Source organism: Cibotium barometz, chromosome 32 (assembly GCF_041138505.1).
Source record: "Cibotium barometz isolate CiBa-2024 chromosome 32, ASM4113850v1, whole genome shotgun sequence".
Taxonomy (NCBI): Eukaryota; Viridiplantae; Streptophyta; class Polypodiopsida; order Cyatheales; family Cibotiaceae; genus Cibotium; species Cibotium barometz.
In genome coordinates, this window is record NC_141077.1 from 19828977 (window position 1) to 19901065 (window position 72089).

Consider the following 72089-nt stretch of genomic DNA (forward strand, 5'->3'; position numbering starts at 1 on the left):
TTAGCACACCTGGACCCTGTACCAAGTTTCTCTCTTACTTGATAGCCCGCTGCGACTAGTGCCTCAAGTCCCTAAACTCATAGTCCTTGACGCTCTCTCTCTCTGTCTATGTGTCCAAGGCTACTACAAGTGCCCGCGACCTTGACTAAAGTGCTCACACATACATCTATCTACCACGTGGCCTACATCATCGGTGGCTCAGAGGTGGTTTTACTTTGTTGGGGCAGGTTACATTGGGTTGTGGGGTCTCTCTCTCTCTCTCTCTCTCAGAGATTTTCACATGGCTCCTCACTCTTTGGAGCCTCACATCTTCTCTTGTCTTCAGTCTTCTTCTCGTGGGGCAGCTTCTCTTCACGTGTCCATGTCTTCCTCTTCTTTCAGTCTTCTTGTGGCAGCTTCTCTTCTCGTGTCCATGTCTTCCTTCAATGCTTCCTTTCACACCTTCTTGAACAGCCCCATGTGCCATGATAACCGAGAAGAATGAATCTCTTCTAACACCCTCTTCTTGTAGCTCAATGTAGACACAAGGTAGACTTTGCCTTTGTAATAAATTAGTCCATTACAAAGCTCAAAATGTAGTAAATCATCCTTGCTATAATTTTTTCCACATTGGCGCCATTTCCTCATCCAGTGGGGGTACTCCTCTTGGAAATCCAATATCCAATCTTTATGTACCTCTAAAATTTTCATGCATGTACATGACAATGCATCTGCCACAATGTTCTCTTTACCTTTCATGTAAGTGATTTTGAAATCACAGTTTTGTAATGTGGCCACCCATCTTCTTTGCTTGGAAGATAGTGTAGGTTGAGACAAAAAATATTGGAGTACTCTATGATCACTCTTCACATACAACTAATGATGACACTTCTTTTTTACATGAAGTATTGCTAACATCTCTTGATCATAGACATGCATAACCATCTTTCTCATTAAGCTTTCAGCTCTCAAATGCAATTACTCTATGATCTCGAAACAAAGTAGCCCCAATGCCTCTTCCACATGCATCAGTTTGAATCGGAAATAACTTCATAAAGTCCAGGCATGCAAGTATGGGGGCTGATGTGAGCATTCCCTTGAGCTCTTGGAAGCTCCTATTGGTTGTGGCACCCTAAAAGAAAGCATCTTTCTTAAGCTTGTCAGTGCGATGAGTGGTAATATGAATATATCGCTTGATGAACCTCCTATAGGATGATGACAAGCCTAAGAATTCCCTCAATTGAGTGGTATTTGTAGGCGTGGGCCGATTCTTAACACATTCCACCTTCTTGAGACCCACCATAATGTCTTCCTTTCTCACTATATGTCCAAGATACTCAACCTCTTGTGCCATAAATGTACACTTACTCTCCTTTTTATACAAGGTTTTGGCTTTGAAGGCATTCAAAATAGCCCTTACATGTATTAAGTGCCGTTTCTCCCTCTTGCCATATATAAAAGTATCATCAAAGAAACGAGGATCCATTTGTAGAGAAAGGGTCCAAGCACTTTGTGCATTAGGGATTGAAATGTTGCGGACGCATTGCACAACCCAAACGGCATAACCAAATAGTGGTAGAGACCCCTCTCGGTCCGAAGTGTCATCTCATACTCATCAAATAGTGGTAGAGACCCCTCTCGGTCCGAAGTGTCATCTTATACTCATCACCTTCTTTGATTCTTAATTGGTGATACTCTAATCTCAAATCAATCTTGGAGAATAAACATGCATTCTTCAACTCATCAAGTCATTAATCCTTGGAATAGGGAATCTATTCTTGATTGTAGATTTATTCAAATCCCTATAGTCCACACACATGCCAAAAGTGCCATCCTTCTTCTTGACCAAGAGTATGGGTGATGTAAAAGATCATTGGCTAGGACTAACCCATCCCATGTCCATAAGCTCTTGCAATTGTTTCGCCACTTCATCCTTCTCCACTCTTGACAATTTGTACGGTGGTTTGTTAACGGGCTTGGTGTGCGGCTCAAGCTCTATCCCATGATCCACGTCTCGTTTTGGCGGCAAGCACTTTGGCATTTGGAACACATTTTCGTACTCCTACAACAATTCCTTCATACCTTTATGCATAACTTCACCCTTTTCCTCATTTTTCTCTTCCTTGCAAAGTTATAAAACATATATACATCCCATTTTCTTAAGGTCTCTCTTGAGATGTGTTGCATTGATCATCTTGATACTTGGCACATGAGTTACGGTCAATGTAATCTCATCATTGCCATGAAACTCATATACCCCTGCTGTAAATTCATGTGAAATAACACAAGAGTTGTTGTGAACTAATCACATCCCAATACGATGTTAATGGGACCCATATCCAAGACAAGTAAATCATCCATGCAAGTATAATCAATTGTCGAGTATCAAACTCACATCTTTGCATACCAATGTTAAAGAGAATGTGGGGGAGAGCAAGAGCTTGAGTTTCTTAAAAGCAAACACACACACACACACACATAAGAGAGTGCAAGACACAAGAGAGATGGATGGCTGAATTTTCTTATATCATCATCTCTTCTCTACAACCATATAACTAAAAGATAAGAGTACATACATAAAGGGAAAGTACTCTCCTACAACAACATACCAAGTAGTCGGTCTATAGTGTGAACTCGACTATATGAGCTGGCACCATAACTATGCCATAACTCTAGTACTCCAAAGTAGCTTTCACACAGCTTGTCATCCACTGGCGGCATATCAATCATAATCGCACCAACCGTGCAAGTGACATAAGTGCGGAAGCTATCACCCAGGCGGGTCATCAATGTCCGTCATCATAGCACTAGTTGAGCTCGATATCTCAACACTCTCCCTCGAGCTCAACTGCACACACTTCACTCCAAGTAAGTTCCTAAACTTATGGAGCTTGTATGTGCCCAATGCCTTCATGAGAAGATGTCAACCACCTGATTCTTTGTGTTGACATATACTAGATCTACATTACCTGCCACTAGAACCTTCTCTGTGAGGTCCCTCTCCCCACCGCGTAACGAATTCAGGGGTGCTAGTAGCGGAAGTAGCATTTCCACGGTTCCAAACTCGGGGCCTCGCCCACGGATATCCGGACAAGAGACTAATCCATCGGTTCTTCCAAAACCAAACTTAAAAAAATTCCCTTGCCCGAAAGGCACGGGCGATTCCTCCAGGATAACTTTTCTCTAACGTAGTCAAAAGCCTTAACTAACTGAACTGATCTGACCAAACCCGTAAGTCCCATAATCAGATCAGGGAAAAGACTGTACTTGGATCATAGAGACCAACGCTTTTTTCCTCATTGAGAGGCACATCCGTTGATTCTTTTCCATAGAACAATTTTTGTCCGGGATTTACTTCATCTATCGAACCAGAATAGAATTAAGTCTTAATTTAGAGATCCATTAGTCCAGGGGTTAGCCAACCACCCAACCACTGTAGTGATGGGATCCAATTAAGAATTGAGATCATGCGGATTGTTTTCACACCTAGCACCGCCTATCACCTTGAAACCGATGTACAAACCGAGAGAGTGAACAAGTGGGCGGAGACTTACTTGAGGTATTATTGCTATGATATGAAAGGTGTTTGGGAGATGAGTGGTTGTTGCTACTTGCCGAGTTTGCTCATAATAGTATGCATCATGAGAGCATCAACATGTCATCTTTTGAGGCACTCTATGGGTACAAAGTGAATATGCCAATAATGGTTCAAAAGTAAGAGGGAGCGAATCCTAATGCATAAGTGGATAGGAAAAAGTTGGATGCACTCTTACAACAATGCAAAGCTAATATGAAGTAACCTCAAGAAAAGATAAGACACTATGCTAATGCTCATAGGAGAACATTGGAGTTCAAGAAGGGTGATTAGGTTTTCTTAAAAATACCCGACTAGATATGGAGCTCTTAAGGGTAACACAAGTACCAAGTTAGCTCATCGATGTTATGGGCCATACAATGTTTTGAGGCGTGTTGGTGAAGTTCTTTATTAATTAGTGCTTCCATTAACCATAAGAATTCATGATGTGTTTCATGTATCACATCTTAAAGCTTAGCTTGGACCATAAGTTCTTGTGCAAGATGAGTTACCTCCAATGGATGAGGAGAGCATGATTGAGTATGTGTAAAAATTGATTTTAGGTACAAGAGAAATGATTCTTCACAACTAGACTTTAGTGGAATACTTAATCAAATAGAGAGGATTACCTAAGGAGAAAGCTTCTTGGCAACCTGCCTCTATATTAAAAGGTTTGAAGGGCTACTAGATGCATTTGAGGGATCTAATGAGTCTCAACAACAGTGAATTAGCTTGCAATGTGAACAGCCATATATCCTTGGGTTTTGGATGCATGGTGTTTGGAAGCTACACGAGGATCTTATGCCATTATGGGGTAGATGTTATGGCATGTTTTGAAGGCTTTGGGAACATTTTATAACCATACACATGCATTTTTGGAACCAAATACATGGCATGAGAAGAGAGCAAGATGTTGACATGAGTCCTTGGTGACATATTCCATCCATGTGGATTATATTTGCGTACACCAGTGATTTCAAGGACAAAACCTCTTGGGTGGGGATGGTTTGTAACAAAGCCTAAAAGGTCTCATGTAACATGGACCTAAGGCCAAGAGATTTGGAGAATGAAAAAAGGACCATGCCCATAGACACATTAGACTATAATGTGAAAAGAAGGGTCTTATATATAAGCCAACATAAGCCTAGTTTAGGCGCTAATCATTTTACTAAGAAAAATTACCCTTCCTCTCTCTAAACCTAAGCTAATCTCTTTAAGCTAGGCTAAAACTAATCGAAGACTAAGCTAAGCTAATGTATCTAATCTAGTTGTATCTTTCTTTCATGTTGTAGGAGGGGGTGGGGTGTGTAAAGTGGCTATCTTTTTCTCCTTGGTTGTGGGTGTGATTTTGAACCACCCCTACCACCACCCCCTCACTCCACAAAAAGATGTGAGGTGGATAAGGCAACCACCTTTCTCCCTCCTAAACGCTAATTCAATTCTAGCCCACCCTACCCCTGACTCCACAAAGGGATGAAAAAAGCCAAAAGAAAAAAGAAAAAAGGAAAAACACGTTGTAGGTGGTGTTGTGGTTATGGTGGTGTTAGCCGTCAAGATTACAATGAAATTTTCAATGTTTGAGATTGCATTTACTAGGACAATTGTTTAAAGCTTATTCACTTGAAAGAAATTAAATATTACTCGAAATGTGCTTGCTTAGAAGACTCTTACTATTTGTTATAAGGGTATGAGGTGGATAAGGCAACCATCTTTCTCCCCCCACAACACAGGTTCAATTCTGGCCCACCCTACCCCCCACTCCACAAAGGGGTGAAAAAACAAAGAAAGAAGGAAAAACACGTTGTAGGAGATGTCATGTGACATTTACATGCAAGTGGTGTTGAAAATACTTGTGGTTATGATGGTGTTAGTTGTCAAGATTACAATGCAATTTTCCATGTTTGTGATTGCATTTATTAGTACAATTATTTAAAGGTTATTTATTTGAAAGAAAGTAAATATTAGTGGAAATGTGCTTGCTTGGAAGACTCTTACTATTTGTTATAGAAAGATGAATTTACATGTACTCCAATAGCCTTGTACTTAGATGATGCATTTTTGCAACTATAAAGTTCAAGAAAAAGAGATCACTTGTAAGAGTAGTATTATTAGCTATAATGAGTCATAATAAAAAAACAACATAAGACTTTTTTTCTCATTGGGCTATAATATAAATGCATTACAACATATGAATTTGATTGTTTTTGGTATACTTAATATTATGCTTGTATTGTAGATATATAAAAACTTATTCCACATAGCAAGTTATAAGAGCACGATTTCCATAAACTTAGGGTGACAAATTAATAAATAGCCATTTTCTCTAATTTAGTTAGCACTATTGAACAAACATAGCATGAGGTCCTAAACTCATCATACATCACTTCTTGTTTGTCTAGTGAATGTTACATACCAAACTTTTTTTTTATGGCCTTTATATAAGAAATTACAACTGGTGTGTTAATGCAAATTGAAGGTTTTTCACAAAGAACAATAACTCACAACAAGAAGAGATGCAAACCAATGTTTTACAATTGATGGCAAACAATTGCCTTTCACCTATGTGTTCTTGTGAGAGAGCTTAGATGGCAATCTAGAAAGACACCAAAACAAAGAATTGCATGCGTGAAAGAAGGATACCTACCTAAGCCAAGGGCCATCGTATGCTAGGTCAATTTATGTTAACCACCCTATGTTAAGTTTGACTGGACCCTATTGACCACATCACCCAACCAGAATAATAATGAGAACTACAGACAAGGCACAACTTCTAGACCCCCCTAGGTCATCTAGGTGCCTATTCCAAACCCTGACCCAAGCATGCTATGCTCCGCAATGAACTCATTCTACAATTACAAGTTGCCTAGTTGGCAAGAAACCAAGCCGACCTAAGCTGTCTGTTAACCATCTGACTACGTATGGCCTCACCCCGGTGTCCAAACCAAGCTCAATCGATGTATATGCTACTCTATGACAAAGTGGCTTCCTCTCATAGAGGGGCCTTACAACGTAGAGCTACCCAATACCTACGCAATCAATCATGGCAAGGGTTGCTTCACACATCTTCCGTCCACCTGAAATTCTATTAAGGAACGCGGCCACATCATCCCCCACCCGTTCCCAAACCACCCTAAAACCGCACTAGCACACCGAATTTTCACACCCAATTTTCTGAGGTTGCCAAGGGCTTCCCCAATCTCTTTGTTGGGTCTATATAAATCACATGTTAAGTAGGGTTATTGGTGGTGATTTCAAGGAAAGTTGGACTTCATAGCTGGAAGTAATGTTAATAAATCAAAGTCTGTCGGCTTTTGTGAAACAACCCCAGTCGCTTTGGATTATTTTTTGTCATAGATTTCTTTGAGGCGATCTACCGGCATAATACGTTCATAGTCAGCATAGCATGTGGTGGAGTCTGGACCACATAGTATGTAGTGGGGCATGCAAATTAATAACTAGCGAAAGGTGTCACCAGAAACCCAACCCTCTACCATGCGCTGTGAGTGATAAGCTTGATCTGCAGGGACCAGATGGCCTGCATTAGAGATCACAACATGTGTAAGAGCAGAGTAGGATTGAACATATCTGCAACGACATTGTTCTCCTTCCAAACCTTCCGATCCGAAGCATAGAAACCCTTGATGCCATCCCATTGCAAGAGCCGAATCCAAGCCTCAGCTGATGCCACCCCATCTCGCAGATCGAACTGCCCCTGGTGGATGGATCGATTCAGTAGAACCTCAACCATGTGCTTGGTGCTCTTGGGCACATCTGAGGCCATCCTCATGCTCACATCACTGCTGCACGGCACCCAGTTCTGTGGCTCAACATTTAACAAAGACCTCTGCACCTCCTCCTTGTTCAAAAATGCAGCCAAATAGTCCACCCCATCTTTGGTGGTGTAATACTCTCCTCCTCACATCCAACAAGGTTGCCAAGCCAGTCACGTTCCGGATATACTCTCTAGTAGCTCATTCCTTGCATCTTGGGCATCCGTCCACTTTTCCTCCTCTATGAGAGACACGGCTTTTGCAGCCAGCATGTCGGCATTGGCATTTTGATGCTCATCGATGAGCCCCATGTAGTAAGCAGTGGGAGCATTGAGTGGAACCTGGATATCAAAAACTCTTGCGATCTAAATAAGCTCCAAGCCAACTGAACAAACAGTAACTAATTTGTTTAAATGTTTGCGTAACTCACCACAGAAGTGCTTCTCTAAGTTCTTTTTGAGTGATTGTACCTGTGCGATGGGGTGGGTAAGGCCATTGCCAACGGCAACACCATCAAGCCGCAATGCTCGTGACGTGCGAGAAGAAATCCTCTGCTCGTCTTGCTTGCGAAGTATGTAAGTTGCAACAGAGGGGACATACTTCCCTGCATAGCTTTCCCCGGTTACATAAAAGGGGCGGTCGCGGAAGGCAGGGAACCGGTTGTAGAAGGCCTCGAGAGCGGTGTAGACATCGCGGGCGATATGGCTTTGATCAGAAGGGATGTCATCAATGGAGGCGGCAATGCTGAAGCCTGCACCTACAGGGTTGTCAAGAAAGAGGACACCAAAGATGTGGTTCCATGGGGCGGGGTTACGTTGCAGGCACTGATCTTTGTTCACGCGCGCGCCATGGCCCAAGCTCAAAGAAGTTCCCAATCATGCTAGAGCATCCAGGGCCACCTTGGAGCCATAGCAGGATGGGTACCCCATCATCATCATGCATAGGTATACCATCATCACCTTCTTCTACTGGATGTTTCTCTTTCTTCATTTTCTTCCTAGGGTTTCTCTGCTCGATGGCCTCATAGTATGTGAAGAACACTTTGGAGCCACTGCTTTGGTTAACAGTTAGGTGGCCTGATGCTGGTGGAGCTGCTTCACTTGGCCAATCTGCGCATGAAAAACCAAGGAAAGGCGGGAAACTGTGGAAGATGAAGCAGAGGTAGGCTCTGGCTCTCGTATCACCACCATCTCCCACATCCCCCTTTAAGCTTCTCACCATTTAATCCTGCATCGAAGACTTTCATTCTCCTCGTGCATGGGCACTGAGTGGAGGAGCCCGTCCCTCTCCTCGCTCTTTATTCTCATTCATTGCGATGGAGAGTGGTAGTTCCCAGGGATGCTCGCAAGTCAAGACATAATCGATGGATAGATCACGTGTAGGCTGTAGCCTCAAAGTCAATGAATGCCGCGTTGAAGCGTACCATTCTTTTTTCAAAAAAAGGCATGATTTGAATTATAGGAGAAGAGACTTACAAATCGGGGATAGATAGGCCTTTATAACAGGTCCCGTCAGTTTTGCATGTTAGTAATAATGAGATTACAAGGGCGCGACAGTGAATGGCTGTGACCATCTCATCTGCCTCTTGTGGCCTGAGTGCCAATTCTTAGTCAGTTCTACAATTACCTACAGAGTGCAGAAATGTTCATAGCTTGATCCCACCAGCAGCAGCCAAATGATGAAGGGGGGAAGCAGCACGCAGGACCTGAGCTTTTCAGAAGGTGGTAGACTTGGAAGCTGGTTCCTCTCGTGGTCCTTTATCAGCTGCTACACAGGTCACATTGCTTATCTTTCTCTTCAGATTGCCTGGTTTGGTCCCTAATTCTTGTCTGTATGTCATTCCTCTTCTGAGACTTTTTTGTGTTGTCCCTTGCCTTTTGTTCTTGGGCTATGGGAGAGAGGTATGATTACTGTTGCTTGTTGATTGCTTCTATAAGAGCTCTATCCTTGGATAGGATGAGTAGAATCTTGTCTCTGGTTTTTTTTAATTTTTCCAAGGTGAAGTCTGAAGCTCTCTTTTGGAATTTAAGCAATAGCCTTCTCTCTAGACTGAAGAGGGCTTGGGTTTGTTTAGTCCAGTACCTGTTGCATGTAGTGATTAAACAAACTATGAGAGGGGGACCCTTGATTTCAGAGTTGTTAAATGTAGCTGATAACCTGTGCAGCCATGCGTGCCATGGATACTCACATCTGATAACATTCCAGAGTGCTGTTGAACATCCTATGTTTTCCCCTAACATTAGATTCTTCCAGTTGACATCCTTGCCCCACATCTGAATAGTGGAGTGCAGCTCGAATGTGCTGGATATGTGCATGCATTGAATGAAGATGTGAAGATCGTCCTCCGGTAGGCCGCATCTAGCATTGATCTGAGGAGGTGCAATTTTGCTGCCTTGCCTTGAGTCCATATGGCTCTGTAAACTGTCAGCCATGCTAGGCATGATTTCTTGGGGTCGATATGTGGGCTCCACAGCTCCCTGAGGATGTTATACCATTTTTTTCGATCCCAGTTGGTGTTCCATCGGCGGTTGAGAGTGACGTGGATTGCAGGAGCTCTTTCGAAATTAGGGATTGGGAGTAGAGGTTTGCTCTCTACCCATTGAAAAGTTGAGATACTGAAGGTTGGAGGTCTGCTTATTTTCCAAATTTCCTGTTGGTTCCATTGAACTGCTCTGCTTTGGATAAGATCCAACTTTGGTGATCTACTGTCAAATTTGGCTACAAGTTCAGCTCTTGTTAGCCAGGTTCCTTTGTGGTGGTTGAATATATCTGCCCAGGTAGCTAGTCCTTTTTTGTACAGATTTAGAGCTATCTTCTCTTCCTCTGGTTCAAGGGGGGTCAGGGGGAGTATAGACCACCAGCAAGAATCGTTGGCTAAAATTCCTTCTGCTTTGTTGTCCTTGGGGATAATGGTTAGAAACCTCTTGATTCTGAACCAGGCTTTCCATATGGATGTTACTAGTTGACTCCCTTTGGGGGTTATAGGGTGCTTGGATGCCACGATGGTGCTGATGGGGAGATTGCACCATTTATTGTGGCCTGTGATAGTGAACCTGGGGGTGTCTTTGAGCAGCAGCTATGCCCAATCTTCTGTGAGGTTCTCTACATTTTGAGGCCATTCTGTTAGCATAATGCTTGATATCTTTAATCCCCAGCCCTCCCTTGGTTTTGGGGATGGTACAGGTGTCCCATTTTACTTTAGGTCTGCTCTTGTTCCATGGGTCCCCTCCCCATAGGTAATTTCTGCATAGCTTGGTGAAGTCTTTAAGGTCAAAGTCTGGGGGCCTCCAGCAACTGAGAAAGTAGATAGTAGATGGGATGATGAAGTGATTCAACACCATGATTCTCCCTGCTAGTGACAGTTGCTTTCTTTTCCATCTTAGTAGCTTGCTTTCTATTTTCTCCATTATCCATTGCCATTTCTGTCTCAATGTCACCTTGAATCCCATGGGGATACCAAGGAGCCTGAAGATTTCACCATCTTGAATGATGTTACAACCTGTCTCCAGAAACCAAGAAGGGGGAGGTTCAATGAGGGTTTTGATTCCTGTCTTGCTATTTTGGAGCCTGAGGCTTCACAGTAGGTTTGGAGGCATCTCCAGAGTGCCTTGATATTCTCTTCATCATTTGCTATTAGGCTGTTAGTGTCATCAGCAAACATCTGAGTGCACATTTGTTCTCCATTGGGTAAAGTGATGCCAATCAATTCACCTTTGCTGATCTTGTTCTTGATTAGCCAATTTAGTCCATCTGCAGCTATTGCATACAGTAGGGGTGCTAAGGGGTATCCTTGTCTGATACTCTTTTCTAAGGAAAAGGGGTCAGACAGTTCTCCATTAATGATAATTTTGACTTTGGCATTTCCAAATAAAGTTTTCACCATGTGGGTGAATTGGGGGCCCAGTCCCATATCTCTGAGTCAAGCACTTGTCCCATAACTCCCAGCTTCTCTCTGCCTCATTAACAGGCAAAAATTCTTTTCGAAACATCGGATGTAGTCTCACTGTATTCTGTCATAAGCTTTATCAAAGTCAATCTTAATAAACATGAAGTCCTGATTGGTTTTTTCTGCATATTCAATCCCTTCCCATAAGGCAATGATGGAATCCAGGATATACCTGCCTTTGATAAACCCTTTTTGTTCCTTGGTTATCCAGAGTTTCATGTGTTTGGATAATCTGAGGGCTAAGGCTTTGGCAATGATTTTATACACACTGTTGAGCATTGTAAGAGGTCTCCAGTTACCCATGTTTTCTCTGGGATCTTTTTTGTGGATGAGCTTGATAAGGCCTTCATTGATTGTTGATGGCAGGGCTCCATATTTCACAGATTCTTGCCACACTTGGATTATTGGTCCTGTTAGCAAATAAAAATTTTTTTTAAAAAATTCAGAAGGAAGTCCATCCTCACCTGGGCTCTTTTTGATTTTGAGAGAGAAGATGGCATCTTTGATTTCATCATGAGTGATGTCCTGTTCCAGTAAGGAGGCTATATTGGCTGGGACAGTTTTGGATCTGGCTACTTTGATAGCCTCCATTGCAGCTGTTTTGGTTGGGGAGGGAGGACCATCCTCTTGAAAGATGTTGTGAAAATAGTCAGCAAGGAGTTTTTTGTTCTCCTCTTGGTTGGTAGCCTGGATTCCATCATTGTTTTTAAGCAAGGGAATATGTTCTTGCCTTTGCTTGACCTTCAGCATTTTAAACATTTCAGGGCAAGGCCTGTCAATTTTTCCTGCCCACCATTCCCTGGTAAAGAGCTTGGTATGTTGGAGGGCAAGTTCTTCTTCTCTTTTAATTTTGGCTCTGAGCTGATTGACATTAGTAGAGTCAGTGGAGGATTCTTGTTCTTGAAGCTGCTCTTGGAGTTTTTTTAATCTGCTAATTCTGTGAGCTGTAACTTCCTTTCTGACCTACTTGAGCAAGTTTTGGGTTGACTTAACTGATAGACTCCAAGCTTTAGCTGGGGAAAGATTGTTGCTTAAGAAGAAGTTTCAGATGTGTTTGGTTTCTTCTTGTACTAGAGGCAGCTTAAATAGTTTAGGGTCTGTGTGGAACCAGCTAGATTTGTGTCTGTTGTCTTGATCATCCATGGTAGTGATCTGATATGCAGGTAGTAAAGTCAACTGAGCATTCACACCTATTGTATTTAGTATATATTTCACTACTTGCATAAGATCTATCTAATCTGGCTTTTCTCGTGAGCTCTCCAGAAGAGTAGTTTTGCCATGTGAAGCTTCCTTCTTGCCCCAAGTCTTGCAGATTGAATGTTTAACTTTTTCCCAAGTTTGTTTCTCTGTTCCAAACAAGGTTTGACCTTTGGAGTTGAATCTGTCCTTGAGGGTTTCAACCATGTTGAAGTCACCCATAATCAAAACAGGTGCTTGTAGCCTTAGTAGAGAGTTCCATGTTCTAATCCTCTGTTTTTGCGGGCCATGAGCATATACTCCTACATAGGTGAAGTTGTTCATGAGCACTGCTATCCATTGATTGTTGTTGTCAATGTGAAAGTCTTCTAGGTCTTGGATGCAGTCATTATGGATGCCCACTACTAGGCCTCCACTTCCATGAGTGTGTAATGAGTATAACCAAAAGTGTTAAGGGGAGATAGAGTATAGCCTTCTGTTAAGCTCCTCACCTGTAGTCTTTATCTCCACTAGAGTGATGATGTCCAGATGACCTTTGGATTTAATCCATTGTCTGACTAGTTGGGCTTTCTTTGGGTTAGAAAGTCCTTTGACATTGAAGCTTGCAAATTTCATTATCTTTTGTTGGGGGGTTTGTTGTGACCTCCTTTAGGGGGTGGAGGTTCCCAGGTGGGCTCTGCCCCTCTTGAGTTCTTTGCTTATCTCCATGTCATTGGAGTTACCTCCTTGTGGTTTGGAGCTTTTTTCAGGAGCTGGGATGACTGTGGTATCCATGTCAGCTGAATCCAGGTTGTCAACTTCCTTCTCTAACCTCTGTTTGTTTATAGGGGTGCTTTCTACACATTCATTTTCTTCTTCTGTATCATCAGGGTCTGGTACAGAGGCTAAAACTGAGTACCTGTTGGGCTTGAGAAAGGTATGAGGGGGTTTGGGTCTGTTAGGAGGTCTCCTTCTGTTGACTTGGATGAACTCTGTTTCTTTTGGGTTTTCATTAGAGGCTTGAGGGCCAGGGTTAGGGGGGCGTGGCTAGGGTTAGGGGAGGTTTTTCTTTCAGAAACTTGGGGTAGGATGATCTGAGGGTGTTTGATGGGGCAGTTTCTGATAAGGTGTCCTTGTTTTCTACAGTGGAAGCAGGAGTTGGGAAGGTGTTTGTAAAGAACTGGCTGAATATGGGAGAACTCACCACACTCTATAGCAATCTCATCTGGGAGAGGGAGGGAAAGGTCAATCTCTACTAGAACTTGAGGGTGCCAAGCAGGGTTGTAATATAAGACAGCTTTGGTGCCAAGGACTTGACCTAGGGGTGATAATATGGTTTTGATCCATGGGGTCAGGTGAATGGGGAGGTTAGGGAGTTCTACCCACACTGGATAAGCTGAGGGTTTGGGGCCATCAGGATTGAAGTCCTTTGTCCATCTCATGAAACAGAAAGGGGGATGCCTATATATCCATTGCCCTGAGCTAATAACCTTCATTGCCATACTTGGTTCTTTGAAGAAGAATAAGTAGTAGCCTTTGGCAAGAGCTTGAGTTAGGGTGACCTCTATTCCGAGAGGTATCCAGCTTTCCCTTATCCATGCTCTCATTGATTCCATAGAGGGTCTTGGTCCAAAAAGTAGTCCAACCAAGCATCTTTCTGAGTAGTCTTCAACCTTGCTTCTGACCTGTTCTATTGGTAAGCTTACATGCACAGTGTTGGTAGAGGTCATACCTGGTGAGGTGTTGTTGGTTGTTGCTTGGTGTTGGGCTACTGAAGCTGAAGGTTGGGTTGGTTCTTTTGCTGGCATGGGGGAGGGCTCTTTGACTTGTTCCTGGCTCTTCATGTGTTGAAGTTGTTCTTTGGCTTCTTTTAGTTCCTGTGCCAGCCTGGAGTTTTCATCCATTACTGCATCAATGATGGCTTCTCCTCTCCATTGTTCTTCTGTATTGGGTTTCCAAGGGTTTGAGTGATGGATTAGGACTTGATGGGAGGCTGAAGGTAAAGCTAAGGGAATGTGACTGCTGAGCATTTGATTTGATCTTGCAGGTGAAGCTGATGCTGTCTGAGGTCTGATAAGGGAGGGGCTCCTCCACTCAGTGCCCATGCACTTGGGAGGGCCACCGCCTGAGGAGAATGAAAGTCTTCGATGCAAGATTAAATGGTGAGAAGCTTAAAGGGGGATGTGGGAGATGGTGGTGATACGAAGGCCAGAGCCTACCTCTGTTTCATCTTCCCCAGTTTTTCGCCTTTCCTTGGTTTTTTCAGAGATGGTTTTTTATCTGCGCATCTTCCCCAGTCCAAAAGCGTACCATTCTTTGTCTTGGCTTTTGGACGAGTCATTGAAGGCGTCTTGCCCGACGCCCGTTTTTGGCCGTTTTGGCAGTAAAATACTTGGTAGAAAAAACACCCTTTTTTACTCTTTAACTGCAGGGCAGGCGGAGGAAGCATTGAATTGTGAAGTCGTACACTAGCATCCCCTTCCTCGCATAACTTTAAGAGCCTCACTAGATTCTGGTGACAGATCTTGCCTATGATGCTCACATCTGCCCTGAATTTCTTTACGTCTCCATTCGGCGACCTTTTCAGGGCCTCTTCCTTCAATCTCTTCATTGCTATCTATGTGCCGTCTACGCCCTTGAAAACAGTCCCAAATGCACCAGAGCCCAATCTCAAGCGGAATCCATTAGTAGCAGCCTCCAACTCCTCATAGGTATACCTAATTGGCACCCCTTGCCCAATATCTGATCAGAGCGGCTCCCTTTCCGAGCATAAGCTCTGTGCAGGAACCGCCACGGCACCAAGAACCCTGTCAACTGCGCCAAGATCACGGCACCAAGAACCCTGTCAACTGGGCCAAGATCACAGCAAAGATGATGCCCAATTCCAGTGCCCAACGTGACGTAGATTCTCTACTGGACTCATCAGCAGGGGCTGAATAGGCGGCTGAGGCACTGTGGAATTTGTGCAAGTCAGGGCTATGCCGGTCAAGAAGGGAGAGTCGTCCAAAGAGATGTTACGGGCTGATATGTCATCTGCTCCCGACACCTTGAGGAACATGGTGTTAGTCTAGCTTGCAGGGCATGCTGCCAAGAACTCCGTCAGCTGCGCCAAGGTCGCAGCAAAGATGATGCCTAATTCCAGTTCTAGCATCACGTGCTTATGAGGCTTGCTCATGTACCCCAGGGGGGCGAGCGAGCGAGCCCAGGCCTACATGCGTGGTGGCATGGTGCTTGTAGAGAGGGCCACCAAAAGTAGGTGGTTTCGTGCCGAGGAAGCCAACCTGGGCCTAGGAGCAAGAATCACCTATTGCAAGACGATGGTGCCAAAGTCTCTTGGCTGCTGATAGAGATGCAAACCCTACAGTGATTCTTAGGGGAGACCAAAGGTTATGGCTAGGCCTAGGGAGAAGCGTCTTATAACATTTGGTATGATCTATTGTGAGTTAATGCTTACAAACGAGGAGCACGTCAACATGGTTGTCATTTTTGTTGAACCTCCTTGTGAACAATCTTTCATGGTGGGGGCTACCAGCTCTGACTAAGTGAGGAACATTCCACAGGACAATTTACCCATGCTGGAAGGCCATCCCTCACAAGATTTGAGCTATTTGTAAGTCATTTTTGGAACAGAGCATGTTTTTTTTGAAAGCCAAGGTAGAGGGCTTGCGAGGGGTTGTGCTTCAATGGTGGAAAGATCCGTATAGTTGTATCAAATTCGACACAGACTCTGAAAACCAAGCCCTGGTGGATTAGGTCGTAGGGGAGACAGGGCCACTAGGCATGCCTGCGGATTTCTTGCTAGGAAGCATGTGGATAGTGTTGCTTGCACACACATCATCATCATCAAAACCAGGTGCACTCCATGCTCTGAAGCTTACAAAACAAGATTGTTTTTCTTGCTAGGAAGCATGTGGATAGTGTTGCTTGCACACACATCATCATAATCAAAACCAGGTGCACTCCATGTGGATTGGGTCGTAGGGGAGACAGGGCCACTAGGCATGCTTGCGGATTTCTTGCTAGGAAGCATGTGGATAGTGTTGTTTGCACACACATCATCATCATCAAAACCAGGTGCACTCCATGCTCTGAAGCTTACAAAACAAGATTGTTTTTCTTAAATTCTTTACTATGTTTTGTGTGAGTGCTTGGGTAGCATACTTCGTGTAGTGTAGATCATATTTGAAATGCTCGAATGAGCATGAATTTGAAAGCATACTTGGAACCAATGCTAGATTGACATCCTCCAAGCCATGCTCCAAGTCCACACTGTACCTTGTGCTCCAAATCCTAGCTTTAATGGTCTTTTTTTCTTGGCTGCCCCTTTTGGATTAGCCCTAAGAATGTACATGGGCAAGCATGCACATGACATTGAAGGTGTTTTGGTTCACTTTCGATATCGAAAGTGCTATTTAGAAAACGGGGGAAGGGCACGTTCTCCTATGTTTATAAAATTTCAGGGGGAGGACTGTGCCAACTCCCCGCCATAATTTATGTATAGTTTTTTTTAACTTCACTCACACAAACAAGCACGAAAATCCTATGACTTGGTGAATGACGTGTAACTCAGATTCAAATGTGGTAATGAATTTGGAATTATCAACCTTACGATGTACCCTGAGATCTCTATCGATGTCCATCGATTCCTCAAGCTCAAGCTCTATAAGCTGTTCATATAAACTTTAGAAAGACACGCATACTAAGAGGACGTGCTGCAGAAATGGTATGGGTTGTAGTGTCCATCTTCATTCAAGCGCTTCTAGATGTTTATACATGAACGGAAGGACACACGTTCTTTTAAAGTACGTTGACAATGCACAAGTTCAAGCAATCAAGAGGATAAGGCTACCCAAGCATCCTAGTTTTATTTTACCAAACTCCTAAGTTTTGAAGGGCAAGGGTGCTCGTTAGAAATCAAGCCTGCCAGTGATGATAGCATCATCCGGATCAATATTGAAAATCCTTTTGTCTTCGCTTTTGGAAATTGGGACTCCTATTTGTGATGGGTACCTATGAGCTTTACAAGAAATAATAATACTTGAAAATAAAAAATGCCATCATAAATGTGAAATGAGTTAAATGACTTAAAAAAATAATGTATGAAACACCCAAAAAAATTGCATTTGTTCCATTCATTTGAAATAGGAAAATTATACAAAAAACATATTTTTGTATTAACAATAGTGGGAATTTTTACAACGATAAAGTGAAGATTTATACAATGATCACCATGAAAATATAGATTCAAAAGATGGTCATACATATCTCTTGAAATTCCTTACATAACGATCGTATCTTCCATTTGCTTCCTGGGACGCAAAGATACAAAATCATGAGCATTTTCTATTGCTTCCCTCATCTTTAGCGGGTCCCAAAGAGAGAAATATTTGCCATGCAGGTACATGCTCATTTGCAAACATCGTCATCACTATCCACATGGATGGGGTTGCTTCGTGATCTTGGATTACCATCGTCATTCTCTGACTGTTCATCTTCAACTCTAGCAATGTCTACATCTTTAAAGTACCTGAAACTAGCATGATCCATATAAAAAAATTCATTAACGTCAGTAGATTGAGTGATATGAGGGATTTTCATCACTATGCATATTGCTCACGACCCCTAGTTATTTCTTCAGCAATGACATTGTGACTAAAAAATCTGAAGTGTGGCTTGTGTAAGTCTTTCATATACAATAACCTAACATGCCCTCATACGTGTGGAGACAGACCTATTTCAAAGCTCTATAGATGATAATGCCTCCTATAGGGTTAGAGACATTCCACTCAAGATGTCTTTTAATCATTTTACTGACAAAAATGATTGAGGATTAAAAGACTTTTACTACCATCTGAAGATGGACGCGACTCAGAGTTCCACCCCTTTCCAGTGCAAATAGGCCACTGACACATTCAACTCGAATAAATTGTTCTAGTGGCTCCCAATATACAAGGTCCATATCACCATTCCTAATGCCAACAGTGACAAACAGCTCTAGTAGCTTAGTTTTTGACATAGGTTTATTATTCATGGGATCAGATGCAGCTTTCTTTTCTTTCAGAGGTTCACTAGATTCACAAGACCTTCCTCTATTTTTGACAGAGTGAAGGTTCTGTAGGCCGTGGTTTCCTTCAAGATGGGTAACAATACGCACACAAGGAGACTCTAGATGTGCATGTTGACGAGGAGCAGTGCAAGGTGAGGATTCATGTTCAGCACACGGCAAAGTTGTGTCTTTGACATCTTTGCCATCATGGACAGCACTAGAATGTAAGGCATCCAACAAAGGGGTATGGATAGGAGCTTTCCCATGTGTATGTCGATGAACAACAAGAGAAGGACGGATTGCACAAAGGAGTTCAGCAAACAAAACAGAACATAATGTCTAGGAACACAAGTAGAAGGATTATCATTAAGGACATGACACTATGAGGGAGCCATCTAAGATAGACACAAATAAAACACATACACGAGGCATCACAAAAATCAAAGAGATTTATTCTTATAGCATGTACCTAGTGCGAGAAAGCACACCAAGAGATAAGGCCAAAACCCTAGTTAACCCCACAGCATAACAAAAAAGAAAATAGGGGAAATTTTTTATTTCTTTGATGCATGCAAGCCTTTAAAAAAAATTATACCTCATCAAACCATACCGCACAAGCGCATGGGCATGCATGACAAAAAAAAACCTAACTAAATAGAGGACAAGCATGCACAGATGCGCATCGGCATGCATGGCCAAAAAAATTTAACCTAATTAAGCCCCTAGGTATGGAAAAAAATAAATTTAGCTAAACCAAACCATAGGCATGCATAGAGATGCATGAATTTACCCATAAGCCCCTAATTAAACCAGGCATGCATGCGTTTTTTAAAAACCTAACAAGTGTGAAAGTCAATTTTTTATGTAAACCCTAATTAAACCACAACAGAGGTGCCCCATTAAACCAAAGCACAAGCACCGACTGACCATCGAATCCCAACATATCACCTAGAATCGGAAGAGGATGAACATGACCTCAAGCAAATGATTCAATCATAACCACAACAAAAAAGAATTGAGCATAAGGATAGGGATGAGAGAAATCCCAACATATCACCTGGAATCAAAAGCTCGGGAGCACAAGGAAACCACATCAATTAGAAGGGTGAGCACCATGTCCTACATGTGCTGCCATCATATCAATGCTAGGGAAGCAATCATATAAGGTTTATCAAGTTTTTTTAAAAATCATATCCTACACCCAAGATAACAAATAAAGAAAAGGAGACACGCGTCAAAAAGACATGCAAAATTTAACATCAACATCATGACATGAATCTACCAAATCTTATGTGTCAAAGGTCTAAAACCTTAAAGAACCTAAGGTCCAACAATTTCTTCTTTAAACATCTTGATTAATTAATAGAGAAAAAGTAGACGGTGGGTGGTTTATTTGTGTCATGTGTTGAATTAAATAAACGTCTACCAATTTATGTCAAGATATCTTCATATTATTGATATAGCAACCCCTTTCAAATTTGTCAAGATATCTTCATATTATTGATATAGCAACCCCCTTCAAATGCAAAAGTAGACGTTGGGTGCTTTATTTGTGACATGTGTTGAATTAAATAAACGACTACCAATTTGTGACATGTGCTTTATTTGTGACATGTGTTGAATTAAATAAACGACTACTAATTTATGTCAAGATATCTTCATATTATTGATATAGCAACCCCTTCAAATTTGTCACCTCCTAACTTGTCCTTGAACATGATAGGCATGTGGGTCATCTATTAGCCATTGCCATGCCAATCGTCTCTCCTCCTTATAGCTTTCATTCTCCTCCTATTAATTGTGCACCAAACCTCTCTTGATAAAACCAATGTGAGGCTCCCCTCAAACCTTTGTGGAGAGAGAGAGAGATTGCACTGCAATCAAAAGGCATGTATGTTGGATATCAATGTCCATCCTCCCTTTATTTTGTAATAGATTTTTTTGGCTCATGTTTTGTAAGGCCACCATTATGAGGAGAAGCCATGGTTGAGCAACTTGGCACATGGGCCAAACGATGGCCTTAGTGGCATGATGGTAATGGTAGGTCTAGCACACTCCTAAAGTGGATGGAAAGCCAAAAAAACAAGATACACCAAGGTAAGCAAACATTACGCTAAGACACCATGTCATAACATTGTTGAGCCCAAATGAGGTCCAAGATGAGCTTGGATGACCTGGGGAGGTGGAGACACTACTATGCACTTTTTAGTAGTTCTTACTGGTCTTTATTGTTGAATCTACACTATAGATTTTTTAACCAAAACGTATCAATTCCTTGGATGGGGAATCATTGAACCATACAACAATCCAAGCCTTGCCATCTCATCATCCAAATAGGTAGCTTAACCTAAACAGTTACCCAACAAGATTCCTATACTAAAGCCTTGCCAATGAAGGAAGCGGTAGAATATCTCCTCATCAAGGTCTCCAAAATTACAACCTAACCCTTGCCATCAATAGTTGCCTCTTCTTTGAGAAATAGGTAACTTCCAAACCTAAACAAGTTATCCGAATGAAAATCCTATACCAAGAAAATTTCCTCATCAAGCACCCCAAACTTCATCACTCAAAGATGCTTGCCCAATAAGGAGCAAGCGTCAAGTAAAGATAACACACACAGAACTCCCAAAGAAATCCTAGCAGCACAAGATATTTATAATGCCTCCACCAAAAAGTGGTCACCCAACATAAAATAACCATCTTAATAAGGGCCAAGGAAATCATCAAAGAAAGAAATTTCCTACAACCAAGTTGGTTTTTTGGCCTGTTCTGGCTCCCTCCATAACTCTATCTCCAAGCTCGGGTCTCTTGAAGCCATCCATGCTCGACTAGTGGTTGCCAACTCCTCTCCTTCAAACTCTCTCTTCCTTACTATTATCACTAAGGAAGATGCTCTACGTCCTGTTGAAGGACTCACTGTCCTCTATCTACTCTTTCTCACAAAGATGATAGATAAGAACATGTACTAAGAATTAACTAACCTCTCAACGCTCTCTCTATCTCACACACACACACACACAATAGCAAAGAGCAAGTAGATATCTTAGAGAGATTGTGATGAACTTACCACATTGAAAGGATGCTCAACTCGCTAACAAGCTAGTGACTATTCGGGTTGAGTGGGTTAGTGAAAAAAACATCTTGTGGAGGAGAAAAAGAAGTGCTAGTTTGACGTGTGTTAATGATATTGCCTAGTGGTTGAGGAACTACGTGAGAACGGATTAACTTAGTAGTTAGGTGGTGGTGAATAGGGTAAGTATAGGGGCCTTGAAGATATATCGAATGTTAAAGTCAGGCTCAACACTCCAAGATAGTTTCCTGTTAAAGATTAGTACTTCTAATTCTATTCTCTTAGCTCGTTCCTCATTTAATTGAGCTTGAAGAGATAGAACTTGCTTGAAAATCGAAGGTGTGCGGGTTTGACATGATGAGGAATTGTGAAAGAAAAATAAAATTACGAAAAATTGATGGTAATTAAGATAAGCGAAAAAACAATATGTGAGGAGTAGTACTTACGGCCTTGTGTCAAGCCGTATGTTGTCCCAAAATAGAGAAAGAATCCCAACTTTAAGTGTCACAAAGTCCGTAAGTGGTGTAAGATTTAAGAAAGGATCGTCAAAGAAGCCCAAAGCGTCCTTGAAAATCCCTTGATACCTTTTAATACAACGTTTGAAAACATTGGTACCTCCAAAGGAGGGCGGTAATAAGGCAAGGGCTACCTTGAGAAGTCACAGGCCTACCAAGATAATAACTCCTTATCCCAGTTATCATGAATCATCAAAGAGGTCCAAAATTGGGTTAAGCATGAGGAGCTAATGCTAAATGAGGCATTCACATGTAAAGAGAGTGTTTGAATAAGGGTTTGAAGATAAGAGAATGGCAATGACACAAAACGCTCAATTGGGGAGGCTTCATTCATTGATTTGAAAGGGAGAGGAGGGCTCCTTTTATAGGTGGAGAATCACCCTGTCTTCCATTGTTACAAATTACAACATAAAAATCTTCAACCCTTCAGTGACATGGTAGATGTCACCATAAATTGTCCTCTTAGGCTAAGTCTTCTATTGATTATTAAATTGAAGACTTTTTTACTTTGAAAGTGTGATGAGATAATAGCTAAGTCTAAGTGGCATGTAGGTGGAGATCCCACTTACACATGGCGGAATTCTCCTCTTCCATGTAGGCATTCTAGAAGAATCTTTCCCAATTATGCACCTACACACACTCCTCCACATGCTTTCCACATGCCTTCCACATTCCCCAACTCGTAGCCTTATGGTGAATACTATATTAATAATATAATTAAAATCCATGTGAGCATGAAGGCCCACTTTTATTTTCCACATCACTAGCCTATCTACTATACCAAAGTATTTATCAAGCATACTTGTGGCATTTACAATGTGTGCACCCTAAATCAAGTAAAACCATTATATTTGAAGATAGAATGCTATTATCAGAGTAGCCGCCAAGCTACCACGTCACCACGCCATTATTCCATTGTGGGCTTCGCAATCTTCTTGGACAAGCTTCCACCTTATTACCATTGAGAAACCATCAAAATATGTACAAAATTGAAAATGAAAGATATCAATTTTTCATGTCACAGTACCTACCCCACCAGTATGGAGACTGATTTTCTTTACACGTACAGATGTCGACATCAGACCCCGAAGCTGTAGAGATCCCCGCTGTAACACAGGCCAGCACTATAAGCTCCCCGGTGAGTCAGAAGAAGAAGTCGACGCGGGGACCAAAGATGAACTACTTGGGCCCATATTCCTAAGCCTTCCATGGTGCCATCATAAGCAAAGGACATCCATACGGCCCATGGAGTGGAAAGGTGGCGTTGTAGTATCACAGCCCGGAGTGCCTACAAATCGTGGAAGAGGTAGAAGTAAAAGAAAAGATGGAGAAAGTGGGCCTCGGCAAAATGGCATAGACTCTTCCCAAGAACATCGACACAGAGCTTTGTGCCAAGTAAATTAAAACTTATGACAAAGCTAACAAGCGGGGCACAGTCACGAAGGCCAATGGCACAACAGAGTAGGTCCTGATCAACAGAAGATCTAATCTGTGAAGCTCTGCATCTCCCACCACCAGTCAAGGTACTCAACCATGCCTTTGACAAGATGCCCTTGGATGCTATGCTGAAGAAGATCTCATATAACTCCAATGGGGCTGAATATGAGAATATCCGGGATGAGGCTATGGAGAAGGCATGCAAGGCAATGTCGCTGATCATGTAGGTGAAGCCAGTGGACTACTATAACAAGGTCCCACTAAACAGAATTGCAAAGGTCCATGAATAGAAGGAGGAGGACTAGGCATACTACATACATCGGCGGGAGATGGAAAACTACCTCAAGGCCCATCAGTCCAAGATATGCAACCCCTAACATAGGTCCTAAACTATGTGGCAAAGTGGACCCTTCTAGAACCTGAACCAGTAGAGTAGATGTAGTTATTAGCACTACTTCCTGAGCGACCAGCGCTGACAGTTGCAGAGATGCAAGAGGGCCAAGCTGTCCTCATAGAAACATAAGCCATAATGAAGGAGATAAAGAAAAGGAGGAAAAAGAAAATAGAAAGGAAGATGAGGGGCATCATTCCTAATGTGGCTAAGAAATCACAAAGGATAGAGGCTGAGCTGGCACAAGAGATTCGATCATATCAGGAAGTACTGACACTGCAAGAAGCCACTATTAGTCAAGCCACTCAAGAACACACGCAGCAGATTACTCCTCCTTAGAGCCAAACACAACTTATATTCACAAACCTATCCCCTGCGAAGATGGAGCCAGAGACACCAGCATCAATCCCAGTGCTGGCTAAAGAATCACAAGAACTTGAGACGGCAACATCAATTCCAGTGTAAGATCTAACAACGCCACTTGACACAGGTAAAAGACCAAGGGGTGAAGATACATCCAGTCTGAGCAAAAGAAGGCGTATGGAGGATGAAGAAAGACTACCCCAACTATCCTTCCTATACAGAATATAGATTATGAACAGTTCATGCAGGAAACTATGGAAGGTTTGGATGGACTATTAAACCTGTCGCATGATGGACTGGAAGGGGCCGCACACACAAGTGCACCACTATGGGAGCAAGAGAAAAGGGTATGGTCCTACCATCTCCTCACTACACACATGGTGCATGATCGTAACGCTGCACTTTGGAAGCAAGTTCAAGAGTCAAACACACAAGTACAGACCTTAAAGGAACACTTGACAACAATAAAGGCCATGCATCGAGATGTAATCATGAAGAGTTTGAAGGCCACTGAGGAGCAAGAGACCAGTTATTACAAGTCACTGGAAAGCAATAATTTGGTTCTAAGCAAAACTATTGTTCAGAGAATTAAGGAGAATATGGATCTTAAGGCAAAGTTGGAACAGGCTAAGGAGGAGCGACTCCAGAAGGAGGTTAGCCACAACCATGAGCTCACAGCTATTCATGCCCAGCAAGTAGAAGAGCTCGAGCATATGTCCACGGCCAAAGAAGAAGAGCTGTAAAGCCAGATCCAATAGTTATTTTCAAGTTTGAAGGAAGCAGAACGCAGGGCTACTCACTTACAACAAGAAAGAGAGCAAACAAACAAGGCACATGCAGAGAAAGTAAGAGCCCTTAATGATACCATTAGTGCTAATCAAATTGAAACACAAAGAATGGAGATAGCACACCGAGAGCCAATGGCACAAGTCACTCAACAGTTATAAGATAGCCAAAGACTGGCTACCGAAAGACTTCAGAGAATCACAGAGGCTCAAGAAAGAGAGGCTACTGCTAGATGTGCCCAGGAGGACGCAACGAGGCGCTTCAAGGAGTTGGATGCTCCACAGATGGTCCGCGGATGAAATAGCCATATCAAACCTTCTCAGCACCAATGACTCACGTCTACAAGAATTGGAACACCAATTAGCAATATAGGACCGCACAGTCAAAGACAAGAGCCTACGAGATGCGCCTACTGCTTGAGCGAGCCAGTTGCTAGTAACCCCTCGGACTCCTCCTCAAACTCTTAATCTATTTTTGTCTACACTAACCCTCTTCTTGCTTTAATACGATATAAATTTGTCCAAGGACCTAGGCCTAGGTGAACTAACCCTCATTGAGCAAAATATTGAGCGTGATGCTGACCCCACTATCATAATGGGAATTTTGTGGGGAGACATAGTATTAACTAATCCATAGGATATCTACTTTTATCCATTACATCCTATTGTGTTAAACCTTCGTAGTTAGTGTCGGGTACTATAAAACTCTGGAATTTTAGACAACACTGTCAAAAAATTAGACCGGTTTGTTCCAGATGATATTCCCAAGACACCGGCCAACTACGAGGTGGTAGCACAAAGTTATCAATGGATTATAAGCCACGGGTTACTAGAAGTCTATAATACTCACCAGCATTTAAACTTATGTGAGTCTTCTTTATATCACCCTTTTGAAATTCTAAAACTATACTCTAATATCTACAAACACTTAGAATCCATGTTAACCACCAGTGTACTTTACACTTTTGATGCCACCCATATTGAATATCCTAACATAAATCCAGAGGATGTCCCTGACCTTCAAGATTTTATGAAATCTCATAAACCTAGCCACCCACCCCCCAGCTCAAGTCATGGTCACGAAGAGACACCATCTTCATCTTCTATCTCCACTTACCTAGTATATTCTAATGTCGTTTTAGTAAACTACTTAATCCATATCCTAATGCCCCACCTACTAACAAGTCTCAAGCTGAATGCACTCTCATTCCTCAACATATAGATTTTCCCACTAACCCTCTCACCCCCCTGAGGAGATACTGGCACCTCACCCGTCTCCCGAACAGCAATCTCAGGAGGTACGCCATAATGTCCCCCAAGACAATATTGAAGCTTTTACTGATGATACAGTTTTGGAGTCATTATCTAGTGTAGAATATGAAGGCTTCATTCGAGCTGGCAATCCACTGTTAAGGCCGAAGCTGATGTTCAAGGTGTTAATGCAAATAACACCATTTGAGCCAACTTGAAGAATTCTACCTGAGGCCTACTCCGAGGTCACACCAATAAAATAGCAATATGTACCATACCCTCTATGAGCACCTCGCCCAGATTTAGAAGAACTACTCCCTATGGCTAGAGAGGGTACATTGTGATCTAATGTGGCATGGTAGACAAAATTAGCCAATCCACAATTGTGGCTGACATGCTGGAATCTGAATAGTTATCTTCATGATCAGTTATTGCTTTCGCAGGTGGAGAAAATCTCACCCCCACCAGTCCACACATGAGGGGGCTATGCCACTATCATCACAGATGATGCACATCCCAAGTTAGAAGATTTTAGAATATAGACGGATTGGAGAAAGGAATTCTTAACAATTCTAGAATATAGCCATGTCTATATGTGTGCACCACCAACTCAATGAGTTGACCCATTATACATGCCACTAAAGAGAAGATGGACTCCACTAGAGTTTCAGGAGGCTAAGTAGCGCGACTCGCATGTCTGTTAAAACTTCCCAATCTTCATGCCAGCAACCTTTACAGACATACAAGAGCAAAGAAAACAGATGCTCACTTGGATACAAGCATGGCACTGTATCTTGAACCCAGCAATCATGGCTAGTGTTAGATTTTTAAAATTGCTCGTGGTCCTGATTGATCAACCCAAAGAGCCATATGATGGATATGAAGTTGAACAACTACAATTCGACATGAATCAAGGCCCATCTGAAAGGGGTATGCTGCTGTATTATCATCATCTACTGCGGTGTCTTCCTACATACATGCATGTCACATTCGAGGACATGGTGGACACAAGGTTCTAGCATTCACACTCAGCATTTAGAAAAACCCTCAAAAAGCTTTAATCACGCCGAAACTTCTATCATCATGAGTTCAGTGACCAGGTCTTTCGATCTCGATAACAGGTTCTCATCTCAGGACAGAACCTACACCAAGTAGGGGAGATGTTAATCCCATTTTGGATTAACAAGTATGCTCCTCCAATTGAGGACATTAATAAGTGTCATGGAAAGGCACTATAAAAGTTGTACATTATGAGATATTGGCCACCCAAGGCCTTAGTTAGTTAAGTTTTGGTGGGCGTCCAAGTGTGAAAAAAGGCCAATTGTATAGAAGGCATTTTATCATAATGAAAAGAGACAATCCCCCTTTGTGCTATTGAGAGCTCTTCTGTGTCTTAAGAGCAATCTAGTATTTGTGCCTCTTCTGTGCTTGTATGATTCGTGCTTGTGTGGGGGAGTGAGAGAAAGTGATTGCCTTATGTGATGGTGTGAGCGACTTTACGATGATAGCGTGGAGGTGGAGCTTAACAAGTGAGCTTGGAGGCCTCAAGGGACTTAAGTTTGAAGCATTGGTAAGTGCCCTACAACAGTTGTGTTCTATTATGCTTTAGGTGAATGCATTGAGTTCCCTCTTGGAGGTGTGGTAGCCCATAACAAGAAGAAATTTTTTTACAAAGAAGGAAGCCATTTTCAGTAAAAGGGGACAACACGAATCACAGTAAGAGCAGCACCATTCTTCTATGAAACAAAAAGGAGAGAAAGAGAGAGCTCTTGGACATCTATATAAACAACCATATGTGTCACAAAAGGAGGGGGTGCATCAGTATTATATGCAAGAAAAGAGCTCAACTATGGCATAACCTTTGTGGGTGCATCAGTCAAAGAATTCAAGTCTTCTTCACACAAAGAATTTATATGCCAACGAGGATGAGATATCATTGCTAGTTGAATCTCTCTATAGCCCACTGCGGGTATCTTGTTGCACATGTTAGTCATGAGTGGTGAAAGTCCATCTTTGTATTGGTTACATGATGGTAGATAATAGCAAAGAAGGAGAGGGATCCTCTTAGTTCTTTCTATTCAAAACAACTTTTTGTACCTCTTCACTCACAGAAGATATACTCCTTTTGTTATTATTTCATATAAACACCATATTAGATAATTTGGAAAAAATCCCATTCCCATTTTAAAAATGGGATCATGGTGAACTTGTCCAAAAGTTTGTCAAAACCCCCTCATGTGACATATCATTGGAAAGATCTTGAAGAGTAGAATCTAGATCTACAATTATCAACAAATTTGTAGTTGGCATGTTCAAGATATATCCAAAATTAAATGGAGTGATTGATTCCCAAAATATGAGATTTTTTTCCAAATTATCCAATATTGAATTTATACTTTAAATTTGTTCAAAGGAAGTCTTTTATACAAGAGAAAGAGCGTGAGTTTTTTTTTTGTATTTCATGTTGGGTGAGTGTTTTTTCTTCTAAAAGGTTAAGAGTGTGGCTCACATTAGGTGTGTGTTTGTGAAATCCTTCACGTTGAGAGCCGTTTTAACTCCTTGCTTATTAACCTGAATTCCCCCATCTCTCTCTTCTCTCTAGATGTTCTCTTCTTTTCTTAGTCTTTTTTTGCACTAAGGGAGTATTGGGATTTTCTCTTGCTTTGAGAGTGTACATTTGTCTTGGCAAGGTGGTTGTCTTTCAATGATGGATTAGAGGTTGTTATAGAGGTCCATTTCCCTTTATTTCCTTCATTTTGGTGCTCCCTCTACTAAGGAGTTCTTCATCGCGAGCGTGACGACCTTCAGTTCACAAGACTAATATGGCTATGCAACAAGCCAATGAGATGGCTACTTTTCATAGGTACCCATTATTTTATGGTGGACTCGATGAAGATGCGAAAGATTTCTTGGAGAATATGAAGATGTATTTTTCCATCTCTGGGAAAGATATACCAACTAAAAAGCTAAGTGTTTTCACAATGGTGTTGTGGAAGAATGTTTGTACATATCTCTTAATCCGGAAGTTCATGAGAATTTTGCAGAGTTGGAAGCAAATTTTCAAGCAAAATATATTAAGACTCAAACCACTAAAGTTCTCTTGCAACAAATATAGTCTTTACATCAAGAAAAGTTGGAGGAATATGAAGACTTTGAAGAAAAGTTCAACACGGCTTGGATGAATTGGCGTCACTCCATCACTAATCCGGGTGAGGTCCTCAACGGATGAGTCCATGGCTCTTTTATATGGATCTATTGGTTGATCTTGCTAATCTTCAATGGAGAGTCCATCTAGATTTTCTTATGTGATTATATTCTCGGGTACTATGAGCTAGGAACTATTGAAAGGCCCCTGAGTGAACAGGTGGTGAGCGTTCTGGTTGCCAATGATGCCATAGGTACGCCGATGAAGGAATGATTGGAAATTAGAATTCAAGCTGGATATTTTGGAGGATTATGATCAGTGATACTATGGTTTCACTAAAAGATTGTTTTAAAGATAGCTGAATCTGTGAAACATGCAATTTCATATTGGGTGTGTAAGTGGTGTGACTATCTTGAAGTTTGCTTGAAGCGCCGGGCTAGGGGGCCTAGGAACTCTTTTCCTTGATACCCGGGAGAAAACATAACCCATGGGATTGGATGGGGTTAGAGGCTGGACTGATGGATCCCTAAAATGAGACTCAATTCTCTTATGTTACGATAGATGAAGTAAATCCCAGATAGTCTTTGTTCTATGGAAAAGAATCAACGGCTGTGCCTCTTGATGAGGAAAAAAATGTTGGTCTCTATTATCCAAGTGCAAGTATCTTCCTTGATCTGACCATGTGACTTACGGGTTTAGTCGGATCAGTTTGGTTAGTTAAGGCTCTTGACTACATTAGAATAAAAATATCCTAGAGGAATCGCCTATGTCTGCTGGGCGAGGGAAGTTTTTCGAGTTTGGTTTTGGAAGAACTGGGGGATCAGTCTCTTGTCCGGATATCCGTGGGCGAGGCCCCGGTCTTCATTTAGCCATCCTTCCTCCTCATTATAGGAGTTATGCTACCAGGTGGGGCTCCTCCATTTCCTTTTTTGGAGATGGGTCTTATTTTAGGAGGATAAATTTTTACCTTTGGCTCACACGAAGAAGCATCATTGGCTTCCTTGGAGCCTAGACTTGTAGGATAGCATCAGAGGCATTTGATGCTATTTTTATTCATACAAATTGGGCTTGCTTTTCCCACTTTTGGGGTATTGCTTTACACATTTTTAACCATATGAAGCCTCCTAAGGTTTGTACATATAAAAAAACCTTTGCCCAAATAAAATTGCGAGTGGGCCTTGTTACATAAAACGACTTTGTGCACATTTACACCTATACATTAATCTTGTGCCCACTTGCAGGCATCCATGTCAAAAGTATGCTACGTGTTTTGTGTATATGCTGGGTTAGTTTTTCCAAATGCTCATGAGGAATTGTATATTTCGGGTTAGTGTTTCCAAATCCTAATGTGGGAACTATATTAGATTTATCTGATTTGGAGAGTAAGCATTAACTAGATTTATCTTTATATGTGAGGAGAGACATGGCACTTGGAGGAGAGTAGATCCATGTGTGGCACTTAATCTTATAAGAGTTCTTGGAGATCAAAGTCTCTTTTAATAGGAATCGATGTCATTCCTAAGCTGAAAAAGTAAAGATTTCTTGGTTTTATTAGTCTAAGAAAACTCGGACACATCCTAAGTTAATATATATCTAAATGTGAGTATATCTTCAAAGCATAGATCAATAATGAGAAAGATTAGCCCATATTCAAGGCCTCAAAGTTTGAGTAGGAAAAGATTAGCCCATATTCAACACTTTAAAATAGGAGTCCAGAAATATTAGCCCATAGGACTATAGAATAGATACAAGACTAGTATCTACAACACCATATTAGTGAATTTGGGAATTTCCCAATTCCCATTTTTGAATACTTAAAAAAGGGACATGGATAACATGTTTGTAAGTTTCTCAAAACCCTATCATATGACCTATCGTTGGAAAGCGCTTGAAAAATGGAATCTAAAGAGCTATAAAGCGCTCATTTTGGATTAGTGGTTTTCAAGTTATGGTTAATCCAAACTTTTGACCACGTGTCCCAAACTTGTGGGAAATTCCCATATTCCCCAATATGGTGTTCTACACTTAAAACTCAAGCCACGGTCCTTAATTTTTACCCTAAAAGAAGTATAGACATTATCTCCTAGCTACCAAGTTTGTTTTATTGTTAATAACCATCAAGAATTTCTTTTTTTGGGGAATAGGCCTTGCAGCACGAGGCGCATCACCAGATGGTTGTGCTCATTCTTTTGTAATTTTGATTTCACTAGCATTGTGGAAAAGGGATCCGTGCATGTCCATGTTGATCATGTTTCTAGAATTTTAAACAAATAATCCCCTCTAGGAGTGGAAATAGTCCTCTTTGGCACTCCCCTATTCCACATTGACTATGTATTACCATGATGGATGAAGGCATCGCCCACTTCTTGGCCAACAGAGAACCCCCTTTAGGAGTGGAATATGATCTCCTATTCCACATTGACTATGTAGTACCATAATGGAGTGAAGGCATCACCCATTTCTTGGCAAGTGAATTCCCAATTAAGTGTCTCATTAAGAAGGATAGATCTAGATGCCTCATCAGGAAGGCAACCTCAATTGACCATAATGGGTGGATGCATGGTAAGGTGGACTCAAAATCTATGTCTTGGACATGGGTTTTAAACTAGTTTTTAGACATTTGAAAAAGTCATTTTCTGTCATTTTCTCCCACATTTTGTACGTTTGAAAAGCCTGAAAACAAAAAACAATAACAAGCAGCTTGTGGTGCACTCATTTCACCACCTCTCTCTCTCTCTCTCTCTCTCTCTCTCTCTCTCTCTCTCTCTCTCCCTCTCTCTCTCTCACCTTACCCACTCTGTCTCTTTCCATCTCATCTGTACCCTAAACCTACTGCCGCCTTGTTGTTTACCTCTCTCTCTCTCTCTCTCTCTCTCTCTCTCTCTCTCTCTCTCTCTCTCTCTCTCTCTCTCTCTCTCTCTGCCTATTGTAGGCCCCTTACTGTTGTTTCACCGACACACACACATACACATGGACCTTTCACCCATCATAGATTCCCAAGCATTTAGAGACAGATGTAGAAGTTCAGCCTCTGTGTAGAGGGTTGCGAGTCATGCGTAAAGTTTTTTGCCAATGCAATCAAGGATTATCATGTGCAAAGGAAGCAAGAAAAACGTGCAAGGATGAAGTCTAAGGTACAAGAAGAACATGAGCACAATGCAAGTCATGGTGCAAATGAGCACAATGCAAGTCATGGTGCAAATGAGCAGAAGCATCAAAAATATGCAATGACGTTGTTCATTACTTTAATCAGCGGACCAAGGGTCTAGACGAGAAGACCAGGTTTGATATATTATCTCAGGTTCTCCAACATCGCTCCATGAAGGAAATTGCCAGTAATTTTCCACTATGGAACCGTACAAGTCCAATAGAGGGCATACGAAATACACTTGAAGCAGTGAAAGTGCCTAAAAACTTTGAGGAGCTATTTCTTAAAAGTTCTATTCCAATGATTCTTATGAATGGCACTCACACCAATACATCCTCTCTTAACATTGCAGATGCTTTAAGGCAGTTAAACATATACATATGTAATTTCTATGCAGCTAGAGAGCGTTTGCAAACCCCTGTTAATGGTATTTCGCCATTATCTTCATGCCATCGGCAGCAAGCCCGTGCAATAGGCATAATCAGGGATGAGGTGAAAGAGCTTGTTTTCAATTTTTGGTTAAGCCATATGTCAGGTAAAAATCTGAAAGGTGTTTTTGGTTAGTGTACATGTGGTGTGGATGGTTTGCGGATAAAATTTGCCCTGAATGCCCTGGCAAGTGTACAGGTCGAGTGGTTTGGCAATGAGCTGGTATATGCACGTGTTTTTTTGGGAGCAAACGCTGGAGATCTGGAGTTTTTAGTGCAACAGTGTGGTGTGCGGATGGTTGCTAAAAGTAGGGCACCGACTGGGAAATGGTCATGTTTGGTATGATGATGCTGATGAAACGAGACGGCGGGCAGCTCTTGTTTAGGAAAGGTTAGGGGCGCCATATATCAAGGGAAAGCAAGGTGTTAAGGTTGGGATGGTGTCCATCATTTTGTGGCTTTGAGGCTTTTAAAAATAATGATAAATATAATACAAGGTGGCCACCCTATTAAGGGACCACGTGGAGATTATTATGGGGGGCCAGCGAAACCGTCTGGAAGACAGTAGAAAGGTGGCATTTCGAAAGAAGGAGAGCCGGGCCCAGGGCCCAGGTGCGAAGGCTTTGTTGTAGGTGGAGGGGGCCCTGTGAAGCAGGATCGGTGGCTGCCCTTGCTGTGGGGAAGGTGCCTGGGTGTCTGGAGGCCTTGGTTGACTGGGCGCAGCCGACTGGTGTCAAAGGGAAGGTTTCTGCAAGTGGAGAAGGGGGGCGCCAGCTGTGGACGCCGACGAGGGGGGCTCTCTGGAGCGTAGCTGCAGAACTGAACAAAAGAAGAGGAGAGGCGCAGTGTATAAAGGGGTGCTGCTGACGTTGCGTGTGGAGCCGACGTGAGGGATTTTAAGGGAAACCTTGGCAACGATTGGAGCTGGCTGGAGACTTCTGAAGACAAGCAAAGCTGGCTGCAAAACAGAGAGGTGAGGGAGGCTGGTGTGGTGCCGACTGTAGAGAGAGAGAGCACGCTGACCACTGCAGAGGAGTTGGCAGTGAAGGAGAGTGAGAAGGAGCGTGTTGGGTTTGCTACAGCATGGGCTGGTGGTGTAGGAGCTGGCGTCAAAGGTGACCAACAGAGAGGACAACAGAGGCTGTGTGTGAAAACAGAGAGGCTGGTCAACGTCAGAGTGTTTGGGTTCTAGTATTGTGGTTGCCGGCCGTCACTGTGAAGAGAGGGAAGTTCAGAGGTGTGGCTGGGTTTTGTTTACCTTGGTGCTGTGGAGTGGGCTGATGATTGGAGCAGCAAGAGAGGGCTACTGTTAGGAAGTGGTGAATGTGATGTGGCTTTGGTTGGATGCAAGAGATGGTGATGCTGCGTTGAGCAGTGGTTCGTGGTGCTGAAGAGATTGTGCAAGGCTCTGGTGGTTGGTGAAGCTGCTGGTCATGACATACAGAGAGTGGGAGCTGCTGAGTTGAAGGTTAGCTGGCGTGGGCGCCTTCTGGTGAGGAGTAGCTGGTCTTGTGTGGGCGATGATTGCAGGCAGAGAGTGGATGCTGACCAGAGATAGAGCCTTGGTGTTTTGTGTGTGTGGGCTGCAGTAGAGGTGCTGATGTGTGGGCTGGAGACAGTGGGGCTCGCCTACGACACTTGGTAGGTAGCAGCAAACAGAGAGTAGCCGGGCTACAGAGAAAGTGAAGAAGGGTTGCTGGTGTGGGTGCCCTCTAGAGATTGCAGAGACTGGGAGACAGAGGCTTGGTTGTCAGACGCAAGGGTGTATTCCCTTGGCAGTAAATCCTAGCCAGAGTCCTGGTCTTTGGTGTATTTGCTGTGTTTATATAGTGTGTATGGTGCTGTGTGTTTTACTGAATAATCATCTGTTCATTGTGGTTCTGAGCTGTCTTATGGTGTGGGTGGGTGGTGAACAAAGTGAAAGCGTTCCAGCCGGGTGGCTGGTGGTGCCCCCGTTCGTGGTAGTGTTTCCAAGTTTGCGAGGTGGAAGGGCTATAGAGGCAAGTTCTTTCTTCTTTTTTTCACCTCACATCCTTCTTGTGCCCCCACAAAGGATAGCTCAGGTATTTCTCTTACGAGGGTGTATGCCCCAGAGTGAGAGATTGAAGAAAGGTGTTTTTGGTTTTTCTTGGGATTGAAGGTGAAGCTTGAGGGTTAAAATGATGTGGTATCCAGAGTTTTTTGGTGGACCTAATGAAGATGTGACAGATTTTCTGGAAAGGATGGAGGTTGCATGCATTAGCAACCACATCAATGAGCAGGTACAGGTATTGTGACTGCTGAGCATCTGTTTGAAGGGAGATGCAAGGATTTGGTACAGAGCTTATGAGGAGTTATTGAGGGTTGCTGTTCCATGCACTCCAATGACTGAGGATGGATTGAAGACTGCTCTTTTGAACAGGTTCAAGAAGATTGAGGATCCAAATAAAGTTTGGCATGAAGTGCAGGGGTTGATACAGGGTGAGTTGGAGCCGATTGATGATTATGTGAAGAAATTCTCTTTGCTGTGGGAGACTTTATGCAGGGCTTTGGGAGATGATCAGGCACCTCCAGACATGATGAAGAAGGATCGTTTTATTGCAGGATTGAAGGAAGGCATTCGCTGGAAGTTGGAATTGAAGAAGCCCAGGTCTTATGAGGATGCGGTGGAGATAGCTAAATCAAAGGATTGGAAATTGCAACGGATGAACCAGCTGGGGATGGTTCCAGTAGCAGTGAGGCCTGAGATGAGAAGGGTAGAAGCGGTAACGATGAGAACCGTGCTAGAAAGAGTACAACCGACAGAAGTTCAGGTGAATAATGCCATACCACAGGGGATAAAGGTAGCACCTACAGCTGTTACAGCTTCTGATGAAGGGTTTAAATAGGACATGAGGCAGATGGTGGATTGTATGAAGAATTTGAGTTTGAAGATGATGGAAAACAAAGGTGGTGGACGTGGCCGAGGTAGAGGCTACAATCAAGAAGGGGTTGAAGGTCAGACAGCAGGCTATGGAAGTGGCCGTGGTTATGGCAGGGGTAGACGGTTTATTCCTACATGCTGGAATTGTGGTGAACTTGGACATCTAAGTACAGACTGTGATAAGCCTCAGCGAATGGGGGGTGATATGTATCCCTTACCCTCTCAGATTCCTAATAGGGAAAATGATTATGGGATTGAAATTAAAGGTGAAGCAAGGACCAGTGGATTGACAAATGAGGAGAAAGGCAAAACTAAGGTGATAGATGTGGTCACCCTTGAGAAGATGAAGGAAGCAGAAGCTGATGTGATGCCTTTGGGAAAACGGATGCCACAGGAAAGGGAAAGCAAGGATGCTGCAGGGCCCAGCAAGAAGAAAGGTAAAGTGAAAGAAGGAGAGGATGTGAAGGTCAAGCAGAAGAGGAAGTCTCGTAGGAAGTTTCAGGTAACTGATTTTCCGCTAGGGGGTGGGCAGGATAGCTATAGTTTACAGGAGGATATGGCTGGAAGGAAGGCTAATATTACTTTTGGGCAATTGATAGAGTTAGCTCCCAATTTGAAGCGTCAGTGGAAAAGACTTGTGAATCCGAGAGAGAAGGAGCTTGCCAAAGGGATAGCGACTGTTCTATCTGTTCAGGAGTTGCCTGATATATGTCCTGTGGTGAATGTATGGTACAAAGGGAAGAATCTGGGAGAGGCATACATAGATGGTGGAGCACAAATTTGTGTAATCACATTAGCAGCTGTGGAGAGGCTTGGTCTTGATTTTACTGAAGCGTCTGGATTCCGTATTCGGCTGGCCAATCATCAGAAGGTCAAATGCTTAGGTATGATCAAGGAGTTAGAATTGGAAGCTTTTGATGTAAAGGTGCTTGTGGATTGTCATGTTATGCCTGCAGGAATGGGTGCATTCCCCATCATTCTGGGAAGACCATGGCTGAGAGCGGTGAAGGCTATTCAGGATTGGAGGAAAGGGGTCATTACTTTGTATGACAGGACAGGGGATAAGAAGCAGTTTAATATGGATAACCAGAAGCCTGTCAATGATGAAGAGGAAAGTGAAGCTGATTCGAGTGTTGATGATACGACCAGTAGCACCACTACTAGTGAGGGAACAGAGGATACTTCATCCAGTGAGGAGGATGCAGAGATGGATGCCCTGGTTATTGATGAGGAAGTGCTTGGTGATGAGGTTGCTGAACAAGAAGAAGTCATACATGAAGAATGCGAGGAGGTACAAATGAATCATGAGCAAAGGGTGCATGTGATGTGAAAGAGTTTGTTTTACAATCTTTGGATGATGAACCTGTGTGGGATGAGCAGGAAATAGAAAGTCTGCAGGATGAAGAGCTTGAGTTGGAGCTGGATGATCAGATGTGCATTAATGTTAAGAAATCCATGAGCAGAATTGATGCTATGAAGGAAGAGCAACACTAGCAGACTTTGAATGATGCTGATGCTATGGATGAGATGGATGCTGTAATAGATGAATTTCTTGTTGGCCTTGATGAAGATGAGCATACAGGAACAGAAGCGGATGCTTTGGGAATGGTGCCTTTTGAAAGGGAATTTGTTTTGCCTGTAGTGGCTGGTTTTGATGGTGATGTTTCTCATGATGATGGACAAGACAGTGGATGTGCTCAGCAGGTCTTCCTTGATGAGGCTTTCATCAATTTTTACCCTCAGCAGGAATTACTTCACTGGCTCTTTGGTGTTGACCATATCAGTGATTTTGGGATTGAGATGAGGCAGGATGGTGTGTTTGTCAGGAGCTTTATTTCCAGAAGTTCTTATGTATCGTGGTGGTATGTGGGATGGCAAAATAAGTCTGGGGAAGATGACAGAGTTTCTTGGATCACCTAGAATAGAGATGTGTTGGTTACACTGTATGATGCTCAGAAGATTGACGGAGGGAAACGTGGTCATATGCTTTCTGCTGATCATAAATGATTCAGCAGGCTAGGGGTTGGGCAAAGTATGTCAGGTAAAAATCTGAAAGGTGTTTTTGGTCAATGTACATGTGGTGTGGATGGTTTGTGAATAAAATTTTGCCCTGATGAATGCCCTGGCAAGTGTACAGGCCGAGTGGTTTGGTAATGAGCTAGTATGTGCACGTGTTTTTTTGGGAGCAGACGCTGGAGATCTGGAGTTTTTAGTGCAACAGTGTGGTGTGCGGATGGTTGCTAAAAGTAGGGCACCGACTGGGAAATGGTCATGTTTGGTATGATGATGCTGATGAAACGAGACGGCGGGCAGCTCTTGTTTAGGAAAGGTTAGGGGCGCCGTATATCAAGGGAAAGCAAGGTGTTAAGGTTGGGATGGTGTCCATCATTTTGTGGCTTTGAGGCTTTTAAAAATAATGATAAATATAATACAAGGTGGCCACCCTATTAAGGGACCACGTGGAGATTATTATGGGGGGCCAGCGAAACCGTTTGGAAGACAGTAGAAAGGTGGCGTTTCGAAAGAAGGAGAGCCGGGCCTAGGTGCGAAGGCTTTGTTGCAGGTGGAGGGGGCCCTGTGAAGCGGGATCGGTGGTTGCTGGAGGTCGCCCTTGCTGTGGGGAAGGTGCCTGGGTGTCTGGAGGCCTTGGTTGACTGGGCGCAGCCGACTGGTGTCAAAGGGAAGGTTTCTGCAAGTGGAGAAGGGGGGCGCCAGCTGTGGACGCCGACGAGGGCGGCTCTCTGGAGCGTAGCTGCAGAACTGAACAAAAGAAGAGGAGAGGCGCAGTGTATAAAGGGCTGCTGCTGACGTTGCGTGTGGAGCCGACGTGAGGGATTTTAAGGGAAACCTTGGCAACGATTGGAGCTGATGCAAGCTGGCTGGAGACTTCTGAAGACAAGCGAAGCTGGCTGCAAAACAGAGAGGTGAGGGAGGTTGGTGTGGTGCCGGCTGTAGAGAGAGAGAGAGCACGCTGACCACTGCAGAGGAGTTGGCAGTGAAGGAGAGTGAGAAGGAGCATGTTGGGTTTGCTACAGCGTGGGCTGGTGGTGTAGGAGCTGGCGTCAAAGGTGACCAACAGAGAGGACAGCAGAGGCTGTGTGTGAAAATAGAGAAGCTGGTCGACGTCAGAGTGTTTGGGTTCTAGTATTGTGGTTTCCGCCGTCACTGTGAAGAGAGGGAAGTTCAGAGGTGTGGCTGGGTTTTGTTTACCTTGGTGCTGTGGAGTGGGCTGATGATTGGAGCAGCAAGAGAGGGCTGCTGTTAGGAAGTGGTGAATGTGATGTGGCTTTGGCTGGATGCAAGAGATGGTGATGCTGCGTTGAGTAGTGGTTCGTGGTGCTGAAGAGATTGTGCAAGGCTCTAGTGGTTGGTGAAGCTGCTGGTCACGACATAGAGAGAGTGGGAGCTGCTGAGTTGAAGGTTAGCTGGTGTGGGCGCCTTCTGGTGAGGAGTAGCTGGTCTTGTGTGGGCGATGATTGCAGGCAGAGAGTGGATGCTGACCAGAGATAGAGCCTTGGTGTTTTGTGTGTGTGGGCTGCAAGTAGAGTTGCTGATGTGTGGGCTGGAGACAGTGGGGCTCGCCTACGACACTTGGCAGGTAGCAGCAAACAGAGAGTAGCCGGGCTACAGAGAAAGTGAAGAAGGGTTGCTGGTGTGGGCGCCCTTTGGAGATTGCAGAGACTGGGAGACAGAGGCTTGGGTGTCAGATGCAAGGGTGTATTCCCTTGGCAGTAAATCCTGGCCAGAGTCCTGGTCTTTGGTGTATTTGCTGTGTTTATACAGTGTGTATGGTGCTGTGTGTTTTGTTGAATAATCATCTGTTCATTGTGGTTCTGAGCTGTCTTATGGTGTGGGTGGGTGGTGAACAAAGTGAAAGCGTTCCAACCGGTGGTGGCTGGTGGTGCCCCCGTTCGTGGTAGTGTTTCCAAGTTTGCGAGGTGGAAGGGCTATAGAGGCAGGTTCTTTCTTCTTTTTTTCACCTCACACCATACTCGTGTTTCACCCAACAAAAAGGATGTTTGTCACAAGCACCTTGGCATAAAGTCTTATGTTAATCATCCGACACACCTTCTTGATCAATCTCAGGGAACAACAACAACCCGTGCTCTAACACCTATGCTAATTTGGTGTACATTTATACATTATATATTCCTTAAGTATAGATTCAGATACTAGATTAGATGTTTGCAACCAATATACAAACAAATGTCAAATTCTCTACTCTTCTATGATTCTATCATCCTTGTATGTGCGTTGTTTCCTTCTTTTATCATGTGTCTATGTGTATTATGTTTGACTATCACATTCTTAGTCAGTTAACCTATAGCTCTTGGACTACTTGGGGAAGTTTAGGACTGGAAAATCTAGGAAATAAAAAGAAACCATCCTCCCTCACAAGGCAGGGCATGGTTCTAACAGTTTTCAACTTAGGGCAGCAATAAACAAAACCAAGAAAACCGATGTAAAACCAGTAAGAGATTGGTGTTAAACTAGTAAGATACCTGATCGAAAACAACCGTATAAACTTAGCCTACCGAAAAAACAAGCTTAACTGGCTTTTCACAGTATCATACCGCTCCCAAACCAATATGATACCAGTAGTGGAATGATAGAGCTATATACAACTAACACTACTGATAGGGAAAAGACTAGCTGCAAGTTAAACATTACTATCATACTGGCTTAAGAGCATGGTTTCCTTTGATGTACTCTGTATTTAGTAAATTTTCTAACCAGTATTATACCGGTTGAACACTGGTATGATACCGAGTAAAGACCAAAAATAAGAACTTGGGGTGGCCATATGATAGCATTGTTTTGTACCAGTATGATACTATTTGGAACATTAGCTCTATGCAACATGCATTAGATGTAAGGTAGAGATCAGCTTTACTATAGACAACACTGATTTTGAAACAATATGATACCAATGTTAAACCAATAAGACAACGGCCAGCTGCACACACCTAGGAACCTATAACTACAAACCAATTTCAAACCAAATGTTTAACTTGCTACGATGGTTTTGTATTGTAGGTTGAACTATGTTTTTTATTTAAGTAAATGCATCCACAGGCACCAGTTCATCAATGAGATTTTGAGAAATTAAAGCCATACTTTGTCCGCAAGCTTAAGGATCGATACACTTGTTACTGCATAACACATGTTCAGATTTCATTCTTAAAAGATGCCTTGAACCAGATTAGAGGATCTACTTTTGGGTTGCAGGGCAAAGCATGTCAATGTGATTGTGTCATTTGTAATGTGGGTTCTCAACCAAGTGGGTGCAAGGCTACAGAGAAGTCCTCCAAGAGCATGGGAGTCCATCCTATGTCCCAAAGATGAAGGTACCATTTTCCATGCTTTGAAGTGTCTAATGGGGAGTTGCACTGTTTGTGGTCCTTTGAAACATAGCAGTTTGTCTAGCTAAGCCTGCATATGTTGATCGGCTTGTCACCGTGAAGATCTTTCAGGACATAGACTGTGGAACCACTGATATGACAAGACAAAGAAGAGGAAAGAGTTAATACACAAGGACATGTCATGCAAGGCACCGAATCAAATGTTCAACAACCAGCTCGAAAAGTTTATCAAACATAATTTTGTGTACAGGTGGCAAGCAGAGAATGCAAACTTCTACATCTTGAAATGCACAAAGGAGAAAGAGCTCTACAAGAGACCTACAAAGGACATATGGGGGAATGCCATTGCACGAGGTTGTTTTATTATGAAAGGGTTCTTCTATGCACCTAAATACGAGTAAACCTATGAGTTGTGGGATTACAAGTCGGATTCCTTGATAGCGACGCATCTTGTACGAGCAATCAAATTTCCAATGGACACCCAGTTAACAAAAATCTGTTTGTCCTATCCCTTGAGGTACGTGAAGTTGTATGCAATAGTATGCCATTCAATTTTTAGCATACTTGTTAGATACAAGGATGTGTAAAACAATATGCCATCCAATTGTGTGCATACTTGACATGTTTCTATCTATGCTCATGAAATTTAGTGCTTGGGGACTATGTATTATGTAGCTTTGATGATTCCATTCTCATGAATATTTGATTGGATGCACGTAAACCTTGTCATAATGAATATTTTGATGATTTGAGGTAGTTATGTATGGAAGCTTTAATGATTCATCTGCGAAAAAGAATTTCGTGCTGGTAGGGGTTTGTAAAAAAAAACGTCCTTTACTGATCGCTCTAATTCCCTTTTCAACTCGCTATTCTTAAAAATGGCGATAGAGAGCACTTGCTTTGCAAATGAGAACATTAATCCTAAATTGGGGATTCCAATTAATACAACATCGACACATGGAGACACTCAAGTACTCAATAACAGTAGTAGAAATGACACACAAAGAAGAAGAAGAAGACTTAAAAAGAATCTCAATACGTCGAGTCTAATTTATACATACATCTGGTTTTGTTCTGTTTATGATTGCAGCATTGTATAATCATACACCATACTTTACAATTGATCTGTGTTGGGGGAGGAAGTGGGCTTGATGAGGAGGTGGGCTTCATCTTCTTTTGTGGTCTTCCTTCTTCTTCGTCTTCTTCTTGAAATTCATCTACTGTGAGATCTATGCTTGGCAGTTGCACCTCTGGAGGCAACAATTCTGTAGGAACACACTGGCTCTTATCTTAGCGCTTGACATCCATGCCCCTGACCAAACACTTACAATGCAAATTGTTTCTCCACTGGCACCACTTTCTCAGCATTTAATGGCACATCATATCCACCACAAAACTTGGAGAGTACTTTCAATGCAAATAAAGGAAATTTTGCATTATCTTTTGAGAACTCTTTATGAAATATAATGATCTGCGCATCACAATTGTAATCATCATGATTCAAGTCAACTTACTATTATAAGCAAGTGTCATAAAGTGTACATACCTTTTGATGATTCAAATGTCCTATATATTCAGCGAGACCAGCATCCTTTTGATGACCTATTGTTTTTGAACTGCTAGCATTGGATGATCTTGAGCCTCCTGTGTTAAAACCCTAAGATCTCTCTAGATAATTGTTATGCATAAACATGCATAAATCAGGCATAATCTCATCCACTTGAGCCCAAGGGATGCACACATGAATTATAATGAAGTACATCATACCTTTACCTTGATGTCCCATACCATCAAGAGGTATAACTCCAATCCAGTAGCATGTAGCTATAATGTGAAATGGTAGGTAAGAGTAAATATAATCCTCTATACAAGAGAACATCATATCATAACCTAGCCTCAAGATAACATAGCCTTAGCCTTGAGTGTGCCCCATGCCCCTATTATATAGGAGGGCCCTTAAGTGGCTCTTGACTCTCCATTTCCCATGTGTGACCCTTGGATGCCTGACCCTAACCTTAACCCTTAAGGTTAGTCCTAACCCATGCTCCACTGGAGCTTGTTCCCATGCTCCCATGCTCACAGCCTAATGTGGGTTAGCCTCCTAGTATATGCACACATAATGTGCATATAACATACTTCCCCTCTCTCAAAACATTGCACTCTTGCAATGAAAAGAAGGAGAACTGCACTGAACAATCTCAACTGACTCCCAAGTCGAATCCTCTATTTCCCTATCTTTCCACCTAATTTTAACCTCAGGGATTAGTCAACTACAAAGTTTCCTTTCCCTGAATTCAAGTACCTTATCAGGTTCATGTGGAACATAGGATAATTCTTTGACTTCAATGAGTTCTTAAGGAGTAACTATGTTATCCTCACCTCCCAGTTTCCCTTTCAATCTATTGATATGAAAGACTGGATGAACTCTAACATGTGGAGGTAGTTTAAGTTCATACAAAACCGTGCCAATCCGATGTATGAGTCAACATCCATATGATAGTGGTCATGGTGGTCAACATGAAGACAAGAAACATTTTGAGATAGCTTTTGAAGGCCGAAGGGAAGGCAAACAACCAATGATGCAAGAGGCTTCTCCTAAGTTGACACATGAGCATTCAATGAAGAATGTTTCCTTTAGGTTCATGGTGGCGGATGCTCAAAGACCTTCTATGATGAGGGAGACAAGGCCTACTTCATTTCAAGTGGGTTCTTCTCAAATGAGTGGTTCTCAAATGAATGAAAGGCAACATGCACCTACATTCAAACATGTGGAGTCCAATGTTGGGGATCCTAGAAGAGTACCTTCATAGCCCAAAGCAAATCAATACTCCATGATTGAAGAAGAGGTGTATGATGTGGATGATGTGGATGTACACATGATTGGGAGCATATGTCGTTCATCGAGAAGCAAAGAGAAGCTCATGAGATAGGTGGATGGAAATGCCACACTTTCTCAAGAGGGAGTACAAAGATTTTACACAATTCTTTGGGTCATATGTGCGAATGCAAAAGTACAAGCCTTCACACCATCATGAGAATGCATCATCTACCGCATCTAAGGATGTGAAAGACAAATCTCTCTCTCCAAGTTCAAGGGTGATGGATCAGCCCCAAATGAGTTGGAGGAGTGGATAAACAAGTTGGATACATACTTTCAGCTCTACCCAAAGAGTGAAAGGGATAAAGTGTAGTTTGCATCCTTACATTTGGAAGATTATGCACATCATTGGTGGAGACATATGATTAAGGAAGGTACTATGCCACACACTTGGGAAGAATTGAAGAGGGAAATGAATATGTCATTCGTTTCGCCTTTGGTTCTTGATCGATACCATGAGCAATGGTTTGAACTCACACAAAAGGGTATACCGGTTTAGAGAGTACATCAAGAAGTTTATGAAGCTCTCTTATAATCATGGATGGGCTCAATGAAGGCATGAGATTGAAGAAGTTTGTGCATGGCCTAGATTCATACATCAAGGAGGATGTTTCAACACAAAGACCTACCACTATCAAGGAGGCTATAAGGTTGGCGGAGCTATATGAGCCGAAGTATAGGAGATTTCAGCCCAATGCAACCACTCATAAGCCATTCAATGCTTCTTCTAATTTTAGAAAGAGTATGTCTTCTGCCACATCCACTTACACTCACAAACTTCCATCATCTTTTGGAAGTGGGCATACCATGAATGAAGTTCATTAATGATGCTAAGAAGAGTAGTGGGTTCATCAAGAAGTCTCCCCTTCAAGAAGACTCAAAGGATGGATGATCCTAAGATTGAGGAATTGAGGAGCAAAGGACTTTGTTTCAAACGCAAAGAGAAGTGGTCACCCAGACATATTTGCAAGTCAAAGAAAGTGGTGTTGGCTACTATGATTATCATGGATGAGGATGATGACTCCAAACCATCTCATGACATGGAAGAGTTTCAAGATTGCAATAAAGAGACACATGGGGAGGAGTTGGAGGATTATTCTTTTGTTAAAGAAGAGGATGAGTTTCCTTTTGACCCCAGTGGAAGGAATCATGCATGCATTGTGGGTGATGATATGCCCAAAAGTGCAAACTATGCAGAAAATACAGCTCATGTATGTTCCATTTCACAAGAGCTTTTGGCGAGTTGCAAGAGCCCAAATACTTTGAGATTGATGGATACCATCAATGGGAGAGTTGCACACATTTTGGTGGATTCCGGGAGTACTCATAGCTTCATCAACTCTAAATCCATCAACTCTCTCAAACTATCTCCAAAGGAGCTACCCAACCATAACCTTTCAAGTGCAAGTAGCAAATGGAGACAATGAGAAAGCTAGTTTGGTTTGCCCTTCAACAAGAGTGATTTTATCCTCTTCATACACTTGGGAAGGTGATTTGGTGGTCTTGAACATTGGGATGTGATTGGTTAGCCTCTCTTGGTGATTTCCACATGAACCTCCAACAAGGTGTTATGAGCTTTTCACATGATGGACAGCAAGTGGTATTGGATGGAAATGCACCAAAAGGGCTTTCTTTAATCAATCCAAAGCAGCTCAAGAAGGAACTGGCTCTTGGCATGATCTATGTGTTGTTGTATGTCACTCAAGGAAGGATAGATGGTAATGGAAAGCACATAGACAAAGAAATGGCAGCTCTTCTCAAGGATTATGATGACATTTTCCAAGTGCCAAAGAGTTTGCCACCCAAGAGGGAGATTGACCATGCCATTGTGCTTGAACAAATGCAAGGGTTGTGAACAAGCCTCCTTACTGTTTGTCTAAGGTGGAAATGGAGGAAGTGCCAAAGCAAGTGCAAGATTTGCTCTCTATGGGTCTCATTCAACCCTCACAATCTCAGTTTGCATCTCCCGTTCTATTGGTGAAGAAGAAGGATGGGTTCTTTCTTGTATGTGCATAGATTACCGTGATTTGAATAAGGTCACCATCAAGAATAAATACCCCATACCTCGCATCGATGATCTTCTTGATGAGTTTAAAGAGGCCAAGTTATTCATCAAGATTTACTTGAGATCGGGATATGATCAAATAAGGATGGAGGGTGATGAAGAGAAGATGGCATTTAGGATTGAAAGGGGTGTTGGCTCCTTTCTTGTTCAAATTTGTGCTTGTGTTCGACGACATATTGATCTATAGCAAGAGCAAAGAGGAACATTTGGCACATGTGAAGCAAGTATTTGAAGTCATGAGGGAGCATAGATTGTTTGCAAAGGAGACTAAATGCACTTTCATGGTGAATGAGGTTGAATACCTTAGACATTTGGTGGGGGAGAATGGAATTAGAGTGGACCCAAAGAAGGTGGCATGTGTCAAAGAATGGCCAATTCCTAGCAATGTAACTCAATTGAGAGGATTTTTGGGGCTATATCTTCTTTCTATAGAAGATTTATGGAGCATTATGCATCTATTGCGGCACCTCTTACCGATCTACTCAAGAGGGAAGCTTTCTTTTGGGATGCCATTGCTGACAAGAGTTTTAATGAGCTCAAAACCTTGCGTACATCAGCTCCTATTCTTGTTTGTCCGGACTTTACAAAGACATTCTATGTGAGAGCAGATGCAAGTGGAAAAGGTCTTGGAGTAGTTTTATATCAAGCATGGTGTCATTGCATTTGAGAGTAGGAAGCTTTCCAAGAAGGAGATGGAATTGCATGTTTATAAGCAAGAGATGTTGGCTATACTTCATGCAATCAGGAAATGGCATCACTATCTTTATGGTGCTCATTTCAAGATGAGAAGTGATCATAGGGTGCTGAATTTTTTCCTCTCCCAACCCAATCTTTCTCCTAAACAAAAGAGGTGGTTGGCTACTCTCCAAGGATATGATTTTGAGAAATCCTACACTCCGGGAAAGGACAATGTAGTAGCGGATGCATTGTCTAGAATGTGGGCTTGCACTATGACATCAATTATGGAAGTATGCCAGATCCATGCCCGAGTTCAGAAAACAACTCTAACTCCTTGTTCCAGTTTTCTTCCTCGACGCAAGCGTGGGTATCTTCGGCGACCTAGAGCCCAGGTACCGTATGGTCAACACCCTCTAGGCTCCTTCGTAGGTCACCTAGCACTGCACTCACCATTTAAATCGAACCGAGGCTGGTCAAGACCTCGGCCGACCTTACTACGCGAGACGTCCTCCGTTGACTCTCCATCAACTGTTGCAACTTTATCACTTAGGTCTCCACGACCTCATTCACTAGATGGTCAAAATGCTTTCCCAGCATTCTTGACATAAAATAATCATTTAAAAACAGGTTCATAAATACAGTTTCTAACAAACTCTCATCTTTCCACATTGTTCCACATCATTTCTCGTTATTCCACATTCTTCTACATCAATTCACATTGCTTATTCCACATCCAGTCATATGTATTCCCATCATCTCATCCATTCTCATCCAATCACATCATATTACATCTCATCACATCTATCCTCATCACATCTCATCCATTCACGTCTCATCACATCCATTTACATCTCATCACATCCATTCAGATATCAGCACATCACATTCACATCCATTCACATCTCATCGCATCCATTCACATCCATCACACCCATTCACATCCATCACATTCATTGCATCCACATCACATCACATACATTCCATCCACATCTATCCTTATCACCATTCATTCCATCCATATCACATCACATTCATTCCATCCACATTACATCACGTCCACATCTTTCCACATCACATCTCATTCATTCCATCCACATTAAATCACATCCACATCTATCCATATCTCATCACATCCATTCACATCTCATCACATTCATCCACATCCATCCATTTATTCACATTCACATCTATCCACATCCATCCATTATTCACATTCACATTTATCCACATCCATCCATTCATTCACATGCATATCTATCACAATGTAAATAGATGCGATGAGATGTGAGTGGATGTGAATGTGATGTGATGTAAATAGATGAGAATGGATGTGATGTGATGTGATGTGAAATGGATGTGATGTGATGTGATGTGAATGGATGAGATGTGATGTGATGTGATGTGGATGTTATGTGAATCGGGATAGATGTGATGTGATGTGATGTGAATCGGGATAAATGTGAATGGATGAGATGTGATGTGGATGTTATGTGAATCGGGATAGATGTGAATGGGTGAGATGTGATGTGGATGTGATGAGATGTGGATGTGATGAGATGTGATGTGATGAGATGTGATGTGGATGTGATGAGATGTGATGTGAATCGATGTGAATGGGTGAGATGTGATGTGATGTGAATCGGGATAGATGTGAATGGGTGAGATGTGATGTGATGTGATGTGAATCGGGATAGATGTGAACGGGTGAGATGTGATGTGATGTGATGTGAATCGGGATAGATGTGAATGGGTGAGATGTGATGTGAATCGGGATAGATGTGAATAGATGAGATGTGATATGAATGGATGTAATGTGAGTAGATGTGATGTGAATGAATGTAATGTGATGTGATGTGAATTCGGGATAGATGTGAATGGATGATATGTGATGTGATGTGATGTGGATCGGGGTAGATGTGAATGGATGAGATGAGATGTGAATGGATGTGATGTGATGAGATGTGGATATGGGTAGATGAGAATGCATGAGATGTGATGAGGATAGATGTGGATAGATGTGATGAGACGTAATATGATGTGATTGGATGAGAATGGATGAAGGACGATAGTAATACATATGATTGGATGTGGCAATGTGAACTGATGTAGAAGAATGTGGAATAATGGGAAATGATGTGAAACAATGTGAAAAGATGAGAGTTCATTAGAAACTATATTTATGAACTATTTTTAAATGACGATTTTATGTCAAGAATGCTGGGGAAGCATTTTGACCATCTTGTGAATGAGGTCGTGGAGACCCAAGTGATAAAGTTGTAACAGCTGACAGAGAGTCAATGGAGGACGTCTCGTGTAGCAAGGTCGGCCAAGGTCTTGACTAGCCTCGGTTCGATTTAAATGGTGAGCTTCTGGTACGGTGGATGAGGGACCAAGGAAGCGGCCTATGAGTGAAGCGATAGGTGACTTGCGAAGGATCCTAGAGGGTGCTGACCATACGATGCTCAGGCTCTGGGTCACCGAAGATACCCACGCGTGCGTCGAGGAAGAAAATGGAACAAGGTGTTCGAGTTGTTTTCTAAACTCGGGCATGGATCTAGTTGATTGACCTTGCTAGTCCTCAACGGCTGAGTCCATGGCTCTTTTATATGGATCTGTTGGTTGATCTTGCTGATCTTCAACGAAGAGTCCATCTGGAATTTTTATAAGTGAATATAATTCCGAGTACTATGAGCTAGGAACTATTGAAAAGGCCCCTGAGTGGACATGTGTTGAGCGTTCTAGTTGCCAATGATGCCATAGGTACACCGATGAAGGAATGATTGGAAATTAGAATTCAACCGGATATTTTGGAGGATTATGATCAGTGATACTATGGTTTCATTAAAAGATTGTTTTAAAGACAGCTGAATCTGTGAAAAAAGGTAATTTTATATTGGGTGTGTAAGTGGTGTGACTATCTTGAACTTTGCTTGAGGCGCCAGCTAGGGGGCCTGGGAACTCTTTTCCAGGGTACCCGAGACAAAATATAATCAATTTTTTAAATGGATCCTATCACTATAGTGGTTGGGTGGTTGGCTAACCCATGGGACTCGATGGGGTTAGGCTGGACTGATGTTGAAAGAGAAAACAACGAGAAACAATGCTACATTGTGTAAGTAGTCGCTCAGGACACATCATACATTTGGATGCCATGCCATAGTCTCTCAAGCTCCTCGATTAAAGGTTCAAGGTACACATCATGTTCTCGACCTTGTGCTTTCTGGGCACGAGAAGAGTTAACATCACATGGCCCTTCCAAGGAGGGAGATTATAGTTCACTACTACCACTTGGCCATGTGGTCCATGATACTGATTTGAGACCAAATGGATTGAGTCTATTGATACCCAATCTAGTAGTTGTAAGTGATGTGGCTCGTCCTTGAATTCTGATCACTCCTTTTCTATGTGTTACCATGTTGGTGAATCTACAAGGTCCCTCAGTGCCCTCGGTGGAATGATTGTGTGCATGTCATGCATGTTATGAGTTTGGCAAATAGACTTGCACCGAAACATGTGTTGAAGGCGGGGTATGATAGGAAAATGACTCAACACTTTTTGAGTAATCATCGTATCTTGTAAATCACTTTGGTAATGAGACTCTCCACATTTCAAACATTGAGTTCCATCTTTGTGAGCACCCCTAAATAGCACACAATCATTGACACATGCATGTTTATGTTTGTAATCCATGCCAATACTCTCCTAGCATTCACCCTTGTGTTTGGCATCTTTTTGTTGTTGGAAGCATCTTTTTCATGAGCCTACAAAGGGTTTGAGAGAATATTATTTATAAAGGGTATGTCAAAATTGTAAATTGCTAACTACAAACACTAAGGACTCACCGTAAAGAGCCTTGTAACACTACCATTGCTCCACCTATACATGGTTTGCAAGTTTAGTAACTCCAAGGTCGCTTGAAGGGTGTAGTATGCACACCCCTTGTTGTGTAGTGGAGTGCAAGATCTTTGTCAAGTGTGGTTTTGGGATCCTCCTCTCCTTATTTCTCAAAGAAGTCATCAATCATCTCATCCATGCCTAAATCTTCATCGACTTCATGTGCCATTGATAGAGGCATTTCTTCCTTATGTCCAGCACGCAGGCTCACCCCAATTGTAGCATGGAGGTCTCTAAAGCCTCTCTGTAGTTGTCCACTTGTCAAAGAAATGAGGCATAGACTCCCTCTTTCTATGACGTGTCTCCTCCTTGTCCTTGTCCTTGTCCTTGTCCTAAAAAACATGGACTACCTTATGAATACCTGAATCATGTGCTTAAGAACATGGAGTAATGAATATATATACTCACCAAAGAATCCAAATGCCATACATCTTCGAATAGGCAGTAACCTTTCTATGACGTGTCTCCTCCTTGTCCTTGTCCTAAAAAACATGGACTACCTTATGAATACCTGAATCATGTGCTTAAGAACATGGAGTAATGAATATATATACTCACCAAAGAATCCAAATGCCATACATCTTCGAATAGGCAGTAACCTTACACATGCTTTATTGCGATTCGTTTGTAAACACACGATTGCTCCCTTGCATCTCTCACATGGACATGGAATCTTTTAATGTAACCACTCATGCTGAATTTGTGTAGGTGCTGTATCATGCTCGAAAAAATAAGGCATCAACGATCATCTATGCATGGTGGGTGCCTAGTTGTCAACATCCATAATACAAATTTATATCAATAATCCACTCCATTTGATCAAAAACCCCTTTCTAGAATTTGCAAAAATAGTTTCCTAGATTTTTTTCCTAGTACGTGGCTATTCATGTGGTTATACCCTCGTACATAGCCACGCATATAGTCATGTCCATAGCCACATACATAGTCATGTCCATAGCCACATACATAGTCACGTAGTGGAAAAAAAATGAGATACCTTTGTCTCATGCACTATGCTGCGTGCTTTCACTTTATCCACTCATCTTCTCCTTTGCATGTGTTTATCCTCTCTAGCTATGGCCTCTAGCTATGGCATGTACCTTGCTCTAATCTTTGTTGCCCTTATATCAAGATCTTCTCCCTTCACAAGCCCTTCTCAATCTCTTCTCATAATCCCTCACCTTCACAAGAAAACCCTCATCTTCTCCCTTCACAAGCCCTTCTCACAAGTCCTCTCACCTTCACAAGCAAACCATCTTCTCACCTTCATAAGCCCTTCTCCCTTCATAAGTAAACCCTCTTCTCCCTTCATAAGCAAAAGTAAACTCTCTTCTCCCTTCATAAGCAAACTCTCTTCTCTATTCATAAGGAAGAAAGCATCACAAGCAAGGCAATATCATATCGTATCTTTGTTTTCTTTAATCCTTTTATTTGAAAGTAAACTAATTACTAGGGTTTGAGAGTTACCTTAATGTCCTTATCTTATTTGTTTTGTTTAATCTTTTTATTTGAAAGTAAACTAATTGCTAGGGTTTGAGAGTTACCTCAATATGCTTGCTTGCTCTCTCTCTCTCTCTCTCTCTCTCTCTCTCTCTCTCTCTCTCTCTCTCTCTCTCTCTCTCGTATGCATATGTCTCTCTTTTTCGTATGTATATGTCTTCTCTTTCACTTGTATGTATGCCTATTTGACTAATTTTATTAATAGTTTTTAATAAATAAAAACTTTACTAATCTTTTTCTTTTTGTGGGACTAGGTTAAGGCAATCTTTGGCTAGGTTAAGGAAATCTTCTCCAAACTCCCTCAACAATGTACAAGCTTCTAAAAATCATAAGAGGTAAGCCCTTGACCAAACTCTTTGCTATTTTTTCACCTCTAGGGATTATTTCTTGAGTTTTTTTACCTCTAGTACTTATGAGCATAATATAATGCATTAACCTTAATGTATTATGCATATGAGCATTATGCTCTTAAGATTAATGTATCAATGCATTAAGATTATGCATTATGCATTAAGATTATGGCTTGATGCATTAAGCTTAATGCATTAATCCATTAAGCTTATGGCTTTATGCATTAAGCTTATGCATAATGCATTATGCATTAATCTTATGCTTAATGCATTATGGATTAGTTAAAGCTTAATGCATTAATCTTATGCTTAATGCATTATGCATTAATTAAAGCTTAATGCATTATTGATACATTAAGCATCAATGCATTATGAATAATGCATGAAGCTCATAAGCTTAATGCATTAATGTATTATGAATAATGCATTGAGCTTAATGCAGAATGAATAATGTATTAAGCTTATGCTTAATGCATTATGCATAAGCTTAATGCATTATCTAATGTATTATGGATTAAGAATAATGCATTAATGCATAGGCTTAACACATTATGCATTAATGAATTAACATATTACAGAATTAATGCATTAAGCTTAATGCATTATGCATTAATGCATAAGCTTACGAATAATGCATTATACATAAGCAATGCATGATGCATAATGCATTAAGCTTTTGTCTCATGCATTAAGTTTAATGCATTATGCATTATACATTAATGCATTAAATTATGCATAATGCATAGTGCATAATGCATTAAACTTAATGCATATGAAGCATATTAATGCATTAAATTATGAAATTATGCATAATGCATTAAACTTAATGCATGAGGCAAATTAATGCATTAAACTTAGTTAAGTTTTTATGCATAAGGCTTCATGCATAAAGCTTTATGTAATATGTTTTTATGCATAAGGATTTAATGCATATGTGCTTTACTAACATATCATGTTGCTCTAAAGCTATGTGTCCTTTGATTTCTACAATTCAAGGTTTTTGTTCAATTTTTTTATTTTTTATTTTATGTTCTTTTTTAATTTTACACATAAGAAACACTAAATTGGGCTTTAAATTTAATGAATTAGGTGAAATAAACTTAGTTTCCGGACATAGGGTTTACTGCAATTTTGACTCCTTACATGGAAAAATTAGGTTAGAAACAACGATTTGGGGTAGGCTTTGCAAACCAGATTAATATGTGTTTTGCATATATTTTTGCATTTTTGAATTAGTGCTAATAACACAGACTTATCTAGCTTAGTTCATTTATAATTTGGGCCACAAGTTAGTCTTTTGGCTGGCCACATTTAAATCATGCAGGCTTTTAGGTCCTAAGTCAAAAAGGGAATGTTGGAAAAATCCAAAAACCCTAACTACCCCTTTTTGTGATGAAACCAAAAATCGTAAACGATAAATTGCAAAAGTAAAAAGTTTTAAAAAAAGAAAAAGAAAAGGTAAAAGGCCAGTGGGAAAAAAAATAGATTTTTTTTGAAAAGTGCACGTACAAACTTGCCTATTTATAGGTGTTAGTTCATTGTAGTCATTTTGGTGCACTTTATACAAGACCCAAAAAATTTACAATTTCTCATAGTTGAGATCCACAACTATAGGAAACCCTCTGGTTGGCCCGAAAAAAGTGCATGCACAACCCTTCCCAAAGTGTTCAGAAGTGCCTAAAATCCATTTTAGGCATGTTTCTCTAACACTAATATATATAATTATATATAATTATATATAATTTTAAAAAATAAAAACTATTTGAAACATCCTCGTAGCCCTAAAATAGCTTGCAATGATATGTAGTGATCTTGGCGCATTTTAGAGAGATTTAGAGGAAACTGCACCGACCCAAGGAGGCTCTTATCAACCCATCTTTGTCTCGGGACCCTCTTGAGGAACGAGATTTAGTGTGGTATAGGGCCTGAGACTCTCAACAAGTATTGACACTTCCTCTAATCTAGAATTCAGATGGAAGAGATACCAGACCATGGGGGAGAAACCCCACTCAAATAATAAATGTTAGACCCGCCACTAGCTTGATAGGCCACATGAGCAATCACTTCAGGGATTTGGCTTTGACTGCAACCTTTGCATCTAGCCAAGTGGCATATCAATTTGGGGATGAGGGAGTTGAGGTTATCTCCAAGGCCACACCTAGTGTCACCTTACATGTGAGCCCCATGCATGTGGAAATCCCTATCCACATGGGACCAATCTTGATTGGCAACTTGATGCCTATAGATCAAAACTTGGCCCAAACCTTACTACTAGATGGCGGGACCGAAGAGGAGGTGCAAGAAGTGAAGCCCTAATCCAAGTTGCTAGGGTGAAAGAGGAAGAGACCTTACGTCGAGCCCAACAACGATGAGCGGCCCAAATTCACTAACTACCCAAGTTATTGATAGCCTAGAAAGCTCCAAACCACATGAATTCATATCCAAGGTGGATGTAGGTGTAAGATTCTCAAGAACATTATTACAAAGCGAGAGATGGGAATTCAATGTAATCCAGGAAACCTTGACAGACCTGGCTACGGGCCTTATTTATGCTATGAGCTGGGAGGAAAATAAGCAAGCCGTTTCTACTTCCATAGATGAGGAAGAGTGACTTTGGTGGATGGTCGTGGAATGTATTCATGGTATTGTAGAGCAAGAGAGGCTTAGACAAGAAATCACCATGCCCATGCAACTTCCTGCTATGACACAGGTTGGGACAAGTAATGCATGAGGCCCTACCTTGAGTGAGATAGAGACACCATAAAAAATAAGCCCTACTGATCCCGCATATATGGTGATTCCTGGCTACATGATGGACCAAGCCTCGACTACTCCTATTGTTCCTCAAGGTTATGCAAGATTCCAAGAATCTACTAGCATGGGCTTCACGTTCCAAGACCGTCCAAGACCGTACAGAAGTACCCACTTAAGATATTGTTAGCACAATTCTAGACTCTGCAGTGTTGGGTATTGTACACCACTCATAGGTGGCACCACATGTGACCAACCATGCAACATTGCCTATTAGTTTCATGCTCTCGGTTGTTATAACTATGACAACCATGGTTGCAATATCCCTACACAATAATGGCTCTAGGCCTAATTAACACATCCATATCATCTGCTAGGGCCATAGAAGGAGGAACCTTCACCCAAAATCCTCGATTCCTTGTGCCTTCCTCTACTTTTTCGATGCAACCTAGAGCAAGGGGCACATCCTCACAAATAACTAAACTAGTGGTGCCCTTAGCTCATATGTCATTGGTACCTATGGGAATTTTTGTATAACCCCTCACCTATCAGACTCATGTTACTCCTCTGGGATTCATGCCATTATGCCTGTAGACAACACCCTTCATACCACTTGTTACCCCTGCTGTACCAATACTTACACTAGTAGCAACCCTCCCAACTGATTAAGTAGCCTTTGTATAAGCATTGGGGAGAGCTGTGGTGAAAAGTATTGGACCAATCATGAGAGATAACAATGGATGGAGTAGCTCTAGAAAGACTGCACAAATCACAAAGGTCATACACAAGTTCAATGGAGAGAGAAATCTTAGAAGACATCTCAAGGTCTTCAATTAAGTTTATGAGGCCTTAGGTGAGAGGAATGAGCTTGCAAAGACCAACGCCTTAAGCATTACACTAGATGACTATTAAGAGACTAAGGTTATGTAAAAGGGGAGGAGAAGGGTGTGTGTGTGTGTGTGAATGGACTTATGGTCCACTAGCTCACCTATTAAAGGTGGAGCTAGAAGGCATTTTTGTATAGCAAGAAGCCTAGTTGTATTTTGAGCAACTTAATAAACAAGATATTTTCTTGTATTTTGTGAGTCTCACTCCTCCACATAATGATCTAGCATGAGCACCACAAAATTCTAACATGGTATCTAGAGCCTTGGTTGCTTAGGTCACTTTTGTGGTGTAGAATAGGTCAACACTATTATTTTTTTGAATCTCCTGCCAATGGAGCAGCTCCAGCAACTCGTGGAGACAACAACTCGGGGAGATCTCAACTAAGAAATTGAAGAGGATGTCTGGGCGCTCAGGGTCATACTACTCATCAGACGAATGAACCTTTCTCTGCTCGTGGCATTGCCGTCTGAGCAGGCTGGCACCGTTTTTTGCACTGCTGGATGTCGTACAGCAATACGCCGTGTGTAGGTGATTGTAGGCTGTGTGGGCTTAGGGCCATAGCCTCAAGAGTCTACAGTTCAAATCTTAGTCCTAATGGCTGCTCCAAGCACTCGCAATAAGCGAAAAACCAGGCTCCTATCCTATCAAGCCATTGAAGCTTCCATTAAAGCTTTAAAATCAAGCTCCTTTTTGCTCTAATCCTCTCCTCTTTGCTCTAATCACTTAAGTGCTCTTGTGAGGGCTTGTTACAGATCCCATTTTTGAGTTTGAAGGTGGAAATACACCATGAGGTATTCATGAGCCTCATTCTCATCAAGCTCCATCAACAACATCTTCAAGTGCACAAAGCTCTTTCAAAGTGTGCTTATAAGCACTAATAGTGTTGATTAACACTAATGAGGCTTCTAATCCAGCAAAGGAGAGTCATTCCAAAGTGTTTCTAAACACTAAGAGTGTTCTTAAACACTAACGGTGAATCTAATCACAAATGCAAGTGTCATTAGATGCTAGAAATGTGCTCTTAAGCACTAATCGTGTTTTTAAACACTAATGGTGATCTTAATCACCAAACAAAGTGTTCTTTGACACTAATGAAGCTAATCTCTATCAAAATTAGTGGTTGGGAACAAACCCTAAGTGCTAAACCATAAAATTTACCATCTTAATCTCCTTTTTATGCAACATCCTTGGCTTGATTAAGGGTTGTTGCACTCTCATAAGCCTTTCTCTTTCTACTTAAGCCAAACTATCAAAAATTTCTGGTTTTTTCTTCTTCATAAATCAGCCCATTACTCTCTAGTAATCTCCTTCAATACCCAATGTTAAAGGACAACACCCAAATTAAGAAGTTCTCAGGGCTTCCACACTTGGCAAGTCCTTGTCAAGTACAAGATGATGAAGATATTGAAGATGATGAGAGGGCACAAGCCATCATCATGCTTCATCTTGAGTACAAGATGATGAAGATATTGAAGATGATGAGAGGGCACAAGCCATCATCATGCTTCATCTTGATGAGGCTCTCATTCACCATGTGGACCAGCTTCCGACTGTAAAGGAGAAATGGGATGAGCTTGATAAGCTCTATGGAGCTCGTGGTAAGAATTCCAAGATCTCACTTAAAATTGAATTTTTCAGCTTGGAACTCAAATAGGGAGACGACATTGGAGCCTTCATCTCTCACTTGAAGGGCCTTATGGCTCAACTTGCATCAGTGAATGCGAGAATGGATGAAGATGATGCAGTGGCTATTTTGCTAAAAGCAGTCAAGAAGGTGTACCCCACCTTCGTCACACCACCCTGAAACCTAATCCCACCCTTGAAGGAGTCATTCAATCTTGTCTTGATGAAGAAAAGAGGCCAAAGGAAGGAGCTGAATCTTCAACTGCAACAACTTCATCGAATATCGAACAAGCTTTGTCACATCAAGTGATCAAAGTAAGACGTGTCCATTGCAAAAAGGTGGATCATTTGGCAAATAATTGTTGGATCAAATATCCCAACAAAATGAAATGTAAACGAACGGGACATATCACTTCTAAATGTCCTAACAAAGAGTCAGAGGCTAACTTTGTATCAGCCTCTAACAACCAGTACATCACAAGCGTAGGTGGAAGCCAAATATTGTGGCACTATAACAAATCAAATAATAACAAAAGATGGTGTAGTTTCTCATCTCCTCGAGGGCATCCTTCTGCCGTCTCATGCGAGAGATCATGGATGACCTGCAAAACATAGGCATGACACAAGATTTTGGGCTTATTCTGTAGACACCCCTTTACCTACACGGTGGTCAGTACACAGGCATTAGAGGCTTTACAGGAGGTTGCTGAGGCATACATCGTCAACATGTTTGGCGAGACCCTGATAGCGGCTATCCATGCAAAGAGAGGAACCATCACCAAGAAAGACATGCAACTGGTTCATCGCATGTGGAGGTGGAGAGATCCTCCTAGTGATGGGCCTTAGTTTTTTTGTACATCTCTTCTATATGATGATTATTCTCAGCTACATAAATCTCAACATCTATGTAATCTTTTGTCTACATATTGATGAATACCTTTTAATACCTATGTAAATCTTGACAACTATGTAATCTTTTGTCTACATTGATAAATATAAAGTGATTTTTTTAGCACTTGTGTACTTTGAGTCTGATTTAATTTGTCTTTATAAATTGTGTTGAATTTGATTTCACTATCTTGATTAGATAAGTGAAACACATTGAGTATGCATGAATGCATTTAGCTACTTCAAACATGGCAAATAAAAAACATCTGGGCATTGAAAAAGACTTTCATTGCATAAAAAGTTACATAAGTATCAAAAGAGAATAAAAGATGGTATATCCTGCACCTCTTGCAAAAGAGTTATGGCTACATTTTAGGCCTCTTACTACTTGGCTCATTGAACTCCTTAATGGCTTTTATTAGCTAGAATCAAAACAAAATTCCCCTAAAGTTCAAGAGAGATTACATAGGGATTATTTAAACCTGCAAACATGGCCAAGGGCCATTAGAGCATGCAAAATTAGACCCTGTGAGTGAGAAGAGATAAAGTAACCTGGAGCATTGCACAAACACGACCTTCTCCAAGCTTGATGTGGTGGGAATACTCTTAAAGGTAGCACCCTTTGTATGTACTTTCAATTTCAAAAAGCTATTAGAACCTCGTGGGGAGCATGTCTTGTGGAAGATAATGATGTTATTGTAGATTTTACCAATGTACTCCTTAAGGGCTAAGTCTTAAACTCTTCCCTGGCTTCTAGCTCTACCAGCTTGCCTCAATGAGAGCTTATCCATATAAAAAATATCATGAAAAGTAAAATGTTAGATATAAGCACATGCAAATACTTTTGCATGCACAATAAGAGTAATTTTACATGCACAATAGTATCTCAACTTTCTTAAAAAGCATGGATATTTTTTCAGAATCGAATTCAGAATCGAATGAAATTTGATATGTGGGGTTTTTAGGGCATGTAGAGGTATGTAGAGGCCTATTATCTAATGCTTTTACAACCCTCAACCGAAAGCTCACGTGGGAAGCCATATTTTTTCAAAAAATTACCCCTTCCACGCGAGCCTTCGACTATGGGCTGTACAAGCATAAGATGGAAAATATTTTTCAATGACGGGCCTCTATAAGCCCTAAAAACCTCACATATTAAATTTCATAAGCATAAAAAAAAAACTAATTATAGTGCACCTTCTCCGCTTCATCGAGCTCTTTCATGATGTGTACTTTGAGGTCAGCTGCTCCAGTGATCCGGCTCCATAATCGATGTTTTACATTGTGGTTTAGGTCCAAAGATATGATCTCTCAACCTCTCAAACTTAGCATCCAAAATCTCATACTCAAGGGAAGCATTTGCAACGATGGACTTTTCCACTTCAATGACTTTCGATATATCATCCAAGCTACTACCAATGTATCACCCAACCTCATTGACATGAGGTGTCATCACTTACATCTTATGCTAAACTCTGGTGGAAGCAATGGTGCCATGATAAGGGAGTCATCGAACACTCCCAAACTTGGGATGACATCAAACAAGTTGTGAAGGAGCGGTATCTCCCCCCATCTCATGAATCTATCAAGATGAATGAGTTCTTTAGCCTCAAGCAGCTCAGTTTAACCTTGGAAGAATACTACTCTAAGTTCATCACTCTCCGGAAGTATGCCCCATCCACTACCTCCCAGCAAGTGGCCCCCTTTTGCCAAGGCTTGAATGAACCTTTGTATTCCTGCCTCAGGCCGAGTACATTACAAGATGCTCTCATACGAGCCAAACCTCTTGTAAAGGAGCTGAAGTCTGGCAAAGGTGGGCCCCAGAAGAGATCTCACCCTGAATCAAACCCTAAGGATCAGCCTTACAAGAAGCCCCAGCAAAATGCTCCCTATTACAACAACCGAGTTCAGAGCAAACCAACTCCTTTGTTTCCCACGTATGCTGCTTCTTCTAGAGAGGTCCTTGTCTGTTTTCATTGCAATGAGCTAGGACACTTTAAGGCCAATTGCCCCAAGCTAGCAACACCCTTTCCTCAAAATGCTCGAGCAAATTAGGGTAGTGAAACCCCCATCCACCAAGGTGTAAGAGGTGGTGGGCGTGGCAAAGGTCACGAAGTAGTTGCCCCTGCCACTTGTGCTATAAATGAAGAACCAACTTTGGAAATGGCTAAAGAAGAGTGTGCCACCGTCCATGTGGCGGTAGAACATCAAGGTCCTAACTAGCAATTTGGTGTTATTCAAAACCCATCCACTCATCATGGTAAGCCATTCTAGCTTTTGATTGATTGCGGCACTATCCATTCATTTCTTTCTCCAAGGTGCTTACAAAAATTAAACCTAGGTCAAAAACCAGCTAGGAAAATGGTTGTAGAGCTAGCTACTGCTGGGAAGGAAGTAGTATCTCACCACTTTGTAGGAAACCTTGACTTTAAATTAGGTAGTGAACAAACTCATGACCATTTTTGGGTCCTACCATTAGGTATTTATGATGGGATCCTTGGGATTACCTCAAGTTATGGAGACATTATCTCCTGGGGTGCAAGTTCCAGCTTGTAACCGACCACAAGAATCCAAAGTGCCTAACCTCAATATGAGGCAGAGAAGATGGATTCAAATCCTCTTAGAATATGAATTCAATATCAAATTCTACCCTAGGAAGGATAATGTGGTAGCAGATGCACTTAGCAAATCTTTCTTAAGCGCAATTTTGATGCTGCCAAATGATCCCATATTGGTCAAGGTGAAAGAAGTCTCATTTCATGATCTTCATTACCAAAGGATGGTAAAATTAGTCGAAGAAGGGGGAACTTCAGAGAAAGAGAAAAATCTAATCAAGGGTTACTGCACCCATCATGGGTGCCTCTATTTCAATCACTCTTAAGGATCATGCCCTAAAGAAGATAATCCTCCACGAAGCTCATGATAGCCTCGCTGCAAGGTACCCAGGCTATGCAAAGACCTTGAATGCTCTAAGGAGGAGCTATCATTGGATAGGCTTGAAAAATGATGTCCTTCGATACTTGAAGCAATGTCTCTCATGTCAAAGGATCAAAGCTGAAAGAGTCAAGATGCTTGGGAAGCTTCAACCCTTGGATATCCCCCAAATGGAAGTGGGAATGCATTAGTATGGATTTTATCACAAGTCTCTGCACTATACAAGGAGGATATGATTCTATTTTTGTGGTGGTGGCCTTGCTCACCAAGATCATCTTATACTAGCAAAGAAAACCTTCAAAGCTTTTGATGTTGCCTGATTATTCATCAAGGAGGTCTTCAAGCTTCATGGTTTACCAAAAAGGATAGTCAGCGATTGGGACTTTGACTTCACCTCAGAGTTTTGGAAGTCTTTATTTCAGTTCTTGGGTACTCAACTTTGCTTCAGTACAGCTTATCATCTAGAGACTGATGGCCAGATTGAGAGAGTCAACCAAGTAATTGAAGGCATTCTCAGAGCATATTGTGGGCGCGGGAGCTGAGAAGTGGATTCAGTACCTTTCTCTATTAGAATTTTCCTATAATACATCTTATCACCAGAGCATAGGGATGTCACCATTTAAAGCACTCTATGGGCAGGAATGCTTATCTCCCCTATATTTCTCTGATCCACCAACCTTAAGAGTCGAAGCCTCTAGGAAAATGCTCGAGGAGATGGAAGAGCAGACCAAGGCTATCCATAAAGATATTAAAGCTACTCAAAGATCGACAAAAGCATTATATACCGACACAAGGAGGTCTGAAATGATCTTCAAGAAAGGAGACACATTTATTTTGTGGATGCGACCCCCAAACATATCTCTCTGTCACTTGGGAAATATAAGAAGCTCAGTCCAAGATATTGTGGACCCTATACAGTCATCAAGTGTCTGGGCAAAAGTGCCTATAAGATACAGCTCCCATCCCATATTAAGGTCCACAATATATTTCATGTAAGCTTGTTAAAGCCTATGCACCCAGTCTTGATCATATTCTTGATGGTGAGCAAGTTGTAATCCCAACTCAAGGAGTCTTTGAGTTGCAGCCTAGTAGGATCATAAATTCTAATGAAAGGCAACTCCGTAATAGAACTCTTATAGAACATCTGGTGCAATGGAAGGACTACCCTGAAGAGGATGCAACTTGGGAAGATGAAGCTACACTCTTAAGAGATTACCCCGAATTAATGGAGATGAGGACATCTCAATTTCTTTAAAGGGGGAAGGATGTAACATGCCAATCTTCAATAATAATATATGTCCATTTAATAGATGATTTTATGGTCCTTTGTATAGTGTAAAAATCATCAATTTTAATAATTGAGCTATTTGCACTTGGAATCTTAAAATTCTAAGTCCAAATTTAGAATCTCTGTGAGATTTTACCATAATATAGGATTTTACAGCACTCAAAACGGACCTTAGAATAAGCCGTTCTTAATAAATGCATGTCTGGTTGTCCGATTGACGAACGGACAACACCCCTATGACCAGGGAAATATCTTGAACAATTTTATTGTTTTTTTTTTAAGTCGCCAGGCGCACCAACATGCATATCAAGGCCGACGTCTAAAAAAGGGGTCCTCACCCCGAAAAAAGATGCCATACACATATCCGAGCGCCCATACAATGACGACATAATTGAGCTATTTCCACTTGGAATCTTAAAATTCTAAGTCCAAATTTGGAATCTTTGTGAGATTTTACCCTAACATAGGAATTTACAACACTCAAAATGAACGCCAGAATAAGCCTCTATGTAAATTTTTAGTTAAAGTGCAGTAAATTTTTAGTGAAAGTGCGGTAAACTTTAAACCTTAATAAATGTATGTTTGGGTGTCCGATTGATGAACGGACTACACCCCTACGACCACGAAAACATCCCAGATAATTTCATCGAAAAAAAATTTCGTAGTTGTCGGGCGCGTCACCACGCATAACGAGGTCAATGCCCTAAAAAAGGGATCCCCGCTCAAAAAAAGATGTACACATACTCGGGCGCCCATACAATGACCACATAAGGACCAAAGGTCGATCGCTCTACCGTATGGTCCCCACTGGCTGCCACATGGACACCCATGCAACCATTGGCTCGAAAGGTACGTGCGTACCTCACCTTTGGCCCACGTACACACACCACCCCTTTCCCCAAATTCATGCGCAGCCACAAACCAATGTACTTTTACCGTACACCGTCCTTTGTGCCCCGCTTTGTTTTCTCTTTCCTTACACTCGTACCTGTACCATCCCATGTACAAACCCTTAGTACCCCTCCATGGCTGACACCCAACACTTCGAGCGGAGACTGTACCCGACAACCCTCTGCAGCCCATCTCCCAAAAGTAGGCTCTGCATAATTTCTTCCATCAGCCAGCCCTTATCTTGTGGAGAGGGTGAAATTGGCTTACTAGCCCCACATCATAACTTAGATCTGGTCGTGTGATAGTCATGTAAATAAGACTGCCAACCATCTTTCTATACATAGATGGATCATCCAATTCTTTACCAAAATCAGCCCGTAGCTTCACATTCTGCTCTAAAGGTGTACTCATTGGCTTACACCCTGTCATCCCATATCTTGCCAACATATCCAATGCATATTGGCATTGCACTAACCATGTTCCTACATGGTCTTTGATCACTTCAATCCCAAGAAAATATCTCAATTCACCCAGGTCTTTCTTCATATCAAACTGCCCACTCAATGCCTTGACATGCATAACATCTATAGCATGATCTCTTGTGACAATCAAGTCATCCACATAGATGACAAGCAAGACAATCCCATGATCTGTTTTCTTCACATAGTGAAGAATCTACTGAAGAAACCTGAAATCCACCAATGGAGATAAGATATCGGCTTATCTTATCACTCCAGGCACGAGGTGCTTACTTCAAACCATATAATGCTTTCTTTAACTTATATACACATGAATGGGGTACCTCAGGTGTGCTTAACCTTTTGGCTGTGCCATATAAACTTCCTCTTGTAAATCACCATTTAGAAATGTATTTTCACATCCATTTGATGCATTTCCCAACCATTTGTTGCAGCCATAGCAATGACTGCTCTCACTGTTCCCATCTTTGCAACTAGACTAAATGTTTCATCATAGTCCAAGCCTTGGGTTTGTGCATAACCCTTAGCTACTAGCCGCACTTTATGGCGCTCAATGGAACCATCTGATTTGCATTTCACCTTATAAACCCATTTGCAACCAATGATATTATTGCCTTGTGGTAAGGCAACCAAATCCCAAGTTTCATTATGGACCAATGCGTCCATCTCAACATCCATTGCCTTCTCCCATATATACTTCCCAATAGCTTCTGCATAGCATGTAGGTTCCACATGCTTCACCAAAGAGGTCATATATGCGTAATTCATAGCAAAGTCAAAATATGTCAGCCTATCAACTAGAAACCTGACCCTTTGTTGGGATCCCGGCAATGCATGTGCGGATCACTATGAACACATGTCACTCTAGCATGTGGAGGCACATATCTATCCCACCTTGCACCTGGTGTGCGTAAAACTGGTATGCGTCCTGACCATGGACTAATAGTGCTACTCTCAGACTCTGCTGGCCCAGACATAGAAGTGGAACTTGTTTGTGGCAAGTTCACATGCACATAAGCATCAATGGAATCAATGACACCCTCATCCTTTGCCTTGTTTCAACTAGCAAGTTCATCAAACACCACATCTCATGAAATAAGCACTTGCCTAGTATGTGGATTGTAACATTTATATGCTTTGTGATCTTGTGCATACCCAACAAAAATGCACTTTTTTGCCCCTTAGGATCTAGCTTCTTCCTTCTCTCATCTGGCACATGCACATAAGCTACGCTACCAAACACTTTGATGTGCCCAATGTCTGGCCTAAAACCTATAAGATGCATCTCTGACATACTTTCATGTATGGCAGCTGTGGGTGTCTTATTAAGTATATAAACTGCTGTGGCACACTCTTCTACCCAATAATAGTCTGGCATGCTCTTTTCATAGAGCATTGCCCTAGCCACATCACCAATGACTCTATTTTTCCTCTTTGCAACACCATTTTGTTGAGGTGTGTACCTGCAAGTTAGCTGCCTTCTTATGCCATTCTTTCTCAACAAAAGCATGTGAGGTGTATTCACCACCTCCATCTGTCCTCAAACATTTTATCCAATAGCAATATTTCTTTTCTGTAAAAGCTTTGAAGTCCATAAACTTTTCCAACACTTCACTCTTCTCTTTGAGAAAGTAAATCCAAGTCATTCTACTGAAATCATCAATGAATGTCACATAGTACATGCTGCCTTTAATGGATGGGTTTTGTGTAGGACCCCATACATCACTATGAACAATCTCAAGTGGCCTACTACTCATGTTGCCTTCTTTAGGAAATGGAAACCTTGCTTGCATTCCAAACTGGCAAGTATCACATACATGCATACTCCCATCATACTTGAATCTAGGCAGCCCACCAACAATGCCTCTTGCCTGCATGTTCTTTAACTTTTGTATGTTCACATGTCCAATGCTTTTATGTCACATTTCAATGTCTTGTACCACATTCTGGCTTTTAGAGAACGTAGCCAATTTCAACTCAAGAATCCCAACATCCAATTTGAATAACTTGCCTTCTTTCTTGCCTTTGGTAATGACTCTACATCCATTTTTGAAATCCTCAACGAAGCAACCATGCTCGTTGAAATGGACCTGTAAACCTTGCTCAAACATTTGACCAACTGAGGCCAAACTCTTTGTAATAGAAGGCACATATAGGATATATGACATATACTTCATTTTACCATTGTGCATCACCAATGGCACACTCCCAACATGAGTGATAGCATGTTGAGAATCATCACCTGTCTCCACATAACCTTTTACATCCATTGGCTTCATATGTTCAAACCATTCGCCATGACAAAGTCATATGGTTTGATGCTCTAGAGTCCATATACCAAGTGTCATCACTATCACCATGTGTCATCATAGACCCCACGACATGTTTCATTGGCAGACAAGTGATTTGCACTACCATCATGACTGATTGATGCAAAATTTCCACTATTTGCATAATTTCCACCATGTCCACTATTTGCATAATTTCCACTATATTGTGCTCTAACCCGTCTCAAATCATTATGTTTGCCGATAACAGTCCCTCGAGCCATATGACCTAACTTTCCACAGTAATGGCATTCCACATTTTGCATAGATGCTTGTTGGCCTTGCCAACGTCCTCTTCCACAAGAACTACCTCTACCTCTTTGAGGTGAATATCCATGACCACCTCTAGCACCATATGAACGCTGAAAATTTTATTATGGTGACCTATCCTGCCATCCATGCCAACGCCATGACCTCGTGATGCAAATCTCCCCCTACCTCTAAATCCCCTTTGTGAGAATAGAAAGCTTGATTCATGCCATGATCATCATGGCTAGTAGATGCATTATGAAAAGGGTCACTGAGTTTGATTTCCTCAACAAGTAAGACTGAAACCAACTCATCAAAATCTGGTAAACCTGTACTCCGAACAGAGATAGATGTATCAAAAGACTTGTACTCCTTGCCAAGACTATGCAAGGCATTGTCTGCCAAATCATAATAAGGCATGGGGGCATTGATAGTTGCCAATGCATCTGCATACTTCTTAATCTCTTGTACATAATCATGAATACTCCTTCCTTTTTGCTTCACATTGTGAATTTGTTGTCTCAACTGAGACTTACGAGCACTAGTATCTATATCAAATAGCTTTACCAAAGTATCCCATGTATCCTTGGGATTCTCAGCATCATGTATATGTATGAGTATAGCATCCGAGATACATATAGACAAGTAAAGCAAAACTTTGTATGCTCTCCCTGGCCATTGTTTATGAGCTACAACTTGTTGTTGTGTAGGTTGTTGGGGTAGATCTGGCTCTAGCTCCACACCTGTAACAAGGTTCCAAAATCCTTTTCCTTTCAGAAAGCTTTTGATCCTGTACTTCCATGCCTTGAAGTTCTTTCTATCCAACCTACCAGAAATATCAAATCCCCTTCTCTGTTTTGAGAAAAACTAGTAAAACCAGTAGAAAAAATGCTCTAATTTCTTCAAATCTTGTCCAAATTAAGGGACTAGGCATTCATTAGCTTAGAAATGATGTCTACTAACTCCATGTAAAAGGAATTAGACCAAACTAGGCATTCCTTGCATTATTTGGTAGCTTAGGACTAGCTTAAGCTATACATAAAAAGAAAACCTAAAAAAATCATTAAGGGGAAGAAATCAGGGAAAAACCAAAGAAAATTGGATGCAATTCATTCTCAAGTTGCATTTTTTAGAAGTGAATGGCCATTCACTTCACAGAGGTACAGAGGTACCTTCTTTAGCCATGCCAATTTACTTCAAGTTGGAGAATCTCTCCAAATCTATTTCATAAATGAGAGTAATGGACATTAAAAGAGCATAAATGTTGCGCAGTAGAATATGTCAGGAGAATATTTAGAGGCAGTTGTCAGAGATACGTCGTTTTGGCATAGTTAAGACACGTGCCTATTAGTATGTGAGCGAACGTCTGTACCTTCACAAACTAATGTCCGTTCCTCCATGAGTGAACGGCCGTACATTCACAAGCCAACAACAATTCCCCCCACTAGCGAACGTCCTTTTCCTAACACCAGCCCACGATCGCATCTTCTTGAAATTGAACGACCGTTTCTCTACGAAAGAACGCCATTCAACTAGCTAGCCACGGCCGCACCTTTTTGATGCAAGAGCACCCGTTCGTTCACAAGTGAATGCTTGTTCCTGTTTCCAGACGATTGTATCTGAGACAACAGACGATTGCATTAGCGAAGCCACGCCTGTACTCACATCAAGAGACGATTGCATTAGTGAAGCCACGCCTGTACTCACATCAAGAGAACGTATGTTCCTTCACAAGTGAACGCCTATTCCTATTTCCAGATGATTGTACCTAAGATAACAAACAGTTGCATTAGCTAAGCCACGTCGTACGCACATCAGGAGAACGTACGTTCCTCTATGAATGAATTACCATTCTTTACTTCCAGAGAGCAAATAATCTCCATATCTTCCTTTGATCCTCTAGAGTCATCCTGAATTGAAATTACCCACTAAATCCATCATACTGAGTACCTCTCACTCCCAACAACTTGATCTAAGATCTCATCTTGAAAGGCAAGGGGTAATGATGTCTTCTTGTGGGTTGCATTTAGGGGTAATGATGTCTTCTTGTGGGTTGCATTCAGAGGTTTATAGTCAACACAGAATCTCCATTTGTTTCCCTTCTTTGGCACTCTATGACCATAGGGGATACCCGATATGATTCAGCCACTGAGTAGATGAACCCAACCTGTAAGATTTTGGTTACCTCTACCTTTGGGACTTGCCTTTGAATGGTCCCTAGCCTCCTGAGTTTCTGTGCCATGGGCTGTACTCCCTCTTTCAACTTGATCTCATGTACTACACTGGAAGTCCCTCTCATTTGTGTATACTCCTTTGCAAATAGGTTGGGATACCTATCAAAGAGCAGCCCATACTACTTCTTCTCTTCCACAGTCAGATCCTTATCCACCATTTCCATCACCTCTTCCTTTGGAACATTGAAGTCCTTATTCTAGGAAAGCTATCCTACCTGATTTCTAGCCATTCCCTTCTCTCTAATCTTAGCCATCTGCACCCCACACATGTCCACCATTTCCATCTCAAGCAAGCTTTGGTCTAAACCCTCATCATCAACCTCTCCTATAGACTCTAAAGATTAAGCATCATAACTCTCAAACGAGGTTAAACTTTCATTTGTTTCCACTTCCAGATCTTCTCCAAGCTCCATAATCTTTGGTGTTTTCAAGTCTTACTTGATCCTCTTATCTTTTGTCTTATTAAAAAACAAGTCTATACATCCCCTATACCAATCGTACCTTGATTTCATTGCTATCAACCATGGCCTTCCCAAGATTATAGGGTATGCCCCAACCCCAACTGGCATGACATGCATATCTATCCTCACCCTCAAACACTGGAATTCTTTTATCACCCTCAAACACTTCTTCAACCTCACATTGTTAACCCATTTCACACTAAACATGGATCTCCCAGTAACCTCCAACTCTAGGGCATGAAATGCTTCCTCAGTAATCACACACACCTAAGCTCCACCATCAATGTAAACCTTACTTATCTTTCTACCATGGATCCGCTGTAGCAGCTGTCCATAAGTAATGCGAGCCTTCTTGTGCTTCACATTTTCCAACAAACTATATGGTGCTGGGCCTTCTCTTAGCTAAAAATATCCCATCCTAATCTTCCATCTCCTGGCCTTAGCCTTTCCCTGTTTGCCAGACTCACCCTGATCCATGGGAGCTTTCCCCTTTTCTAATCTCTTCTTGGCTCTTTCTTCCCTATTTGCTACTTCAGAACCTAACCTTTGTCCTTTTATTAGCCATTACATCAACCCCATTTGTCTCCTCTGGAATAGCTTCCAAAATGATCACATTGCCCATGGGACCTTGAGCCTAACCCTTGACTAGCAATGGATTCCTATTTCCTCTCTTTTTGTGGTCCCTAGGTCTATCCCCTTCCTATCTCTGAATCATTGGGTATATCCCACCTGGTTCCCTCCTAGGTTGAAGACACTGAGGTGCTATGTGACCTCTATCTCCTCAATTGAAGCATTATACCTGTTCCAATCTATTTCTTGGCTGCCTCTCTCATTGTGGTCCTCTCACTTGATTTTTAATCCCCTAGAGAGCAACGTTAAGATTGTCAATTTTCTTAGTAAGTCTCTGGATCTCCTGATGTAACCCATTATGAGCCCTATTTGATTCTAACAACCTTAGAACTTCCATTGGAACTCCCCTTTTCAAATGCATCTCAATAGGTAGAGGATCCACTACTATAGGACCATGCTATACCTATTCCTGTTTGATTTGCATCCAGCTCCTCTTTCCTTCCTTACTAGCTACAGCTTCCTCACCTTCTTTCTCCATCTCAATAGGTAGAGGATCCACTACTATAGGACCATGCTATACCTATTCCTGTGTGATTTGCATCTAGCTCCTCTTTCCTTCCTTACTAGCTACAGCTTCCTCACCTTCTTTCTCCATTGCTATCCTTACAGTTCAACAAATGTGTCAAGATCCTTCAATTATACTTTCTCCTTCATACTCCCATGCAACACACCAATAAACATCTCCTTTTTTAAGAAGTCGGGTGGTACCTAGTTCTCTCCCAATTCTATGAGTATCCTTCTCCAAACAGCCTAAAATCTGCCCACAAAGGCTGGCATCTCTTCATCCTCTCCTTTGGTACAACTTGTTGAGCTCCCTCCATAGGTCTTTAGGACTATCTACTTTCCCACATTTCCTCCTCAATGCCTATTTCAACCTGTCCCAATCCCCTTTTTCAACATCAGTTTACCACATCCTCAAACCATTCCTTGGTTGGTCCTTCCAAGAACAAACTCACCATCCTCAGCTTATACGCATCCCGGAGTCATCCCCGTTGCTACTCAGAGTTGCAAGTTCAATCCTCTTGAGAAATTGGTTTGACATGCTTAAACCTTTGCCTTCTAGACACTTTATATACAATACTGCCATGGTCCTGAGTTGATAACCAAGTGCGTTTAAACCTGCAGATCAAAGCCTTTAACAAAAGCTCTCCAATCCTTAGTGGGGGAACCAAAACATGTGAGGGCTCTGGGTGATGGACTCTATAACAACACCAAACAAAAATGTGAGTTATATAGATATAAGAAATGGGGAATCTAAAATCACCTACTCCAAAAGCATGTGCCAACCCAAATGATATCATCAGAGTCCTTGTGAATCAAAGGAAGCCTAAACCAATAGGTGCAACCTCTTTGGTGAGATGGAGGCAGTCCCTTGCACTCCCCTATTTCTCTGGATCAATGGACAGTCAACCTTCTTTTACCTAGTAAAACCCTATGATGTCAGTCCACACTTTGTCTATCTTTTGACTGTATAACAACCTTCCTATTTAAACTCAAACCCGTCTTGCTTGCTTTGAGAAGGTTGACCCAACTTATAGCATCTCCCTAATCCTTTAAGTCCAGAGGTTCTCACACCCCTCAAATTTTAGATGAACACCATCATATGATTCCTTTCCATGATCATCTTTGATACTGTTCCATTCTCTCCACTAAGAACAAACTTGAGATGATGCTAGGATGATTGATCAACTCAAATGTATCTCTCCTATCTCCTAGGGAATGATGGTTCTTTTCCCCCCTTCAATCTCATAACAACTCAGCCCACCAACTAAGCACTCTCTAGTCATGTACA

General features: G+C 41.8%; 1 pseudogene across 1 annotated transcript; it reads right to left on the reverse strand.

The window, feature by feature from the left end:
• Positions 1-6744: 6744 nt before the first annotated feature.
• Positions 6745-15503, reverse strand: LOC147619912 (serine carboxypeptidase-like 50; annotated as a pseudogene). Its single transcript, XR_015261780.1, has 7 exons — positions 15347-15503; positions 15163-15294; positions 14988-15080; positions 13189-13338; positions 11734-12054; positions 7794-8432; positions 6745-7664 (listed from the first exon to the last, which is right to left on the reverse strand). The product of XR_015261780.1 is annotated as a serine carboxypeptidase-like 50 (transcript).
• Positions 15504-72089: the final 56586 nt, after the last annotated feature.